The 60,948-nt window shown below is 44.5% G+C and overlaps 1 protein-coding gene across 1 annotated transcript; it reads left to right on the top strand.

The window, feature by feature from the left end:
- Window positions 1-3,168: 3,168 nt before the first annotated feature.
- Window positions 3,169-24,027, top strand: FAXC (failed axon connections homolog, metaxin like GST domain containing). The gene is made up of 6 exons (XM_032184360.1): window positions 3,169-3,488; window positions 3,995-4,130; window positions 9,109-9,305; window positions 15,835-16,052; window positions 19,146-19,262; window positions 20,888-24,027. The coding sequence occupies exons 1-6, from the start codon at window positions 3,214-3,216 to the stop codon at window positions 21,169-21,171; spliced, it is 1,227 nt and encodes a 408-aa protein (XP_032040251.1). The 5' UTR covers window positions 3,169-3,213; the 3' UTR covers window positions 21,172-24,027.
- Window positions 24,028-60,948: the final 36,921 nt, after the last annotated feature.

Genomic DNA, 60,948 nt, shown 5'->3' with positions numbered 1-60,948 from the left:
GTGGGTGCCCTTTGGGCAGAGCATCCCTGGGCAGCATTTGCAGGAGAATCTCCTCCAAGTGCCCCAAGAGCAGAATGATTGCTTAACACCACGTAGCCTTGGGAATAAGCAGAAAACAATCTGTACAAGTTAATGGAGCTGTTAAAAGCTCCACTTTGCCCAAGCTCTGGCTACTGGGAAGAAAGAGAGGGTAGGAGCCATGGGCATTAATGATGTGGGAGATGAGCAGCAAATGGGTGGCCCTGCTTGTCACAGCTCTGGGGGAGACGTGGCAAGAGAATCTCTGCTCTCCAAAACTGACCAGCAGCATTAGAGGACAGCAAACCTGAGAGTGAGGCATTCCACGATACCTGATTTTAAGAAGTTTGGTGAGGTCTCAGGCACCAGACGCACAGGGCAGCTGCTGGGGACGTGGCTCTGCAGAGAGCCTGGCTCAGATCATGGGTTGGATGCCTGCTGCAGCTCCACAGGCAGCCCACTGTACTCACCGTGGATGGGTTTTAAGAGGTACAGGGAACCCAGAGGCACCACAGGAAAAACAAACAAACAAACAAACAGGAATGTAATGAAGAACAAAAATTTTATACCAACGCACATCATGTGGTAATGCTGATGCCTTTACTAGTGCCTCCCTGCCCTCAAGTGAAACAGCAGACTTCAGGATACTGGTAGAGAAAAAAAATTGTCTTGCCATGTAACAAAGTAGGCTTAGATTTACATTAACTGGAAAAATCTGCTTGCTTTATTCTATTAATCTCTCTTCCTTTAGAACAGACTGCTGATAAATGGACACGTTTGCATATTAGATCTTGCTCTGCCCTGCGTGATGTATCACTGCTCAGGGCTGTGCTGCTGTTGGTGTGGGTTTGCAGCAATACAGACACGTGGATGCACCACTAGTTCTGATTTTTCTCACTCCAAAACCTGAGACAATCACAGAACTGACATGGTGGTTACATGTACACCATTGAAACATCAGCAAAGGCAGGAGCTGGAGTATCCACACAAAGCACTGACCTTCTGAGCATGAACTGCACTGCTTCCTTCAAAGCACCAGGACTCCTTACCTTGTCCAGGGCAGCACCAAGGGGTGAAGGGCTTAATGCCTCCTTCCCACTCTCCTCTCCCTCACAGCTCATTGCCACTTGTGCTGACACTGATCCAAAACATGGATTTTAGGAGAGCTCAATTGCCTCTGAAAGTGCAGCAGCTGCCATGTGGATGCCCAAGGCCTTTCCCTGCCCTCCCAGAAGCTCAGATCCCATCTGTAATTGGATCGCTCTTATCTGCACCACAGCAAGCAGTTCCCTTGCAGCAGCAAAAGCTGAGACTGGCTACCAGCCTGCAAGAGTCCAGATTTATTGGGCTATCTGCCACTTGAAACAAATCCTCAGCCTGAGATTTGCAGGTGCTGTAGTAGAGAAAAGAGCTTTCCTTCTTTGTCTCTTCTTTGTCCTAACAAAACTCATGCTGCCAATGATCGACTGTGGCATGAAACTGCTCCTGCTCTCACTTCCCACTCGTACTTTGATATTTGTGCATCATCTGTAGCATGGGGTGGCCCCAGAGCTGTGAAGAAGGTGCTCTGCCATCAGCTTGCTAAGGATGAAGGCCAAGGAGCACAGAGAGGTGTGGAAAGAGCACCTGGTGTGTGGAGCGAGATTTGCCAGGTCCCTGGGACCTCTCTGCTCCTGTTAATTGTTGAGTGGGGTGTCAGCATGGGCAGGCACTGTGTCAGACATGGGGCTCTGTGGCCTCTGGCTGCTGAACTCCAGTACGCAACCCAAAAATGGGAAATAAAAGGAAAAGCTGCAAGGAGCTACTGCAGGGAAGTGTCCTGAGCACAGCATCCCTCCTGGTGCATGACAGCAGATCTCGCTCCCACTGATGTTGCACAACAGAGGAAAACGGAAAACTGTCCACCGCTGTCACCCAGAGAAGGCATCACACCTGAACCCCACGGCTTACTGCATGGCCATGCTGTCAGCTCAGGGCTCTTCTCTTCCTTGTCTGCTTTTCTGACCTGCCTCATATCCCGAGGCAAAGTGTCTACAAAGCCCTGGTCACAGACCCACTCCGTGCCCTGCTGGGCAGTGCGGGTTCTTCTATTTGTGCAATGAATCTGACCACTTTTGTTGGCCCAGTGATGGGATAAAATATCTAACTTGTGGAAGGTTTTTGGAGCAGCTTTGTATGCAGCATGGCATTTCATGAAGGGCTAAGTACTTGGTTAGTGATAGTAACCCAAAGAAGGGCACCTGAGGGCTGGTGTGATGCACAGGGCTACGGATCTTCTGTGGAAGATGAAGCCAAGTCCTGCCTGTGGTGTCTTGTGGCCCTGGAGCCCCAGAGCAGCAGCAGTGAGGCCGGAGGTGAGGAGCAGCCCTCAACTTGCTGCACTCCCACATGCGTGCTAGTAAAACTGTGATGAGGTATTTGTTTTAAAATTGTTTTGCTGCTCTTGTTCTATACCTTTCTACATTTGGAGGGGAGATTTAGATTAGAGGTTTGGAGGAAATTTTTCACTCAGAGCATGGTGAGGCACTGGAACAGGTTGCCTGTGGATGCCCCATCCCTGGAGGTGCTCAAGGCCAGGCTGGATGGGGCTTTGGGCAGCCTGGTGTGGTGGGAGGTGTCCCTGCCCATGGCAGGGGGTGGAACTGGGTGGTGTTTGAGGTCCCTTCCAACCCAGGCCATTTTATGATTGTATGTTTTGGATGTGTTCCGCTCAGTCACCTCACCGGGCACCAGAAAAACAGACAAACACCACGCGATCCCAAGCGTCTGGGAACGTCTATGGCTATTTCACGCCTCGGCCGGGCGCTGGGCTTGGACGGCAGCCGCCTCCTCTCTCAAACGGGGCTGTGACACACCAGGGCGAGGCGGCAGCCCCTGGGGACACGGCGGCGGCATCCCCCACCCCCCGGCCCCATAATTTGGGCGAGGCTCGCCCAGCCCAGCGGCAGGCGGGCGCGGGTGCCCTCATCAGGCCGCTCCGCGCACCGCCAGCAGCAGCAGCAGCAGGAGGAGCAGGAGGAGCAGTAGCAGCAGCACCAGCAGTACCAGCAGCAGCAGCAGTAGCAGCAGCAGCATCATCAGCCGCCGCCCCCCCGCCCTGCGCAGCGGCGGCAGGGGGCCGGCGGCCGGCGGAGCCTCCCCGGCTCGGCCGGGCAGGGCCGGTGGGCGCCGTGGGATGCGGGTGCCGCCCGCAGCATGCTGTGGGGGGTCGGGCTGGCGGCGCCCCGCTCCTGCGTGGCGGACCTGAGCCGCAACCGCAGCCTGTCGCTGGGCTGGTGCGGGGGGCCCGAGGAGCCGCCGCCCGCCCTCTATGGGGGCGAGATCGTCGCCTTCCCGCTGGCGGGCGCGGGGGCGGGCGGCACCATGGCGGCGCTGGGCTCCGACTCGTGGTGGAAGAAGACGCTGTACCTGACCGGCGGCGCCCTGCTGGCCGCCGCCGCCTACCTGCTCCACGAGCTGCTGGCCATACGGTGAGGGGCAGCGGGGCGGCGCGGAGCCATCTTACGGCGCCGCGGCGCGGGGAGGGCGCGGGGACGCAGCCCTCTAAGCCAAGGGGGGATGCGGGGAGCCCCGAGGGCTTGGGTTTTGCCGAGGGGGCGAGGGGGAGGCTTGCGGTGGGGCACGGTGCGGGACAACGCCCGGCGTGAAGGCGGTGCTGAGAGCCGTGGCAGGGGCTGGCCAGGCGCAGAGCCCCTGTCAGAGGGACGAGGCGATGGGGCCCCTTCGTGTTGGCGCACCCGCCGCCGTCTCCAGTGTGGGATCGGCCAAACCTCGTCTCTGCCGCAGCACTGTAAGTGCCTTTTAGTGGCTCAAGATCCAGCGAATAACAAACAAACAAACAAACAAAAATTGCAGTAGGCCATTAAGGGAGGACGCGTGTGCTGCTTCAGCCAGGATTTCTCCTTTGTGTCTGTAATGTGCTGGTGTATGATGCAGCTGAGTTTTGGGGTTTTAAATCCTGTTTTGTTTTTGACAGGAAGGAGCAAGAGGTGGATTCAAAGGATGCTATTATACTGCATCAGTTTTCGAGGCCTAACAATGGTGTCCCGAGTCTCTCCCCTTTCTGCCTGAAAATGGAAACTTACTTAAGGATGGCTGATTTGCCCTACCAGGTACATCTGTACAGTTTTCCTTTCCCTATAATTGCTTGAAGTACCAAGCAGGCATCCTCCCCTCCCAATCTTCCTCATCTTCCTCATCTTCCTCTCGGGGAGAGGTACCCATACAGCTGGCTGGGCAGATCAAACCTTTTTTATCTGCGGTTAAATTTGCTATATAACCTTTAAAGGTACAACTTGAATGAAGTTGGTCTAGAACAGCTCTAGATTTAATTGGTAAAGCTAAGTCAACATTGGAAGTTAACTTGGTTGGAAGTGCTGGAGTGGGAAGGTAGCTCATGGTTTATGTAATGCTAAATATTACACTAAAACTAAAGCATGGCATTATATGATCTTTGATCTTTATTATATGGTCTTTGAATTGCATCTTGCTAAAGAGAACAAGATTAAATAGCTGCAGCTTCTTGTTTTCCTGGTGGTGCACAGGGTTTCTTCCCAGTGCTCTCCTTCTGCTTCACCTCGCATCACCGGTGCTTCCCCTCTTGTGAGGGAAGACGGGGCTGCTCTCCATGCTGTGAATACGGCTGCCTGGTTGTGGCTGGGTGCCCCCCATGCTGGCTTCCCTTGGGGGATGAAGCCCAAGATACTCCAGTGAAGGAAAGGCAGGAGAGCACAATCTTGCTGTCTTGCCTGTTAATGTCAGGGTTCAGTTGCGATGGCACGAGTTGGGCGCATGCTGTGTGGTGGTGTCACCAGGCAGCTTGTGCAGAAGACAAGCTCTTTGAAACACAACACGGGTCTTTTTGCTGTTTGTATAAAGCACTGAGGGCATTTCAGATGTCATCATTACTGTTGTATCTTAGGTTGTATCTAAGGATCTTTGGTGGAAGAAATCTCTCTCTCTTTTTTTTTTTTTTTTTTTTTCCCCAAGCAATGTAAGTTTGGGATTTTACTGTGTCTCCAAGGGCCTGAGCCATGGCTCACCTCGTGCTCACCCCAGATGGGTTCAAGTCACTTTTTTTTTGCTGCATATCCAGGTGCTCTTAAGAATATTTTGATCAGTCTTTTGCAGAGGAAAACAAACCATTTAACAACTTTATTTCATATTTGGGGTTGATATTCATCCACATTCCTATGCAATTAAGCTCCTTTACATTGGAAGTAAAAGAAAACCTAAGTAGTATGTTTTGCATAAGTCTTTAAAAGCATGAAATTTAATGTTCATTACCTTAAGATGTAATGAAACTTGAATAAGATACTTCAGAGCATTTGGAAGTAGATTGGGGGGATTTCTGTCCCATGGGATGTATTTTCCTCATTTTGGGTTATGGAACCTGAAAGATACTGAAGTTTGAATGTGTTGTTGGACCAGAAGGCCTTAATGCACATTGCTTCTCAAACCAGAGTAATATGAGTAGAAATTGCACATCTGAAGGGAAAACTATTCCTGGCGACGTCTGTTTTCTCTCTAATAGCAGTTTATGCAGTTCAGAGGTTTGAAATGATTAAAAAAATCGCTCTGATGGGGAGTAGTTAAGGAAAGCTGCAGTGTAAAAGATGGCTGTCGCAGGATGTAATTACTTCCAGAAGATAACGCTGCACATTTGCGTGATTCAGGATGGAGTCATTTGGAAAGCTAGTGCTGGGTACAAGTCAGCCACCTGGCACTGTGGGAAGAGAGGGATTTCCAGAGGGCTCTCCTTCCCTTTCTGTTTCCTGTACTGTCAGTCAGCGTGTTGGTTTATACACAATTTCAGCATTTGTGGGGTTACCAGCCCTACCTAGGATTTTAGGCCTAAGGTCAGTGGTGCTAAGTTTATGAGCTGAGGACACAGCTCTTTTGTCTGAAGGAGGTAGGTTCTGTTTTTTTAATTGTGCTAGGAATGTGGTGCTGCTTGCAGCTCATACAGGTAGGGGAAGGCGTATGTTGGTAGCCACAGCCACCAACCCTGTGGTGTTTCCAGTTCTCTGCGGGGGCGACTCTGCCACTGTCTGAGTTGTGTGGCCTCCCCCAGCCCTGTCCAAGGGAGGAGGTACCCCACGCAGCTGGCAGGGGCAGCAGTCACACTGAGTTACAGATGAACTCTGCAGCTCTCCGGGCACCAGGTGAGCTGGAGTGGTGCAGCTCTTGGCGTTGCAGGAGCAAGCAGTGGTAGCTACCACAGGTCCCTGTGCTGAGTGTCTGGGGAGGGGAGAACAGCCTGGGGGGTGCAGCCAGAGGCTTGCTATGAACCATCACCTTCCTGGGGAGGGGCTGCTTAGAAAGGAGGAAAATGAAGCAGGGTGACAAAAAAAAAAAAACACAAACAAGACAACAAAAGAAAGTTGTATCTGATAGAACAAATAGCAGAGGTTTCAGACTGTTATTTCTTTTTTGATTCCTTGTGTTTTGACTTTACTGGAGAACATTAAAGTACTGAGTGACGTGCTGTGTGTTGCACAAAATGTTTTAATGGTGTGTCAGAAGACAGGAGGAATGAAGTAAAGTATTCCCACCTTTTCCTAATCTGGATTTCTCCAAACAGATTTGTTCTTATAACGTGCTTGTTTTTTCTTGAAGCTGCCTTTCTAGGTGCAAATTCTCAATCAAAAATAATTCAGCCCGTTCTGCTCGGGCTGGTCTGTGATACGACCTAGCTGTATTTTCAAAACGTTTCATGCTTTTCTTCATAAGCACCTTTTAAAGGAACCCGTTCTTGGTGCTTGTGGAAGTCTTTTGGGTGTTCTTGTATTTCCTCGTGAATATTAAGATTTGAACATTTACATAATCTGATGAGTGTTAGCACATCAGAAACATGATGTTTTCAAGCTAGGTCTGTGAAGATGGTACTCTCTATGAGAGGAGACATGAGGCAGAGTAAAATATAAGCAACAATAACTGAAAATGTGGAGCCTAATTTCTTCTGGAGAGCACTAGAAAATTGCCCCAGAAGTGCCCTGTGCTGCTTGGTTTGTAATTTCCTCTGTAAATGATGTTCTCAGGAGCTCTTGTTATAGTTGCTTTGTAGCCTGCAGTTCAGGTTAAAGTACCATGAGGTATGAGGGTATTTTTTTTTTAATAATACCATGGCTTTCCTGCTTTGCAGATGGACCAGTTTTCAAGTGGAAAATTGATAAATATTTGATGGCAATTAGCAGCAGCCATAAGGATACTGAGGTTTGAAGCCTAAAAATATCCACTTGAGAACAGTGGATACGAGAACAGTATGATGTGAGATTTGCCCAGAGACAAAGGTTTCCCCAGGTCATTGAAAGATGTTTCCCCTTTTGTTTGATGAGCTGTGTGTAACAAAACATGAAAATCCTGCAAGAATTTTTTTAGGTTTGCCTATACCAACTTTCCTAAAGCAACTTAGGCCATCATTTGTGTTTTTGGGAGTATAATATCAGTGCAGTACTAGCTTTTTACACAGTGTATTTGTATGTGCGTGTGCATGCTTGAGGAGTTGTGTGGCTGAATAACAAAAAATTGGCTTTTTCTGGATTGCAAACGATGTGGCGTACAGAACTGCGATAGGTTATGGGCACATCTTCAAGCCCACTGCCTCCTGCAGAACATCAGTATCTGTGCACATCTCATCCTGAAGGGGCTGTGGACTTCACGCTCTGCGTTGGGTTTCAGGTGCTGGGTGGTTTCAGTGTCTTTCCCACTGACAGGGCAGTCACCTGCACGTACGGGCAGGGAGGATCCTGCTGCTTTGTTCATCCTGGCGTGGATGCAGCGTAGGAGACATTATATAACCCGGTATTCCTTGCATCGTATTTGCTTGGGCAGGAGTCCCGGAAAAGGCTGCGACCAGAAGGCTTTGTTTTCCCAGCAGCGTTAGGCATTTCTTCTGCTCTGATCCAAAAGGGATGAGCCTCCGGGAACGGGCGCGCATTGCTCGTGGTGTGCACATCCTTATTTTGGGTGGCAGCCTGGGTGCTGTGTACTCAGTGTGTTCAGGCCGAGCTGGGGTCACCTTCTGGTGTGTGCTCCTTGCTGCGTGGTGACCTTAACCCATCTTTAGTGGATTTGTATGGGGTAAATGTTTGAGACCCAGGCAGATCAGCTGAGAGCAGCTAACCCTGAACTTAGCAGCTGGACCCCAAAACGCTTAGGCTGACTGCCAGGTGCGGGGCACTGAGCTTGCTCGTTGTGAGCCTTTCTGATTCTGTTTCTGAGCTAGGATTTTTATTTTGCTAAATAATGGGACACGAGGAAGTGAATCCCAAGAGAAGAAAAAAAGTTCTGCCTTGTATCCCTGCTTTCAGAAGCAAGAGAGAATTGAGATCAAATATCTGATTGCATTTTGGAAGCCAGGCATACCTCTCGTGTTTGTTAGATGAGGCATAAATTCTCTCATCTCTCTATTTCACCTTCTCCAACTGGAAAATGGAGAAAATACATTAATACATCCGTACAAGAGCTGCTCTGAGGACACGTACTAGTATTCAGCAGTGTGCTCGTGCTGTGCTCAGCAGTGCCGCTGGCCCAATTGTAGATCCAATTGTAACAACCCTGGCTGTGAATGTGAGAGATTTCTAAGTTAGGAAATTGCAGAAGCACATGTAAAGGCATATTTCCCTCCCGCCCGGTGAGAGAATGATAAAATGATAAAAAACCTTTCATCGTGGACTCACTGAGACAGGCAGTGAATTAGTATTTATAACATAATTTTAATACGAAAAGTGCTGCTCTGGGTATGAGCCAAATTAAGGTGTGATTCCTGTGATTAAAAACTTGTTTAGAACTATGGACCCAATCTTCTGGGAGATCTGAGCATCTCCAACCCCTTAAATACCCCAGGTACTTAAGTAATATTAAACCACGTGGCTTGTAATATGGAAGCTTGTAAGACATTGCAGGACCTGGAAATAACTATTTTGGTATCACTTAAAGCCACTGCTCTGTTTGTATAGGTACAGTTAATCTGGTGTATTAATTAAAAATGTTACTTTTAAAAACACAGAAAGCTATTAAAAAGCTTTATTCTCATTGAAACAGAATCTGAAGGGCCTTTTTTGTCTGTTTATTTGCTTTTTTTCTTAGAACTATTTTGATGGAAAACTTTCCCCTCAAGGAAAAATGCCATGGATTGAATACAATCACAAAAAAGTATCTGGCACTGAGTTCATTATTGACTTTTTGGAAGAGCAACTCGGAGTGAATTTAAATAAAAACCTGGGTCCACGTGAACGAGCTGTTTCCAGAGCAGTGACAAAAATGGTGGAGGAGCACTTCTATTGGTAAGCTTGCATGGAAAAGCTGCTTGTGTTCTGCTGTCAGACCTGCACCTGCGCTCTTGCCTGTTAGGGAATGCTCATTTTGTCTCGCGGTTATTGCAGTTATCCAATTATTAATTTCACAGCTCTTCTCACTGTGGAAGGCTGCTGCTTCTTTCTGCTTATGCTATGAGTCAGGAGCAGCTCCCCTGAGAGCTGTAGTGATGTGTAGGCAAGGTAAGGAGTCGGCGTTGCAGAAGGAAGCAGCTGTTTGTCCTCCTCCCTCCGTGTGCCCTCCACATGGGAACAGCCTGGTCAATGAGGAGCAAAGCCAAGATGGCTGCAAACATGAGGTTTGAGAGGGGAAACAAAAAATAATGCCCAACATTTACCGTGAAGCTAAAATATTGTTTTCCTGCAGTTACTGTTTTTTTTTTATTGTCTGTGTGTGTGATTACAGTATGGATTATTGCCTTTCCTGTAATGTAGAATATTCCTGTTAGTAAGTATTGCTGGCAGCAGCACCAGTTGATAAGGACACAACATCACTTGTGGTATCCTCAGAAGCTGGAGTATAGATATGAATGAAAAACCTAAATATAACTTCGCTGATATTCTATGCATTTTACTGACACATTTGAAAATAGTATCTGTGATTTTTAAATTTTTATTATTTTATTTTTATTCCTTCTCCTGCGCCCCGACTTTTCATTTCAGTGCATTTTTAAGTGTCCTTTGCAGACTGGATCCACAGAAGTAGCAGGTGGGTGTGGTGTCCCGGATGCTGCATGGGATACCTCAGTAGGCATAAGGCTTTTTCTCAACCATTTGCTTTCTAGCGTGCACTTAAGTTCCTGTTGTACTGAGTCTTGCATTCACACAGCATTTTATTTTCTCCAAAAGTGTGTGATTTAACTTGATTGCATTTACCTTGTTTTTTTCTTTTTTTTTTTTTTTCTTTTCATTTTCTTATTGAAGAAGAGCAGCACCAGGTGAACATGTGTATGTATAGCTCTTCAAACCATTTGTAGTGTTTCCTGGGAAGGAATGTAGCATTCAGTAGGCAGGCTGAAATGATGCGGTTTCAAAATGAAATCCCAGCCTTCTCAGAAGTGTGACTTTCACTGCTTATACCCATCTGCAGTGACGTGTCTTCAAAAATCTGACCACAGCTCTTAGACACCTGTCATTTGCAAATGTGCTTTTTTTTTTTTGTTTACTTTTTTTCTTCCGTTATTGTAGCAGCTGGAGGGAAGGTGAGGCCTTTTAAGCCCCTAATGCTCCATCTCCTTGCCTAAGTACGTTGTTTGTTTTGTGGTCCGTGGACTTAACTGCTTTAAATGCAACACTACGGATGACAAACTTGTATGGCTTTTGTGTGTCCCAATTATAAATCGCTCTTCCTTCCTTTGTGAAGCTGATGTCTGTCCATCCACACTCCCACTGAGCAGACTCAGCGCTGCTGGGCACGAAATAGAGGAGTATGGGAGGCAAGGAGCAAGGAGATGGCATTGAAGTAGATGGATTAAGCTAGAAGAAATAGAAATAAAACCATGTGCATGCATGGTTGCACATCCCTGTTGCCTTTTGTATTCAGTCCTACAGGTGAGTTTTCCTCACATTTCCTAGGGCATGTTGTTTTTTTTCTGCAGCATAGTGAAAGGTCCAGCTGTAACTCCCGGATAACAGCCCTGACCCCTCCGTGGTTAAAATAAAATAAAATATTTTTAAAATAAAATAAAATATAAATGATAAAATCAGGCCATAGCTGTGTAGGGCTGAGTTTGTATCTGACAGGATCGCATTCATGGTTGTGAGGTTCCTTCACACCGGTGCTTGAACCTGGGTGCTTCCCACTTCCCACCAGGAGCTCAGGGTTCATTTGTGATGTCTCCAAGTCCCATGGTGAGGGAGTTGTGAAAGCAATTTCTGCAGAGTAAGGTTTATAAACTCAAGCCTCCAAAGCAGTAGTATAAACTGTGATTAATACAGTTCTGTTTCCAGCAGCATGCAAAGTAGTTCCGTCATAAATAAGTAATCCCGTAGTGCATCTATCGAGTGAAGAGGCAGAGAACATCTTGTGGTGTGCTGTCTCTTCTGGATGGAGCTAATCCTGGTGGGTGCTCAGCATCTCCTCCTGAAATGTTTAGCTTTTGCAGAGCTAATTGCCTATCTTCAGCAGCAGCTCTGGTTGCTTAGTGCCTCTTAAAGGTGGAAATTGCTGCTTTGGCTGGAGCTGAAAGCGGTGTAGGGTTGTTGTGAACATCAGCCTCCAGCCACCTGGCCTCTGCCCCAGGCTGCGATGCCTGGCAGGGGTCGGGCAGAGAGCCAGTGAGTGATTGAGTGTACCCATTTTATTACTGGGATTACAGCATGTCTCTGAGATTCATGAGGCTGGTGCTGGAGCTTCTGTCCCTGGAGGAGGCTATAATTGTCAGCCTTTTGCTATGTTTAAATCAGCAAAGGGAAGAAATCTCCTAACCTAAGTGGGGGTGAGGCTGAGTCAGCAGGAGGAGATGGGGGCAGAGCAGTTCCGTGCCTCAGGGACCAGGCTTTGACCCGAGGTCCTCGATCTGTGTGCAGACCTCTGTCATCTTCCGAAGGCTTGGCCTGGGACATCTCCGCACCCAACAGTGACCCGTGGGCCCCTTAGGAACCAGCTAAACCTATCCAATTGGTTTAGCTGTGTTGTGAAAAACAACCTTAGTGATTTATAAATGTATATACATGCATAAATCTATCAATTTCTTGCTTTGTCTTTTAAGAAGACCATGTAAATACCACGTATGTGGTGAGTGAAGGACAGGAAGAGCTTGGTACGATAACACAAGAGAGTCTGACTTTGATAGGTACTCAGACCTGCCATGCATTGAACATAATGTAATGCATGTTTAACATCAAGGCAGTTACACGAGTGACATCTCTCCTGCTATTGACAAGGCCTGAATACCACTGCTGGCTTAACAGCCATTTCCTCTGAGAAGTCACACAGCAGGTAAGGTGTCCACAGCTGACGGTGGATTGAATTTGTTATAATCCGTTTCTCTATCACGAAATTCCACGCTGTGCAGGATTCAGATGGGAAAAATAACCCCCAGTTCGAATCACTTTCAGCATCTCCCCCCTTGCCTTGGTGCTTTTTTTTTCAGTTCAGTTAGTTTGGGGATAATCAGGCAAGCTGCTGCTGATGAGTCACTTTCTCCATCTCTTCTCCTGATTTATGTATTGAGGCCAGAGCTGCTGTTACATTTATACTTCAGATTTGCTTCACCTCTGTAGCATTTTTTTTCATGCATTATTGTTTTATTTATACTCCAGGATTTTTACAATTTTTACGTTTTTACAGATGTGCTGGTACTAACGGAAATGCTAATGTTACCTGAAATGCTCAGTTCAGGCCAATATTTAAAATGGCATCCCATAAATACTGACTGTAGTTTAAAATGTATAATTATGCTGAATTAGACTACCTGATTTCTGGCATTTCCTAACTTTTTGTAATTTTTATAATGCTGGACTAATGCAGTCTAAGCAGAGGAATGATGGGCGGAATTGGATGCAGAGGAGCATGTTTTGGTGGGAAGCACTGATTTTATCAACCTTTGAATATAATCATTTTAACAAAGTGCCCATAAAGCTAGTTTTAAAAGTACCTTTAGCTGTCCCTCTAAATCCGAGCCTACTTTTTTTTCTGTGCTTTTGTGTGCTCTGAACCATAAAATTACAGGCGTAAACTCGGTGGTTGTCTGTTGAGCTGGCTTCATTGCCCACATAAATTTGAGATCTGGGACACGACAACTTTACTCACTCAGAGCGACAGGCACACGTCCAAGATCGTGCTTGATGACTTAGCTGAGATGGGATTACCAAAATCTGGTGCTGTTCTGCTTTTCCTGCATCGCCGTCCGGGTCGTTAACTCTTCATCTGGTGTCTGCCTCTTCCAAATCCAAAGACCTTCTTCCCCAGAGCAAGCAAGTGAGCGTTAGGGAAATGTGCTCTTGTTTTGTAGGACAGGCTAATTAGCTTTGTGGGAAACCTTATTTGTCCTGTCTCATGAAATTAAAGCTGTCCTGGGCATGGTTGATGACTTGGTGCGGTGCCAGCTCGCTGATGGAGTCAGAGTGCATAATAGTCCTGGAAGGGCTGGAGGGGCTGTTGGACTGGCGTGATTTTTTCCAAAATACTACAGCATAGCCTCCTTTCTGCATTTTTGCTTTATTTTGTCATGTTTTTCTTGCTGTCCTTCTCTATGGTGAGCCCCATTGTCGTAAAGCAACTAAAACTGTGCTGCAGAGTGGCCAGGTGAAGCCAATGAGATCCATGCTGGGGAATGAGGGCCTTCATAGTCAGATGCACAGCTGTGCTATTGGAGAGCAGGTTTCTCTCAGCTTATTCAAGTAAAAAGTATAATTAATAGCTGATGGATGTAGGTAATACTTGTAATTATTTCCTGATGTTCTCATCAAGACCAGGTTCTTTCTTCCCCTTCCAAGCTGTATCCATCCAAGAGCCCGTGTCCTTTCCCAGGCCTGTGAAACACAGCTACTGAAATGTTCTGCTTTATGAAGTGCCCTTAGGTTTTCAGCCCAGTTTTCTTCCCATGTTTCTTAAGTTGTTTCACCTTTTATGTCTGTTCCTGGGGCAAAGCAGTTTTGCAGCACATCTTTCAGCCAAAGTTGATGCTTCTGGTATTTCAGTACCCGTTTGCTCCAGTGCTTGCTGGTTTCATGTTCCCCATGTCATTCTGGTGCCCCTTTCTAAACCCAGTTTTGTTTTGAACCCAGCTTTGCTGAAACTTGCCCCCAAAACTTTGGTTGATTCATCCGTTTTGAGCACTAAGGATTGTGCACTGTCTCCATTTGAAGAGCTGCACCGAGGTATGTGAGCCATCAGTGGGATGCTGTCGTCATGCTGATATAGCACAACAGGTTGTGGAGAAACCTGGTGAGGGTAAAAACTGTCAGAAACAAAGCAGGTGCATTTTTGGTCCTTACTGGTCATGCATTTGCACCAATGCCTGCATGAGCCTCACTGTTACTGGCTTTAATGAAATCACTTTGAGCAGAAGACATTGTTTGCAGGGGACAGTTTTTTGGTATAACTGAAATACCTTTCCTCCTTTCTGAGAGCATTGCAAATTTGAGCTTTAAGTGGATTTTTTTTTTTCAGCTGTTATGCCAAATATACTCCTTTTACCTCATGTTATTAGTAATTCAAATAAGGAATTTGTGAAAATGTAAAGATTGGAGCATTTTTTCATTGTTCAAAAGTAGATTTTCCCTGATGGTAGTGCTGAAGTCACCTTCTGGTCATGATATACTGGAGGTTGATAAGGCATGCGAGTTTAAAAAAAAGAAGTGTGAGTGTTCCAGGAGATGCCTCTCTTTTTTTCTCATACTTTGAATTAGCTGATCTGTATAGGCACTAAGGAGATTACAGGCAAGTAGAAATATGTAGAATTCTACTGAAGTCATATTCTGAACTTAAAAAAAAAAAAAAAAAAAGAGCTCCAATCATAGTGGAAATGGAAACATTTAATTATTAAACACTATTTAATATTTTACATACGTGAACTTGCAACTTTTGATATTCTAGCTTTTCTATCTAGCTTCATTAGTTTATCATATCTCATGAGCCTTTTTTCATACCATCTCAAATACATAGGCCTACTTTTTAAAATTTTTCAGTTTGGAAATTTTTAAAAATATAGTGGAACATGACTATAAATTCCCAATATTTCTGAGACCCTGTTGGCTTCAAACATTTGTCGTGTATGCTTTGAGATGTCTTTAGCCCATCTTTCAGTACCCTTTGAACTTCTGTCACAAGTTGTGTGGTCTCTTGTTTCTTCAGAAAATCTTGTGTCAGATGGTGCTGTGCATTAGAAAAGTTAAAGTAGCAACAGCAACAAATGACTTTCTTTGCCTACAGTATTAATAAAGCACAAAAATTATTGTGGGAAACAAAACATACAGCTGGTAAGACAAATTTTGATGAAAAGACCTTTTGAAGTAATGCATTTGCCATTTAATAAAGCTGCAGTACAGCCTGAGACACAGCAGAAGCCTTTAGAAGTGTATCTCATACAAGATCAACGTCTTCGTTAGGGGAAGAAAAAACGCCGGAAAAACATAGCCTGAGAACGACCACCTTTTCAGTTGTTTCCTTTTTTTTTTTTTTGTTTTTGTTAAAGGTTGTGTCATTGTTATTCTCTGGAGAGAGCAGAGATCTTTCTGAGAAATCACTGCTGCAATATTTATGTTGGTGCAAAGTTACTGCTTGACTAAGTTGCCGCAGTATAGAAAGCAAGGAGAACAGGTTGGTGGGAGGAGAGGTTGGTTTCTCAGTTTTTCTTTGTTTTCCCTAGGCCTGTGCAGTCGGTCAGCTTTGGCTAATAAACCCTTTTGGCACCCCGAGGTGCACCAAGGTCTGCTTTCATGGGGCGCTAGCCCTCCATCAGGGCAGAGAGCATCTAGTGTTAAAACAATCTGACCTTTGTGGGAGCTGTTGCAGGGTGACGACTCTTACAACTTGCTTTGTGCATCCTTCCAGGACTCTGGCGTATTGCCAGTGGGTGGAAAACCTTCATGAGACGCAGAAGATGATTTCGGTGTACGGCCCCCTCAGTGACCTGCTGAAGTGGATTCTCTGCCACCTGACCAAAGGGATCGTGAAGCGGGAGATGTACGGCCACGGCATCGGCCGCTTCTCGGAGGAGGAGATGTACACGCTGATGGAGAAAGACATGCGGACTCTAGCGAGCCTCCTGGGTAACGTACAGCAAACAATTCGCCTTCTGCTTGAGCACAGCCCGCGGGGTGAGGTCGCTCGTGTGTGGCAGCCTGGTCACACATATGGATGAGCTCGCTTCTGTCAGTGGGTGGAGGCCATGCTGCCCTCAGCGCCACCTTCACTCCCAAGGGGTCGGCGCTTCTTTCCTCACTATTTGTCACCAAATTGCCTCTCTAGAAGGGTAGGCGGGTTGCTTCTCTGTGCATCGTCTGTATCTAAAGGAGCAGAATGTGGCCCGTGGTCTTGGATGAATGCTTTGTTGTGTGAATTCAGGACATCGTAGTGTTCATTTTGGCAGATGTAAGCTCTTACTTACATTTTGGGGAATCTCTTTTCCTAGTGGGACTTGTTACCATCTGACAGATTATTGTGAGGCTGCCATTCGAAAGTCCTTTGCAGGTGGTACTTTGGTGAGCTGGACTTTGCTGCATTTGGTTGGTGTGAGCAGCTTTATTCAAAGCTGTAGGTAGGAGGTGGTTTGTCAAAATGGATGGATTCAGGTGTGCTGGTTGTCATGGGTGGATGCTGTGCAGGTAGTCTTAAGGTCGCCCTCACTCAGCTAGAACCACGTGAGCCTCATTTCAGTTGTGTAGCTCAGGCTGAAGTCTGAACTGGAGCTGTCTGCAATGAGCTTCTGGGCTGCAATCTGCTGAGAGCTGCTCGCACTGTTACGGTCCCATTATGGTCCTCCGGAGAGGCTGAGCAGCAGGTGGCCCTGCTGGGGGGGGACTCCTTCAGCCGAGACCTTTTCCAGGTATAGCTGTTACCATGTTTGCCTCTCCGTAATTGCTTTTGGGTCTGTTCCCAGATGTATTTGTATCCTTTCGACTCAGGAGCCTATAGTGATGCTCAAGTTCATAGTTTTGAGTTCAGCTGGGTCTCTGAATCATCCAGTTGGGTCTCTACAAATGGGTTGCTACCCTGAGGCACCCATCTCGCTTCTGGTTGAAGCGGGTCTTTCCAAAAGGCATCCAGCTTTAATCAGAAGATTTCAGGAGGTGGAGATGCCACTGTGTTCATCAGTAATTGGTGGCAGGTGTTAATCACCACCAAAAGCTGTCCAGTTTCAGTTCAGAGCTTGCCCGGTCTCAGCCTTCAGGCAGCCTCTCCTTGTGAAGATAAATGCTGTAATCAAACCTCGCTTTTGGTTTTGATGGGAAAAATGACTGGAAATCCTCAAGCTTCTCTCTAAGGTGTTTTCTTCAAATCTTGCAAAAAAATGTGCCTTTTTTTTCCCCTCTGCCTTCTCTCCACCTCCCACACTCTCTGGACAGACCTCCCCGCAGCTCCTACACCTCCGCGTGTGCCTGCATGCTGCGTGCTGCTCGTGGCCCCGTTTGCCAGCCCTGCGACTGCCCTTCGTTTTTTTTGCCACCACGCTGCTTTCTTTTTGCGTGGTGCGTGTGCTCCCAGCAGGGCCTTGCCGCCCAGTTCCAGGTTATTGATGGGAACATCGTGTCTGCCTGGATTTTGTAAAGCCTCGATGAGCACCTGCTATTTTATTGTTACTTTACTATGTTATCGGCTGAATATTGTTCTTTTTTTTCCCCATTAGTCAGTCAGATTAGTCAGTGTACAGTCATTATATTTGACCTTTGGATTGTCTGGATAACCGTGGCCTTCAGGGGTCTGTCCCCGTGGGGACAGGAGGTGGGCGAGGGACTTCCAGCCTGGCTGGAGGCTCTCCTGAATCGCTGCGGGGCAGTACGAGCTGTCAGACACAGGTTGGTGCAGCTGTGCCCGAGCTGGGGAGAGTTAGCTCCGTTTTGCTACCACATCCGACACGCTGTAGGAAGTTACCATTATTCCTTATTCCCGAGCACTGCTTTGCTACGTTGTAGTACAGGGGGATAGCAGATTATGTTGTGCTGTACTTCACAATTTGCTGTATTTCACCGCTGGACAGTTTTTCTAAGCTCGCTCAATAACCCTAACATTTAATAACCCGCTGAATTACAGGCAGCTTGTGTTGTACAAGGGAAGAATGTCCTGGGGAGATGGGATAACTGGATTTGGAGAATTCAATTACGGGCAGCATTTCACACTTTATAGCACATTGGGCCAAGGCAGGGCCAAGGCAGCCATCTAACCTGACCCCTGAAATGCCTCACGTCTCACTTGTGTGCCCTGCTTGCTGCCTGTGCTGTGGGGCTAATGCCTGCGCTGAGGCAGCAAGCTGGTACTGGATGATCCTTTTGCGAACGGCCTCCTTGAAAGAGGATTTTCTTCCCTGTCTTAGTCAGTTGCTGTCTGTGTGTGCTGTGGTAGCTGCCCAGGACCATCATGACGGCCGGGTGCCCAGAGAGGTGTGCGGAGCAGGCACGTCCTTCCTGCAGACCAGGGCAGTCCCACGTGGCTGCCGTTCCCCCTGCCCGTGCACCAGGAGTGCCGTGGCTGCGTCCCTGCCGGTCAGAAGGCGGTGCCGGGAGGTGGGGGTGCTGTGTGTGAGGAGGGCTGGTGGTCTGTTGAGCCCGCTGGCTGTGTTGTGGCTGAGTGTGAAACACCCCGCTCTCAGTTTGTGAAGCTGCGGCAGTGGGATGCGTCCGGGTGGCATGGGGAGAGCCTGCTTTGCTGTTTGCTGTCTGTGGGGCTCCTGTCTCTGAAGTGAGGACGCTCCAGGACTCCTCCTGGTGCCTTCCACAAGCGTGTCGTGTTGGGATGGAGCTGGGGGCAGAGAGTGGGAAGAGCCTCGTGGCCGTCCTTGGAGCAGTGTCACCTGGCGAGAGGTTCTTGGCAAACTCGCTCCGAGCTCCAAGCTGTTTGCTCCTGCCCACGGCTGCTTTCTCCTCTATCTGCTGTGTCCTCATATGTCTCCTGCCTCTCCTGGAGATGCAGATCTGCTCTGAGCAGTCACAGTGAGTCTTAGCGATGCATCAGTGTCAGTCTGAACAAGCTGCACAAATGGATTTCACCTACTGAGGCCTAGGATCAGCTGTTGAACCCTAATCAATATCAAATCTCTGCCTTTGAACTAAATGATTTTCCATAAAAATTGTGTTGAAGACATAATGGGAAAAATCCAGATTTTCACTGCCATTTCCCCAGTGAAATGTTTGCTGTTGTATTTACAGGTGACAAGAAGTACATTATGGGACCAAACCTTTCCACTGTTGATGCCACCGTTTTTGGGCATCTGGCCCAGGCAATGTGGACACTACCAGGGACCAGACCAGAGAGGCTAATCAAAGGTAAGAGGTTTTAAGTGATCTCTGACAAAGGGAAAAAAACAAACACAGAACAAAGACTCTGGGTAGCATTTGCTGTGTTTAAACTTGGAGCACCTTGTAAGGTTATTTGAAGATTGCAGGGGCACTTAACTGCATCCTAGGCTGTTCTTGCCTTTGATGTAGCACTTATATCCTGTAATGTTGTTTTTTTTTTCTTTCTTAAAATTCTTGTTTGTTTTCACTTTAATGATCTGCATGGTGATTGTTTCTGTTCCTGTACTTGATCTTTTCCCTGTTTAACATAGCAAAGACCAAATGCCTCTATGGAATGAACGCTGGGTAAAGTATTAGAAGCCATGAGCCAAATTTTGCTGAACTGAGGAGTTTCCACTGACAATAGAACTGCAAGCACTGTTGTCCTAGTGCAATTAGAGCCTTTGTTGCTATTAAGGATGCTGGGCAAGGAAAAGATTCCAGTCTGGCTTTGGAGTTTCTTTGTTTTTGCATGAATTGGAAACCAACATAGCTGCTCCTCCTGCCTCAACTTCTTTTTTCCTTTGTGGAGTGGCATATGTGTGCCAAAGTCTGGTGGGAGCATCTTGGCGTCGCTATGCAGAATAAAGCCACACAGTGTGAAAAATGGAAAGAACGAAGGATGTGAAATAGCTGTGAAAGGAATTAATCTAATCTGTAGACCTACTCTGAGCAAGAGGTAGCTACTAAGGCAACAGTTTGGAGGCACAGACTTGCCCATTACTAGCACTTTGAGTGGAGGAAAAAATATACTTGAGATTTTTTATGAGGGACGTAGATATAGGCCATGTAGTTCTTTCCCTTGATGTCTGAGGGGACAGATAGAATTCTAAAGGGTCCATGGGTTTCAAGAAAAATGATGTTTGAACTATTTTGTATCTAAGAGAAAGGAATGGTAAATTATATAAATGCCCAAGCAGCATGGATGATTCTCTGTACCCATCTAGCTACTCATGCTGTGTTATATTACAAGTGCTGGTTCCATAGACACATACATAAGCCCTCTAATATGCTGTTATTTCTTTGGTCGTTGATGTTTCCTCATAAATTCTTCTCTTTAAGCATATGTATACATATAAACATAAAGCATAACATACTCCTGTGGGCTAGGAACATTAGAGGCGAGTCATACAAAAGCCAAACCCATGAATTTACCTTGCAGACAACGCTGCCATCTGGTGGTGCAAGCCCCAAACATCCAAATTCACGAAATTTTAATAAATGAATGGATTGCATATGTAGCATCAAATCCTGACTTTAGAAACCATACTTCTGCTAAATAAGCAAGAATTTTGACATGAAAATCTTACACTACTAGTGTCTTGTCTTGATTTATTTCTGTAGATATTAAATTTGGGTTAGGTATTCTGCATTTATGTTCATTTCAGTGTAACCTTTCTTACTGTGTATGGGTTAATAGTGTGTGTTTTAAATTATGTGAACAACCACTGAGAGGATTGACTGGATCTTGCCATTTCAAAACAAGGTTCTGGTACCTCTTTGGAAAGAACCTGCACAATTTATTTCCAAACTATGCTAATACGTTCCTGCATCAGCTGGCAAGTTGTTATTGACTGGATGTATTTACTGGAGTGTGTTGTGCTGTGTTGCAGGTGAACTGATTAACCTTGCTATGTATTGTGAAAGAATAAGGAGGAAATTCTGGCCAGAGTGGCACCATGATGACGATAACACTCTGTATGAATCCGAAGAAAGCAGTGAAGCAAGCAAGACTCACTCCCCTTTGCAGGACTTCAGTTTTTATTCAAGGACAGAAACATTTGATGAGGAAGGGAACAGTATTTCTCATACCCCTGACACAGATTACACTGGACACTCGCTCTTTGATTCGGATGTGGACATGGATGACTACAGAGATCACGAACAATGCAAATGATGTGTACAAGCATCTCCCGTTTTGCAGACAAGCTGTTTCTTGGGACCAGTCTGATTTCTTTTCTGCTCCAGGCTGGGAGGAGGTCTGTACCACCTCCAAGAGACCATTGTGCTTGACTTGGCTGTCACATGTTGGACTGGACTGTCTCAATCTTATTTCATTTTGTGTAACTGTTCAGATGGAACCAAGGTAAACAGTTATTTAAAACACTCATGGGCAAACTGGAGGTCCAGAGGGCAATGGGACCATTTAATCAACATTTTTGCTCTCACTGAAAAACAAATCCCACAGCTGGGTGGGAGAAGCATCCAGGTGGCAGAGCACTTGTAAGAGCTGGTTTGTGTTGATATCTTCACGGGAATGGGTTGAGGATGAAAGTGGAAGAGGCATTACTGGCACACTTTTCTCCTGTGGAAGAAAATGATTGATGCTGTGTTGATTTGGTGCAGTTTTGGAAGAATTTTACTTGATAGCTACCTGCATGCTGGGTGCACATGTTGTCACAGTGTCTGAGGTGAGAATGGATGCATTGGGTTTGCCCACTTGTGTGAAGTTTAACATCTACACCTGTGTCGCTTGGCCTTGACCGGTTCATTTTAAGTGGAGAGAAAGCATATGGAAATTACAGATGGTTCTGGTCTTTGTAAACATGTGTGTAAAATCAATTATTTGCCTGCAAACATTGGCGGTAGCCTGTTGAAAGTAGTTTAATCAGGGCTTTCTCAGTGAATTACAGTTCCATGAATCAGGACCCTTCAGCAAAAAAAAAAATTATCAAATGTCTATTCTGGGAATAGACAGGATGCAAATGCTTTAGGATGCTAATTGTTGGTAGGCTTAGTAGTCTGGAGCCTGAACTAGCTCCAGCTTTCAAAGGACATGTTCTTTTCATGGGCTGTGGAGTTTTTCCATCAGAGGAAAATGGTTGCTGTGGGGAACACCCAGCTAGCTGTGGCTCTGCAAGTGGAGGGACAAGTCTGCAGTCACTTCCCATGCGTGGGAGCTGCTGCAGTTTGGTCTGAGGTGTGCGTGAACTGGCATCTACTTCCTAAATTCCTCACACATTTCCCTGGGGCTCTGCTCCAGCCTCTGTTGTTGTGGGCAAGCAGCATTTGTGAAACAAACCCAAACTGAGGAGGACGATGGTATTAATGATTACTTGGGACCCTTCTCAGGAAACTAAGCACAGGAACAGGTCACAAGAAGACAAGTCTTGGGCTTGAAAGCACAAGGGGTGATGGTCTGATACATCTGTGAAACTTCCTAGATAAATCAGGGCAGATGCTGCCTGCAGACGGTTAGGTACTGACGTTCTGGGTAACAGGCATCTATGTCAAGAAGCTCCTCTTTAAAAAACACTCATGGTGGAAATTCTGATAGAGATTCTCTCATTTATTTTGCCGTGAAGTGAGCTTTGAAGCTGTGTGTCTGAAGGCTATGCCTTCTCCATCTTTTCAGCCTGAGGAGAACATGTTTCCAGGTATGGAGCCCCTGCAGACAGCAGATGAGTCCCAGCAACAAGTCCCCATTATTAAAACACCAGCCTGAGTTCAGCGGATGGTCTCATCGTTGTCATTTCCCTGGGCTGACAAATCTGCCAGTGGCAGTGATGCTTGTGACTTCCCAAAATGCAGCCAGCCAGAAGGCAGCGGTGTAATTTTACCTGTCCGTGTGTGTGCAGCTGGATTAGGGTATCACATGGCTGTGCACACCAGCAGGCACAGGAATCGGCATCGCCACCGTGGTGTGAGGCTGGTGTCACATCGTGGTCTTCTCCCATGTCTGGAGGTCTTCCTGGGGGCTGGCCCAGAGCCTTGTTGCCAGAATTGCTCCTGCCAAGGATCTGGTGCTGCTGCAGAGCAGGGCATCTCTCTCTATATATAATATAGATACATAATATCTGTGTGTTCATGTTTCAGTGTCAAAAGGAGCGGAATGGTGAGAAATACTCTGGGATTAATCCTGCACAGGGGCTTGACTTCACTGTGGCAAGTGCGGCGAGGCACCGTGATGCAGAAGAGTGAAACAAGGAGAACAGATCTGATGGGGCTGGGGAAGGGGGAGGAACTTCTTGCTGTCAGCTGAGATTTTTTTCAGTGTTTTAATCAGTTAGGTGAATGTATTCTGTAGCATGTCACTTGCCTTCCATTTCTTAGGAACTACTCAGGTTATTTTAAAGGAGAAGTTACTCACTAAGTAGCTTTTTCCTCATGACAGCTACTCCAGATACTATGTTTCTGTGTTTGGCTGTGTTTCAAACTTGGGGTGAAATTAGGAAACAGCATCTCTGTAGGGATTTATATGTGTAGTGTTTTGACAGGGTCTGATAGGAAATCCTTGGGTGTGTTTATCCTGCCCAGAAGCAAATACTGGCTTGTAGACCTGTTTAAAGGATTTAATCTAAGCCTTTTTCTTTTGGAAGCTGGTCTTGGCAAAATGTTTCCGGGGGGAAAAATGTCTAAAAAAGAGCTTGCTTTAACACCTATGAAAGAGTTTAGTTCATTTTGGTTTGAATGGGAAAAGCGTACAAGAGTTGTCTTCAACATAAACAGAACAGATTTCTTAAGCTTCCAAAATTCTGCTAAAAGAGCAACGTTTCCTTAGGCCCGCAGTGTTGTTTTTTCCCCTTGATCATTTCTATTTTTTATCTCCGTGCTGAGGGGCTGTGCAGAACTACAAATTGTCGGAGAGAATCATGGAATCACAGAATGTCCTGCGTTGGAAGGGACCCACGAGGATCACTGAGTCCAACCCCTGGCTCCACACAGGACCACCCAAAAACCAGGCCACGTGTCTGAGAGTGCTGTCCAAACACTTCTTGAACTCTGGCAGACTCAGTGCTGTGACCACTGCCCTGGGGAGCCTGTCCCAGTGCCCGACCACCCTCTGGGTGCAGAACCTTTTCCTAACACCCAGCCTGACCCTCCCCTGTCCCAGCTCCATGCCGTTCCCTTGGGTTCTTACTTTTATTTATTTATTTATTTATTTATTTATTTATTTATTTATTTATTTGTCTTGCCCTCACTGTCCCTTGATCAAAACTGCAAGCATCCCGGAGGTCCTGGCCGTGCTGCAGGGCAGGCAAGAAATCTTGTGTCACCGTAGTGGTGAAACCTGGGACAGCCCCGCGAGGTTCGATGGCCTTTTCAAGTTGGGGGTGAAGAAGGCCACAGCGTCATGCCTGAGGTGATGCTGGCCACACGGGGACTCCCTGCAGGGCAGGGAGTTGGAGAGCATCACAGCTGCTGGCTCCAGACCTGGAAGAAGAGCTGGGGAGCAGCTCTTGCTGCTGCTGTGGGGCAGCGTGGTTCTGCCCCCTTGTTTTAATTTAAACACCGCCAAAGGCCACGTATTGCACTTGTTTCCGTACTGCTGCTCCAAGGCAATGGTAAGTGGGCTTCTCATTTGGCAAGCAGGAGGTTAAAGAACCCCTGCATTTCCAATATTGTTAAATTTAAAACAGCCTGTTGTGTTTTTTTTTTTTTTTTTTCTTTTCTGCTGTGAATTGCAGTGTTTGGTTGTGTAACGCTTTGTCGTGTCAGGATGGATTTGTCTGTCAGTGTTGGCGTCGCTGGCTCTGTCAGCAGAGCTCACTGTTACCGAGTGGGGAAGCAGATGCTGGGATGTGTAGGTCCTACAGAAATCGTACAAATGTGGTGCTTGATTTAAAAACCAAACCGAACCTGATGTTTCAGATCTGGAGGACTGTTCCCATCCAATTATAACACTGCAAGTCACACGTTTTGATCTTTAAAACCTTGGCAGTGTCCCTCCAGATCTGTATTCTCTTTGAAAAAATATTGCCTGAAATATTTCTGCAGCAATAGTTCAGGCACAAATTTCCTTTTGTCAGTGATGTCTGCTCAAGTAATCATGACAGCTTCATACTGTTTTCATTGAAAGGGTTGTATCTGTCAGATACTAAGCCGTACAAAATATTGCCTGCTGGAAAAGTGTGTTATGTGCAGATTTATGCAGGGCAGCTCGCAAGTGAAATTTCTGTGGCAGGGGATGAATTTGAGTGGGTCTTGCCCTTAGATGTTTGAAGAAGAATTTGAATCTTTTTTCTGACAAGTAGCTGTTTAGCCTAACCCCTCCATCTCCAAATACTACAAAATCACGAATTAGGCTTATAATCAAAATAAATTATGCTCTGTGAGTGCAGAATCAGGGCGGACAGCCCAGTAGCTGGCACAGGGGGCTGGAGACACGTAGTGTTGGGGTGGGTCATGGCCATGCACGTTGGTGGCTGCGACCTGGAGGAACACCCAGGTAGCACAGTCTGATCTTGTGTGGTCCAGGAGGACCGGAGTTACCCTTGGATGACTGCAGTGGTTTTCAGCAGCTTATTGCTGCTCCCAGTCCACGTGTGTGCTGTGCTTCAGCTACTGGTTACTGCGAAGCAGGCAGCGGGGGGACTGCTTTGAAGCTGCTGCTCAGGTGAGGCTGCCGGTGTGTTGCCATCCTATCCCTGAACTGCAGTGTCACCTATGTCCTCATGGCAAGGGACAAGGGTCCCTTCGGGTCCGGTTCCTGCACAGAGTGCTGCACTGAAAGCAGCTTCCCGCTGACCAGCGAGGTGCGTGGGCTGGTGAGCCCAGTCGAGGGGAGATGTTCTCTGTCCCCCCGTACCGCCCGGGGCTCCTGCTGGAGGGAGGGGGGCACTGAGTTTCAGGCTAGTGACCCTACTCCTCACGGCTCTGCCTTAGCGGAGAGAAGTGTTGCAACACAAATCAGGCCTGTCTCAGCGATGCTCTCTTAGACATCCATCAGGGAGGGCTTTGCTTGCACGCCTTTGCTGCACGTGTCAAGGTGAAGAACTTCTTGGCGGAGATTTTCACAGTTCCCTGAGGTGTTTGGAGAAGAAATAGGATGTCTGTATGTACAGCATGGGAATCTTAATCGATAAAAATGTTCAGTGAGTCACTGCGGTGCTAAGCTGTAAGTACCACGTCCTGTTTGCCCAACTTGCAAATTTTTAAGGCCAGAGATCATTATGGGCATTGAGTCTGACTCATGCATACAAAGGATTGTAGGATTTCCTCTAATGATTTCCACATTCAGCTCAGCAAACTAAAGCAGCAATAGAGTGTAGGCTTCCTAAAGGCATTCAACTTCTACAGAACCAAATCCTGCCCCCTTGAAGTCACTGGCAGAAGCGCCGTTCGCTTCAGCAGGGCCAGAAATTTCCGATCAAGCTTCCAAGTGACCCAGAATTTTGCACTTCTCATTAATGGGACTGTTCCCTAGAGTAAGGCAGACAAGATGTGACCTTTGTATTTTGTTTAACTCTTTTACAAAAAAAGAAAAAGCTTTTTAAGCTTCACTGGGCACGAGGTTTGCGTGTGTTCTTCCCTCCCTTTTTAGTTCATTCTTGTGACTGATCTTTCCTCGACTGTACAGGTTTTTATTTTCCAGAATACTTGAAGAATACAGGTCCCAAAGTTTTAACTTACAGGGTGTGCAATCCAGCAGGAATAAAGCACGGGTGGATGGGTTATGGGGGGAGGGAGATACCCAGCTATACATGGTGTACAAGTTTTTCCTAACAAAATGAAGTATCACATTGCTAAATGAGGACTTTAATGCTGTAGCTGCATTATGTTATTTGTCTATGTACTTACATGAGAGATACATTATTTTAGCACTGTTATTACTACTAGTTTATAAAGCCATATTTAAAATTGTACACTTAATTGTAACATAACTTTAAATTGTGCACTGTGTTGAACCCTGTATATATATATATGAAAATCTGTATATTTTGTCTTTATGCCGTATGTCATTGGTGTGTAAATTACAAGTGACGGATCTAAAATACCTTTCTGGTTTGTGTCCTTCTTCTGAATGTCCCTGCTTTCTGAAGGCCCATGAACTAACCATCTCTTAAGTGTGAGAGAGGGGAGTCTCTGGAAATGTAATGGCCAGTGAGTTAAACCTCCGCCTCACCAGGCAAATACCTTAGCCACCACTGTGCTGTGAATTGGATCACACTGTCACTGTCTGTCTCTCCCTTCGGCACTGCAGGAAGGATTTCCAGGGCAAGCTCAGGAAGAAGGACTGTGCTTAACCATGGGCAGGAGGAGGGGTCCCTGCTCCTCTCTGAGAACAATGCTACTGGCGTGAAAATAAATAATCCTCAGAGAGACTCGATGGGGGAAGTGCATGTACTTTAAGGTCCTTGCCCAAAGCAAGGGCTAGTTTCATTGTATGAAAATATTTTGGAAAAAAATAGCATTTATAAGTCCTTAGCCAGACTTATCACATGGCCCTGAGCACAGTGTAGGGATGATATGGCAGGAGACAGTCTTGATAGAAGACATACAAGCAAACAGTGGGCAGGTGCACTCACACCTGCTTCATAATTGGTGACACTGATGTTGCAGGCATATACATTCACATTTAAAGAACAAAAGACACAAAGCCCTGATGGGTGTAAACCAGTGTAGAGTTGATGTTTCTCCTTTCCCTTGGGGAAGTGTGGGGTGTGGTAGTCCTTCTGCTCCAGAGAGGGATGCTAGACCGGGTTCTGCTGCTGGTGTTGTGGGTTAAGAAGCTATGGGGAACCCTGCCAGCACCGAGCTTGGCCCCCAGGGTGGCTTTTGCAGGCCCTGCTGTCACATCCTGCTGCCAGAGATTCATCCCAGTGAGGGTTGGGGCAGCACTGCCTGAGGGATGGGAGAAAGGAAGGGTGGGATGCATTGGCTAGTTACACAGCTTTGTGTTGTGAGACCAGAGAAGAGAACAGACAAGTGAACTTCACCCAGCTGAACAATTGACAAATCAGGCCCAGCCCTTCCCTTCTGAACATATATTTTAGCTCCTCTCATTGTGTTGCAGTTTTATGGCCTGTGAAGTGTGTGTTCATAGACTTCTCCATGAACGCTAGCAATGTCAATGTATTTAACAAACACTGAGGTAAAAAACATGCATAGATTAAAATACAGGACTTCAATCATTCCATATTTCAAGCTCAGAAGAGCTGGCAGCCAAAACTGAGCCCTTACAAGGAAACAGCTCTCTCAGTTCCAGTGAACTGTGTTGTTGAAATGCTTTCAAACTATCATGCCTGAACCTCCAAAACTTTAAATTATGGCGTTGGAGAAATGTTCTGGATGATAATTCACAGAGGGTTGCTCTTTTGAATAGTTAACTAAGAAAAAAAAAAAAAGATCATGATAAAGCAGCTTTGTGAGTTCCCATATATCAGCCATTTCACAGTCACTGGCCCGTTGTGATCTCCAGCTAAGGATGTTAGCTTAAACCTCAGTAAAAGAGATTTAAGCTAATGCCTTTTACCTTATGGTAGGTCTGGGCTTTGAGTACATGTGCAGCTGCTTACTGCAGTCTTGCTGACAGAAACTCCTTAAATCATAGTAACTGGTGGCAAGCCTGATCCTTTTCAGAGAGCACTTCTGGACATGGGAGGGCACCCGTGTTACTCACGTGAGGCAATGGAGGCTGGTGGTCCAGGAGTGACCTAGGATGAAAGTGCCCCAGGACAGCACCTGTAAGGGGAACCCTATGGTGAAATTCCCCAAACAGTGGTTTAGCCACCAGCCAGGCACTGGGTGGGAACATCCCTTGTTTTCCAGTGAAGTCGTGACCCAAGGGTTGCTTGAGACTAGGAGCAGCACCTGGAGCCCAGACAGGGTGGTTTTACTCAGCTGGGCAGCTATCACTAGCAGACCACAACAGTACGAAAACAAAAGCAAACACCTTCCACCCAACCATACTCTTCCAACTCCTGCCCCCAAGCAGCACAGGGGAACAGGGAATGGGGACTGTGGTCAGTCTATAGCACTTCATCTCTTTCGCTCCTTCACAGTCACTCTCTGCCCCTGCTCCATGTGGGGTCTGTCCCATAGGATTCCGTCCTTCCTGAACTGCTCCCACACGGCTCTGTACCACGGGGTCCATCCCCCAGGAGCAAACTGCTCCAGCACTGGTCCCCCATGGGTGGGCAGCAGCTTCTCCCACACCCCCTGCTCCTGCGTGGGCTCCTCTCCACGGGCTGCAGCTCTGGCCCGGGGCCTGCTCCTGCAGGGGCTCTCCATGGGCTGCAGCCTCCTCCAGGCCACATCCACCTGCTCCACCGGGGGCTCCTCCACCCATGGGGGGGCTGCAGCATGGAGATCTGCTCCATGTGGGACCCATGGGCTGCAGGGGGACAGCCTGCTCCACCAGAGGCCTCTCCACGGGCTGCAGGGGAACTACTGCTGTGTGCCTGGAGCACCTCCTGTCCTCCTGCCGCACTGACCTTGGGGTCTACAGGGCTGGTGCTCACTCTTATCTCCCAGCTGCTTTTGTGCAGCAGTTTTTTTTTTTTTTTTTTTTTTTTCCTCCTCTTTCTTAGATATGTTCTCACAAAGGTGCAAACAACATCATGTATTGGCTCAGCTCCGGCCACCAGTGGGTCCCTTTGGAGCTGAGCCTTATCTAACAAGGGGCAGCTTCTGGACTCTTTTCACAGATGCCACCCTTGCAGCGCCCCACTACCAAAACTTTGACACATAAACCCAATACACCAGCCAGTCCATTTTTGATGTCCTAAAATAATGGCTAAACACCTTTGTTTAGGCAACTGAATCCCACCCTAGATAACCACTTTAAAACAAAACAGCAAAGAGTGATGGTTGTGTCACTGGTAAGATTCAATATCTATATCATGGTAGGACCCAGATAATATGATCTGTACGAGTCCTTGCACATAATGTACTTCACAAGCTCAGGGAGAGGCTTAGATTCTGTAGCATGAGGTTTACAATTCAAGAAAAAAGGTGATGGAAAAAGCATGAGGAGAAAGACAGCCAAGAGGCTCTTGTTTCAAAATTTTGCCCTAAATTTGTCCACATATATTTAATGTTACAGTAAGCCATTGCTAGGCCACTCTAGATGGCTTCCTTGGAGTAGATCTGCATGGATTCCAGCAAGTGGTTAATGCAGCTGAGGGGCTCCTCAGCTGAGCAGAAGAAGTCTGCTCTCAAGTGAGCTGAACCCCTCCTGCTCCAGACTGTACGGCCAAAATCTCCATGGATGATAACAGCAGCCAAACATTCAGCCCATGAATATACCCTACAATCAAACACTGAGATTAACACCTCTAAATCTCAGCCTGAATCCCACCCTAAAAATGTCTGTCATAACCTGGAACCTCAGCCAACACATCTATTTTGATACTTTTTTTGGGTAATGATGCACCATTGCAGACAGAAGAAACTCAAACTTCAGGCTGTAAAGTTGAGCACTTGACAGTTAAATTGCCCATATAGTTTTAATGTCACCTCTTTTTACATAAGAATTGAGTTGCAGATTTCAGTTCTTAGTCTTACTATATTTTTTCCTTAAGAAAGGTGCATGGGGTAGAGACTTGTGAATTAATAATGAGCTGTTGGTTGTTTCATTTGAAGTGTGACCCCCGAGCCTTATTTACTGCACAGTATTCAAGCCCTACAATGGAAACAGAATGACTAATTTCCTCATGAGCTTTTTCTGTGGCAGTCATTACCATGGTTTCTGGGTGCTTCAAAAATATTAACAAGTTTATTTTCACAACATTCCTGTCAAGATGCAGTAATAGGCAAGACTAGAAAGATAGCATTGTTAAGAACCTTGAAACTAAGTACAAGAAACTGGAATATGATACAGAAAGAGCCAGAAGATGGGCTCAAAGAAAGGAAAGATAAACAAGCAATAGGCAGCAAAGACATTCTTAGCAGATCCACTTTATGTGGGTTAGAGGGTCTTAGAGAAGTGTTGATTACTATAGGCTGGGAGATGAGGGTCTGAAATACTGCTTTGTTTGTCAAAATAGAAAGGAAGTGATTTAAAGGAGAAACATGATACAGAAGTAGTAAGAAGGAATCTTGGAAAGAGGAATCATGGGCTGTCACCAGACAGAGGCCCTTTTTTGGTCCTTCACAGACCACTCCTTAGAGACAATAGGGAAAGGAGCTTAATTTACTCTGTCCAGGCACAAAGACTTGAAGGCCATGCTTTGCTATCATTTTGAAGACAGCATTTGTTTGTGAGCCATCTGAACCACAGTTATCTAATAAGAAGCTTTGATTTGTCAAAGGGCAAGATATAGACTACTATGCTGAATACATCTATGCATACGGAAATTGCCATAATTTCACATAAAGGGACTCACTGTGACAAATAAATCTATGATTATTTAGTGGGTAATCTTTACTGCATGCTAACACAGCTCTTGTCATCGTGGCTTCTCAGCACCCCTCTTAATGTGTCAATACATGATCTCAGGAATAAACAGCGAAGTAGGGAAAGGATTGCTCCCAGGAGGATCAGAAGTGCTGGCAGGAGAAACTTGAGGGATCAGTGGCTGAGATTAGGAAAAGCTCCCCCAACACCAGCCCCTCTTTGCTCCCAACCATATTTTTCATCCTGTAACTGAAGAGCATCAGGGATTCATTGCCACACTACGATTTGCAACAGGAAAATAGAAAGTTTCTGATGAGGAAAGTGTCATTATGAAAGGACTTGGCTCCCAAATATGTGCATCTTCTACTCCTAAAATCACTGAATTTGTACCTCCTTTCTACTGAACTGTTGTGCAAGTTGTGAACAGCCACTGCTTTTCCTCTTACAGTTCTAGAAAACTCTGTTGCACTATGTCAGCTCTAAAATACTGTTGCACATTTTAAAGGTGATGTGCATCTGATCTGTTCTGTAGGTGCATCTGTTTTCTCAGGTTTAGTACCATATAAATAGTAAATATTCTCCAAGCTGTTTTCTCAAAGTCACTCTCATTCTCTGTTAGCACATTCCCTGTTATTCCCATAAAAATAATCCAGAAACCCATATTTACTTTAATGTATGTGTAATAACAAACGTGAGTTGGGAAGTACAAGGATTTCATTGTAGCCCATAATCAACTACCAAAAACCTGTATATTACCAAAGGATTGTAGAAGTTTGAGGATGTTATGAGGACTTTCTAGCTGCTGTAACTATTGTTTATTAATAAGTTTTCTTTCTGCTATGAGGCCAAAAACAAATCTTAACCAAAGGGGAAAAAAGCTACTAAATCTGATCTATCATTTATATAGCTGTGTATAATTCTGCAACCTACTCAGGGAATCAGAATGGATAGCTTTCTTTTTGAAGTCTGCTTAATGAAATGGTTCACAATGCCAAATGTCTTAGATAAGTCATTAAAAAAGCCTTCAGTCTTTTATTGAAAGCTATGAAAATATTAGTATATTTACAATGAGCCTAAAGAGAAACAAGAATACTTAATATAACTGCTAGCTAATCTCTCCACATTTTTGGAGCTGGCTAACAAGATGGATAAAAGTCAAGTTCTTAGTAATGATTTACTTTGCTTATTATTGTATATTTTTAAATCCATACATAGATTTCAGAGAGGTTTGGAAACATGCATCACCTGAGCAGGCAGCATTAGGAAAACGTCAGAAAGGACCTTACACGTAATGTATGCTGATAAATACCCATGGCTAACGGGGGAAAAAAAAAAAAAGAGCAAGTATTTGAAGAAATGGGGTAAAACAGATGCTAATAACAGGAGGATACAGAAGACAAGCCATCATTTTACAAACGCAGACCTAATGGTTTTTAGGTGAAATTTTAAAATCCTACCTAGCAATGAGCTCATCTTTCTGTGTAGTGAGGGTGATTTAATGCTGCTTACCAGAACTCACCTGCAGAGATGCAGGACTTGGAGTCTTTCCAGGAGATGAGGTCTCTCCCAGGGTACCTTTAGGAGGCCCCACAAGAAATGGCTAGCAGTGTTTCACATGTTTCTTCCCTTCTTCCATGGACAGGGCAGGGACATCCACGTTGTCCTCAACACACTCACTGCAAGCAGCTCTGCAATTAGTCAACTGCTACTAGCAAATCCCAGTCCTCCAGGCCTTTGACAGTTACCTCATAGGCACTGGGAAACACTTTCCTCACTAGGAGCAATGGATGAGGTTTATTAGCAGTTTTCCCACCTGCCTCTACAGAGGCAGAGCAAAGATGACTTTCAGCTGGAGATGAGGCCTCCTCCCTCACTATCATCATTTGGGAATAACCTCCAGCTGAGTTACCTGCAACTGCAGGAGCCTCTGACACTAATGAAGTCTCAGCCCCCAATACTGATATTTTTTTTCTATTTTATTTTGGGATGTGGGGATAGTTGAGGTCCAAAGATGTCTATCTCCTTCACATTTAACATGACACCCAATGAAAGAGATCTAGTGGCTATAGCAGTCAGGCTCCCATTCACAAAGTTTGTAATAAGCAGATCGCTCAATCACAATGATGATTGGGTCAGTCTCTTAAAAGAGATGATAAAAAGGCTAGGTAGATTTGGTGATAAACTTTTACCAGTCTAAAAACAGGTTCCTAGGTTTGCTGATGTCTTTGAAGGCATCAGAATGGTTTCTAAAAGATGATCTTGAAGCTGAACATTTTCTGTGCTAGTAAGGTGAGAAACTTTAGGATTTGCTGCTGCTCTTTGGGGTTTCTCTATAGCATACAAATTCTGTCACGACTTTTACCTGCACAGCCATAAGTGAGAACTTGCCACATGGGTCATTCACCTTCTGAAACAATTTCTCAGCTCTGCAGACAATTTTGTATTCTACTGTATTCTGGTGACTGAGGAGGTGTGTTGAGGGAGAGGAAATTGTAGTGAGGAAGGTAATGATAAATAAAATACTCAGCATTCAGGTTAAACTTGTTTATAAGGCCATAATTTGTATGGCTGTGATTACAAACATCTATGATTGAATTTCATGGGTACCAAAACATGTCTGGAATGACTCAGAGACGATACAAGTCATATAAATTACATGTAAATGTAGGCTAGAGTCCTTCCCTGCAGCCTGCTTGATGGTGCCCTTTGGGGCAGCCTTTCAGCACACACTATGCCACTTCACAAGCAAAAAGATGTTGAAGCAGAGAGAGTCATCTTGCAGCATTTCCGCTTGCAAATCTTGCTTTCCTTTTTCTGTTCAAATTAAAGTCAGAAAAAATACTGAATATGAATATATATATATATATATATAGTATTTTTTCTGTCTTTATTTTTTTCTGTCATATATATATATATATATATTTAGGGAAATGTGTTGTTTTATTGGGGCAGCTCTGGCTTGAATACCAGCCTCACACCATGTCCCTTATCTGATTCCCCGCTGGAAGGTGCCAGGGCCAGTTATTAATTGCACATCCCCACAGTTCTGCACTGGGGTTAAAAAGACAACTTAGGCGTCAATCACCCTGATTTTGATCTGGTATAACAATGCCCCGAATAAGGAAAGACCCAGCAAAGCCCTGGTTTAGCTGGTTTTTCATTCTCACTCTGAGTGTAATCTCTGTCGAACAGAAGTGCCATTTTTAACTGTAATCTAAGCCGTGTTGGCATCGAGGGTAGATCATGTCATCAGGCCACTGCAAACATAAGCAAACGAGTCCTTGTTAGGTAAGTAAATATTTTCTCTGTTTGACACATGAATGAAGCCAAACAGATATGAGTGATTGACGGACACCAGAGATGTCAGACCCCTTGGATGCCCCCCACTTGGCCTAGTTCAGTCAGCATTTTGCTCCATATGTATCCACAATATAATAATAATTATTTTTTTTTTGTTTATCCAAACCTTTAAATGAGAGAATTATGGTTTTAATTTAAAGTGCTGTTCCTTCCCCTCCTTTAACCTCTTCATCTTAAATGGGGTACAGACAACCAATGTAATGTGTGAGCCAAGTAAATCATGCCACCAGCTTTCAGCCGTGCAATTATATCATCTACTGCAGTTACACCACATTTCTTAAACACCTAGTGCTCCCTACACTGTACTTCATCCCTTAGCAGTCATATATGAGGAAGCAGAAACTAATTATTTTACAAAACTTCTTTGTGAAGGACTGGTGTAGAGTTTGTATCTTATTTGCCTTCCTTCTGCTTTTGCAGTTCACCCTCCTCCTGGTTGATCTGAGGCGTCTCCAGCAGAGACTCCTGCTCGCTCTGATGTACATCGTCCTGGTCCTACAGGCTGCCATCTCACTAAGAGAGCTCCAACAATGAACATTTCAACCAAAAATGTTCCTGCTTTCTCTGCCTGGGAAGACTGAAAGAGGCCCCAAAGAGATCCAGAAGAAGCTGCAAAAAGAACCCTGATACCTTTCTTTAAGGGGTTGGCCATGTGGTACTCATATTGCTTTTAATTATGTATTGTGACTAGATGACAGATAAGAAATCATAGAAACATAGAGTGGTTTGGGTTGGAAGGGACCTTACAAACCATCTAAATACAACCCCCCTGCCACAGGCAGGGACACCTCCCATCTGACCAGGTTGCTCAAAGCCCCATCCAACCTGGCCTTCAACACCTCCAGGGATGGAGCAGCCACAGCTTCTCTAGGCAACCTGTGCTAGGGCTTCACCACCTTTTGAGTGAAGAGTTTTTTCTTTATATCTAGTCTAAACCTCCACTCTTTTAGTTTAAAGCCATTCCCCCTTGTCCTATCCCTACACTCCCTGGCAGAGTCCCTCCCCAGCTTTCCTGCAGGCCCCCTTAAAGCACTGGAAGGCCACTATAAGGTCCCCCCGGAGCCTTCTCTTCTCCAGGCTGAACAACCCCAAATCCCTCAGCCTCTCAGCCTGTTTTTATAGGAGAGGTGCTCCAGCCTTCTGATCGTCCTCATGGCCCTCCTCTGGACTTCCTCTAATACGTTCATGTCCTTTTTGTGCTGGGGGTCCCAGAGCTGAATGCAGGACTCCAGGTGGGGTCTCACAAGAGCAGAGCAGAGGGGGACCTCCCTTGCCCATGCAGCATTTGATGCAGCCCAGGATACATTTGGTTTTCTGAGCTGCAGGCACACATTGCCAACTCATGTTGAGCTTCTCATCAACCAACACCCCTGAGTCCTTCTCCTCAGGGCTGCTCTCAATCCATTCTCCACCTAGCTTGGGATTGCCCCAGCCCAGGTCCAGGGCCTTGCACTTGGCCTTGTTGAACCTAACGAGCTTTGCAAAGCCCCACCTCTCAGCCCTGTCCAGGTCCCTCTGGATGGCATCCCTTCCCTCCAGCATGTTGACCACAGCACACAGCTTGGTGTTGTTGTCAGACTTGCTGAGGATGCACTCAATCCCACTGTCCATGTCAATGACAAAGTCAAACAGTGCTGGTCCCAGTACTGACCAAGGCCAGTAGTAGCTTACCAGGCTGTGTGCCTGCCCTACTGGGTCTGGCAGGGTGGCTGTGGTGGGTTTGGGCAGCACAGGACATCCCTTCACCAGGTTCCCCTGCCACTGCATGGGGCAGCTGCCTGCAGCCTTGGGCAGCACGGCCATCCATGGAAGAGAGGCCAGCCCTTAGTTTTCACCTCTGCACTGACCCCCTCCTTTATTCAACCTTTGGCACTTGCCTTTTTGGTGGCACATCTTTCCATTATTGGTTTGAAAGCAGGATGCACCTGTATTGTGTTGGCTGTGTGGCAGAAATTTAGCGATTTGTAGATTGATGATTGGCAAAAGTGGGAAAGAACTCAAGTGAACTCCAGAAATTCTTAAAAACGTATTGGCTTTCTGATTTAAGATTGTTCAATGTCACCTCAGTCTTATATGCAGTGACAGAAAATACACCACATGCCCAAAATACTGTTGAATCAAACCAGCAGTTCCAATCCTACCCCTTTAGCAATGGCATGGGAAAATGAATAAGACTTTGCAATCCTAGCTGTGCCTAATCCAGTAAATTTTCAGACTGTCATGTTATATTAAGGAAAAATACAAGGTTAACCTCAGAGACTAATGCTATTATATCAAAGGTTTATATTGGTTATTATTTTTTTCATAAGAACGCAATAAAATTGTAGAGAAGTACTAATACAAGGAATTCTCCCATGGTTTTTAAATTACACAGTTGGTATACAGTCTGTTTATTTTAATTAATAAACATTATTTAAGTTAGAAATGATCTTTCAGCCAACAGCCGAGCATGAAGTGCTGGGGAAAGACAACCTACTAATTGGTAAATTCAGATGAGGCCTTTTATCTGAAACCGTGTTTTGCAGGTGCTTCACACAAAGCCACAGGAGGGCAGTAGATGACCTGAATATATTTTTTTTCCTTCTAGTTTTTATCTGTTCTTTAATCGTTTCGTTTCCCTTCCAGTGAGCTCCTATCTTGTCAAGAAATAAAAATTTGACGCTGATGCGAGAAAGGGGATTTGATTTTCATTTCCCTCTGCGGGTTTGGCACATTTTCTTCATATTCTTGTTAGTTCAGCTTATCATCAGTGTGTGGAGAGTATGTGATACCATCCCTTGTACTGCAAACAGGGCAAGAGGGGAGCCAGGGGGAAAACCTGTTTGTACAACTTCCATGTTTACACAACTTTCAAGGTCAGGACTTCTTCCCAAGAAAAATCTAATAGAGAGCCCACAAATGGTTTATTGGTTATCTGCAGGGTTCACAAGTTGTCCTAGGTGCACTCTGAATTCTTCCTCCTTTATTTAAAGACCTGACTCACATTCGGCACAGGTTTCAGTCAACAAACAGCTTAATAAAAACCATGGCTGTAGACCCTCCTGTGACTTGAAGATTTGCTAATGGGCTACTGCATCTTTTTGTTGCTTAAACTAGCAATGAGCAAAAGCTGCAATTATTATCAGAATTAAATATTACTGGTACAAACAAATGAAAATAGGTCTCCTCATGGTCACTCTTTGTGTACAGAGGGTCTCTGTGATGGACAGGAGACAACAACTAAAAATGTCAGGAGAGGCTCTCCTGACTGACCCTGTATCCCTACCAGACATAAAGAAGTTAGCAAATACTCAAGATCAGAGGAAGCCCAGTCTGGTAGTGAGCAGAAACAGCCACATCCTGGACAGACAAACACTCCTTAGAGACCAGATATGGGTTTTACAGTTCACAGCAGAAGCAATGTTTGAAATATTTAGAGCAAGTTAGTGAGAACAAAGGCTGTTTCTGTGGCACGCTGAGTACAGGGAGAAGAGTAGAGCATCCGCAGTGTGCCAAGGCAGTATGAAATATACGCCTGTGTCTCAATATGCCAGAGACTTCTGGGCTTTATTCCCAGAACTCCTACTGACTTGTATGACCTTGTGCTAGTCACCCACGCGCGCCATGCCTCAGTTTCCCTATCACAAAGTGTGGACTAAGCTAGCCTACATCCACATGGCTGTGAAGGAGCTGAATTTGTAATGTCTTGATGCTGGGGAGAGGGTCTGTGTTTGCATTTCTGTAGAAAGAACATCCTGTAGGAGCTGACAAAGTAGGAGCTCTGCAACTTGTACTGAAGTAGTTTTGACTCTGTGTAACAGAGATCAGTACTGTACAGCTATAGTGGCCAGATGCATGCCAGTAGGTTATTGACCCATAATTTCAGCTGCCAGGTTGGCCGGTCACCAGCTCCTGATGCAATGTTCAGCGTGCCCGTGCTGACAGGAGAGGACGCTCAGATGGCACTGGAAAAGCAAAAGGAGCCTGACCCTTAACCGTGAAGGGCAGATGAGAAACCAGAGTGCCTGATGAAAATCTCTATTTGGCCAGCCTGATGCTTGCTGGGTCAGACTCCACATGCCCACTGTGAAAGGATTGGACTCACAGTGTACGTACATATGTGATTTATTTCTCAGCGGTTTTACACAGGTTTACAAGTCCGGATTATTTTGTAAGGGACTCCCAGCTCTGTCACTGATCTTGGGTTGTACAACATTTCTTTTAGCTGCAGGATTGGATTACACTATATGCAAAACTGCATGTACACTTACAGAAGCTGGCTTTCTCCATACTTGCTTTGCTTTCACAATTCACCTTCATCAAACCGATCCCCTAGGCTCACACCCGACAATGGTGTGTGTGCACAGACACACACACAGCCCACCAATAACTGCTTTTTGGGAAGGCAGGGAGAACATACATTTTGTTACATTCTTGTTGCCTTTTTGGTTTGTTTTCCTCAATATTTGGGGCAATATGTTTTTTGACAGAAACATCTCCCAGCAAAGTAGATCCTAAATGAATTTTGTAGCATAACAGCAGGGAATTCAAACATCATACCCGCAGAGATAGATGTTTACATAACCTTCTCTGAACAGCAAAAGCAGCATAGGGTCAGTAACCATTTCAATTGTTTCAAGTGCAGAATATTGCATATTGTCTGGCAGTTCCTTGTGACTTACCTAACTATCAAAAAGTAAAAGTAGACGTTTTCACTTTTTTTTTTTTTTTTTTTTTTTTTTTTTTTTTTTTTAATTCTTTCAATAGCTGAGGTTTTCTCCAGGACACCAACAACCAATTCTAGAAACTCAGCTCCTTGTTGTGAGATCTTGGCAGCCCATTTGGTCTTCATGTTCCTTATTTATAAAGTAGGAACAATATGCTTTCATTATTTCTTCTTTAGAGGAAAAGTACACTGAAACTGTGATTTTCCCATGTTCTGAGATAGAGAGGGACATACTATTGCCTACACTAGGTTTGAATTCAGACTCATATGGTTTTCTTAAACAGAGTTTCCTACTTGATTTCTCTCAGAGACAAAGAGGGCCTAGAAGCACCACCGGGTCCAGCAGGGCAGTTTTGATGTTCCTCTGCACAACCTCCAAAACAGGGACAGGTATTGCAGCATTCAGCTTCATGGGTGAATGCTCCCACCACTGCGATGTGCCGTGCCTGCTCTGCTCTGCCCAGGACCCAGAAGTGTGTGTAGGAAACACGTATTTCCTACCAAACAGATCAGCTTTATTATGAAGAGTTCAAGAGAGTTCTTGTCTCAGGATATGGACATCGCTTTCTGTCCTGAGGAACTCATCAGGCTTGGGGAAGAGTGGCTTGAAAGCTGTGCAGAGGAAAAGGATCTGGGGGTGCTGATTGATGCTCTTCTGAACATGAGCTGGCAGTGTGCCCAGGCGGCCAAGAAGGCCAACAGCAAACTGACTTGTATCAGGAATAGTGTAGCCAGCCGAACCAGGGAGGTGATCGTCCCCCTGTACTCAGCTCTGGTGAGGCCACACCTTGAGTACTGTGTTCAGCTTTGGGTCTCTCACTACAAGAAGGACATCGAGGCCCGGGAGCATGTCCAGAGAAGGGCTATGAAGCTGGTGAAGGGCCTGGAACACAAGTCCTGTGAGGAGCAGCTGAGGGAGCTGGTGTTGTTTAGTCTGGAGAAGAGGAGGCTCAGGGGAGACCTTATTGCTCTCTCCAGCTGCCTGAAAGGAAGTTGTGAGGAGCTGGGGGTCGGTCTCTTCTTGCAGATAACCAGTGATAGGACAAGAGGGAACGGCCTCAAGTTGTGCCAAGGGAGATTCACGTTGGAAATGAGGAGACACTTCTCCTTAGAAAGAGCAGTCAGGCACTGGAACAGGTTGCCCAGGAAGGTGGTGGAGTCACTGACCCTGGGGCAGTTTAAGGAAAGTTTGGATGTGGTGCTTAGGTTTAGTGGGTGACATTGGTAGTAGGGTGATGGTTGGACCAGATGATCTTGAAGGTCTTTTCCAACCTTAATTATACTATGGTTCTATGATCATACCCCCAAATTTGTATACTGGTCTTATGACACAGGACCTTTTCTGGAGAGTGGAAGAGGCTAAGTGGCCTGCTCATTAAGGGAGGATGGACACCACAGTGCTATGATGAGATTTAGGGCATTGTTCTGAACAGTGGAAGGCTTCATTTCAGCTCCATGCTCTCACTAAAATGCAGTCTCCCTCACAGCAACACATCCCCATGAGTGCCTTCAGCACCAGGGCACAAAGCTCTCCCCATTATGAACACCCTTCATGGGAGGTATTTTGTGACAGTGATTCCCCCCCCAGTGATCTACTCTTTAGCAAAAATGACCAGAGTTGTTGCCTAATTCACTGGAAATGATGAAACATATTGATGTGGGTCAAGCTTAAGGAATATTTTGTTGTGAGAGCTTACTCTGTTGCCTGTAGGGCTGAAAGCCAAATGTTTCTCTCAGGCTAAGAACTGGAATTGAGTGGTGGAAGGGTAGAGAGGGATACGGGCTTACCAAAATCAGCTATATCTGCACTAAACAAGTTTTGAGAGAAGTCTGGTTTTGTTGCTGTTATTTTTAAGCCACTAAATAAACAAGAAATATTAATGACACCAGTAATCCCTCCTGGACATATGCCTGGTCATTAACTTCTCTTATTTTCCTAAGCAAAGGCAACAGCATCACATTGTGTTGATGTGTTTTCAAGAAAATATCACTAGCAAATAATCCTCTTAAGGAAGTGCAACTGGCTAGAGGCAATGCTTAGGGCTAAAAAACACAAAGTGGGCTCAAACCAAAACAACTGCTACCCTCCATACTACTCTGCTGCTGGGCCACCGTCCGAATACTAATGCAAAGTGGTCTGGCTGGCCAAGTTCTGGCTCACAAAACAGAAGATTTTGACCCCTTTTGATAAGAAAAAAAACACAACTATGTTTGATCAGTGAAGTGTCAAATCTTATAAAGGGTAGAGGATAAATCAGGTAGCAGCTAATTACAGTGTCAAAACAGTAGATCAGGTTCAACTCTGCTGCATGCCAGTGGAATTCTGATTTGTTTAGCCAAATTTATACATTAATTTTACCTGCTACATCCAGTGTGGGTGGTGCTAGCTTGTTTCCAGTTGGCCTTCAGAGATTTTTCCAAATGTTACAGAAGCTGCTTGCTCTACATAAGCACCATTTTAATTGAGCAAATTTAGAAGGCTGATGAAAGCTCTGTGCTTTGCAGTCTCATTGATTTTGCATCTAAAGAGGACTGTGAGGACTATTGTTGTGCAGAAATAGGTCCTGCTGACTGTTATGACTTTTTGAACAGTTGTGGATTCATTTCAAGAGCCTGATGATAAGCCTAGAGGTGAAAGTTGAAGAGAAACAGTAGAAGGGATAAGTTTTTCTTGAACTGATATTCCTAACCAAGCCCATTTCAACTGAAGATTGGTTTTAACCTTCCTGTTTTTAATTATTATTTTTTTTAAATACGTTTTTAATCTTTTTTTTTTTTTTTTTCTTTGCTTATCGAACTACATCCTTCCTAAAATGCTCTTCACTCTCCTGAATCCTTCTCTTTTTGCCTTTCTCCTCAGGAAGATGGGTATGTAACATATAATTCTAGGAGAGGGGACAATTACCTCTGTAAGAGTAGTTTAAAAGTGCTTAAAAATTTTGTCTTATGATCTTCATAAACCTTTTTGCCATTGTTTTCACTCTGATTGAATACAGTGAATGTATTTTTCCACTTTTTTTCTTTCTTCCTCAGTGCAGGGGAACTAAAATATCCAGGAAGCATGTAAAATTATTTGGTTACAATTAGCCCTTCTTCAGACCATGGGACTCTCAGGGCTCAGATGGCTGTCCTTACACACAGCTGGGATGGTGTGCAGGAGATGTGGCTGGACTGGGTGCTAGGAGGGAGAATTGCCTGCAGGCACTCCACATTCTGTCTTTGGCATGAATGGCCTACATGAAGACTGACCTGAAACAGTGGCTACTACAAAAATGCTGGCTATCCAACAAAATAGGTGCCATGGGTGCTTGTTCGTCTTGCCTGACTAATGCTTAAGTTAGGAATGTGGTTGCTATAGCTTCTGTATACTCAGAGAGGCGAAAGGTCCCTCCATAGGGCAATGCCCCATTGAAGACTTGGTACATGCATGCAGACGCTCCCAAAAGTATCAAGTTCATGGGGTGCGCTCAGAAAAAGTATTACACGGGCTGTTTGTACACAAGTGTGTTAAATCCATCTGTCAAACCAGCTCATGGAGTACCTCAGGTATCTACAGTTAGCCTCATGCTCTGGGGTGTACTGGTTCTAGTATGAGTGTGGGACGTTCATTACAGGGTGTGTAGCTGCGTTGATGTAAGTGGTTCAGATAAAGTTGGGTACTACAGTAGCAAATTATAAGGAGAAAACAGCAATTAACCAGCAATTATCTTGAGTACTGAAAGAAAGAGAAAAAGCAGTGGTAATGTAATTAAGGACAGTATTATAAGACAAATGCACAAGACAGCTTTAGAGTCACATTAATTTTGTTATTTTCTAACTCCTGAACACTTATATTGCTGCCTCACTTATTAATCTAACAAATATATAAATGGTCTTTGAGGCCTGGCAGATGTCTCTTCCTCTTTCTCTATGCAGCTGGGGCAATGGTTTTTGGCCTCTACTAATGGTCATGATAACATTTTAGAAAGTGTCTGGGGTGGGCAGTATGGTGACACAAGGAGCAGGTGTTATGCAGGACCTCCTGGATGAGATACCTCTTGCAGTGCAGTAGGAGGGCAGCTGTTTGTGCACAGCCTTAGTCTGGCTGATGAAGCCCAATGGCAGGAGAATCCCAGTGGCAATGAACTGACTGGGTTGTATCATTGAATTTTTAAGGTGGAAGTAGATTTCCTTATTTATTTTTTTAGTTTTCTTTCTTTCTTTGTTTATCATAAAATTTTCACATCCCACCTAGCTTGTTTGCCTGCACTAGGTCTACATAGATTCTCTACCACAGCAGGATTCGAACTGAATTTTTCAGCCACGTATGGCCAACAGTAAAGCTGGTGGGACTGACTATGAGCATTATGAGCTTATTTTCCTTGTTCATTCACAGAGAGAGAAACAAATCCTCATATATTAATAGACAATTATATGAGCTAATGATCAAATTCTCATACTCAAAATGTAATAGCTATACTCTTTATTTTCAGCTAGAACAAATTTGACACAGATCTGGGCCAAGCCAGTAATGATTGCCAGTTCCCGTTATACTCTTAAAAATTGAATAATATATGTAGCACTTCCAGTGTTTTAGTGGCGATAAAGTAGTCAAAGAGCTGAACAAGCAGTATTGCATTTCACACTCATTTCTGTCACACTGGTGTTCACAACTGCTGTCCTCATCAGCTCTCTCTAGAAGGAAACTAAGGTCTGAGAAGACAGTGGTGAGCTTTTAGCTCAAGCACAGCTATGCACCTAATGTAGTTCTGCTTTTTGTAATGAATCATTGAATCACTAAGGTTGGAAAAGACCTCCAAGGTCATCTGGTCCAATCATCCCCCTACCACCAATGTCACCCACTAAATCATGTCACTTAGCACCACATCCAACCTTTCCTTGAACACCTCCAGGGACGGTGACTCCACCACCTCCCTGGGCAACTCGGTCCAATGCTTGGCTGCTCTTTCTGAGAAGAAATGTCTCCTAATTTCCAACCTGAACCTCCCCTGGTGCAGCTTGAGGCCATAACCGTAACAAGATTATGTCCATCTGCATCCAGTCATGTCAGTGTGCCTCTCATGCCTGCTCATGTTTTCCCTTCACCTCTTTACTGTGGGTTTTACGGGGTAACAGAGAAAACTTGGATTTTTTATATTTATTTTTTTCTGTCTACATGCAACTTTGATTCTTTACAGTGAATACACGTACGTGAGCTGTTAGCTGTGAGCTGTTAGGCAGCTCATCTCTGGAAAAGCTACTGCTAAGGTTTGGGCCACTGCAATGCCAGATGCTGCAGACTCCTGCTGTGGTTAGTGTCTGTTTGAGTCCATTGCACTGTGACCACTTGGGGTGACTTTGTAATAGGGTTGCTGTAGGGGTCTTCTGGAAAGGGGACACAGCATTAAACAGAAGGACAACTGGATTAAGTATATCATTAAGTATATCCAACCTAATTCAGCTGCCTTAAAGTTAGATGTTTCTGTCAAGTCTGGTTCCCTTATGGCTCTTGGATTTCTTCACTGGAATGAGGTTGTGAGGGCTCCATTTGGAGTCCTATATATAGAGCAGATATCTCCAGAGAGCATTTCACATCATCCTCAGACAGATACCTACAACAGGTGGCAATGAATCACTGCTGGAGACTTCTGTTTCCTTCCATTGATAATTAAATATACATAAATCAACAAGGTCAGGCTTTGTTTTCTTCAGCTTTAGAAGTTAGGACAGATAGATCCTTTTGTCAGTGTGCTAGGTTCCCACATTTAATTCCTTCTTTCAAAATCTTGGTCTTTCCTTGTCACATAATTACATCCTGTCTTCTGACATTGTCTTGGCAGCACTTTTTCTGTCATGGAGATGGGTCAGGGATATTATTTTATTGTTAAGATCTTTGGGGCCAAACATAATTGCACACTTTTCTCTTGTATGTCTGTAGTTAAATTCAATTTACACTCTGGAATAGCCAGAGTTAAGACATGCCATTATGAATATCTTAATGCAATGACTGTGTTGTCCACAGTTATAAAACTAAAAAGAGAAATTCCACCTGCTGCATTGGGCTTACCATGTTGTCTTATTTACATCAGCAGGTCATGCTTCTCTCTCTCTTTACCTTTATGAGAATGCTAGAATTTATTCTCTATTGCATTACTTTAAACTTACAGCAAAAGAAAGTAGTCTTAAAATGTATTTTTGGTCTTTGTGGTTACAGAAACAAAACGACTGACATAATGGACTACTAGTTTTAAGTATATGTTGTACTGGGAGAAGAATGGCAAAAATAACTTCTCAAAGCAAGGTTCAAGGTGCTAGTACCATGAAGTACGGGAATAACCAAGCATCACTGACCCAGGGTGTAAACTTTTCCTTGTTTACATGTAAATTTTCAGAATGTAGAGGAAGAGATATCAGCTACTCTATTTTTATGCCAAGAAAAAATAGAGGAGCATTGACTTGGAACCTCAAGCATAGAGCAGAGTTTGTATGGGAAGTACAGGGGGCTCACATAAAACTGAGACCAATGGGAAAATGTTTGATAACCTGGAAGATCAGACTATGCCAAAAACTAGAGGTTGACAGCCAGGTTTTGAAAAGAGGATTTAAAAAATAAATTAATTAATAGATTGTGACATGAGAAGTGAAGGTTTTTGTTGTTAGTGAATACAAGGTAGCTTAAATTATTCCTTTTAATACAGTTCATTGGAGGGAATAATTTAAGCTATTCATAAATATTGTTGTTCAGCACTAAGGAAAGAATTGTGATAGTCTAACAGCTTAGTGAAAGTGGCTGATCAATATGGGGCTATAGGTCTGAATGGGGCTGAATACTGAGCATGTTAAAGCCGTATCTGACACGTCATGAAGACATAAATGATGAAATTTGACATCATCCAGGATTCTGGTCTAAGTCCTGCTTCCTTTGTCTCAAAAAGAAGTATGAAAACACAAGCTGGCATCCAGGTAGCAAAGGTGGTTGTAAAAATAAAAGGTCCTTACACCTGAGTTATGGCTGAAATAACAGAGGTTGCTTGGTTTGGAAAGATGATAAGGAAGTGGAAACATATTGGTAGAACAGAAAAAAACGAAGGTGGAGGAAGTAAATAGATCACATGTTCTTTCTGTCAATGGCAGATGAAATGTATATCTAAATTAAGAGGCTCTGTAACTACATAAAATCCAAAGAAATGCGTTTTTAACACATAAAAAAAAAAAAAGCAACTTGTGAAACTCATGGTGGCTAGCTATCATAGAGCTCCAGGTAGTTAGCAGGATTAAGAGTGGATTAGACATTTACTACTAGGGCAATTATAGATAGCTAAGAAGTGTACAGACATATTAGATAGGGTGAAAAATGCAAAAGGATTATAAAACTTTTTGCTTAAGAGAATATAGAAACCATTTGAGATTCAGCAGGCTCTTCCAAGGACAGGTTTCTTCTCAGCTGTCTGTATGAAGACTTCTTGACCTTTCTTCAAGGTATCTGCTGCTGAACAATCATACTTTGATTAGAACATTTTCAAACTTAGTTTATTTGGCTATTGGAATTTTATCATGGAGATTTGGTGAAATTTGTTCAAAGCCAGTGAATGTGGCAATTAGGCAATGTGGCACTAAGGACTAAAATAGAGACAATAGTGTCATAAAAAGTATATTGCTTGTAAGCCTGGTCAGGAGCTCCCTTTTTTAGGGGAGGGAGAAGTGTTTGACCAACTACACATCTAAGAAAATCTAAGGGATGGAAAGAAAAGGGCAGGAAATATGATGCTGCCAAAAAAGGGAAGATAACTCACTTTTTGGGTAAAGTGTGGTCTGGAAGAGGTCTAAAAGTGGGACTCAGGAAACTTCCCTTTTGCTTGATTCCTGCTCTGCTCAGGGAACAGGACATTCTATACATGCCTGTAAATAAAGAGGATTCAAAGAGGTTTCTGACTGCATCACATATTTTAACTACTAATTGCCAGAACGTAGGCTAATTGATCTGGACAAAGATGTAACCTCTGCTCTGTTCTGTTCTGCTCTTTTCTGTCACAGTAACACTAACTTCAGTGTGCCTATACTAAGCTTTTCCTATGCTACTTTAGGCAGTGTATATTTTCCACATACATATATGTATTTATTTAACTTTGTATTCTTCTCTTCCAGGGGCAGAGAACTGTGGAGGCATCTGTTGTAGGGTCTTTAGATTTTTTAAGAGACTTTTCTGATAGTGTTGATGAGGATGGTGAAACAGGCTCTGCATGTGGAGCAGAGGAGAATTAGCAAAGTCTCATCACTCCTGTGAGAGTTCATTCTGCTGCCACAGCCTGGCCCATGAGAATATTTCTGCAAAGATGAACTTTATCTAATAATAAAAAGTCCACTGACCTGCTCTCATGTCACAATTCCTATAGCATGAATAATTGCACCCTCTTGTATAATTGGCAACACTAAGAGTGCTAAGTGAAATAATTAAGAAAGAATCAGATTTCACAAGCACACCATGCTCTTACTTTGAGGATTTTATTTGTAATTCTTTCCCTCTTCTGGATAGTCACCACTCGGCTTTGCTTCTGCTGGGAGATGTGGGCAAGCATCTGCCTCGGCAGCCCTTGCCAGTCTGATTCTGGCAGGGTGTCAGCAAAGCCCTCAGGATAATGAATGACATCTTCAGCATATCTGGCCTTCAGCCTCACAGCAAACATGAGGTGAGATTTGAGCTGGAGGCATGAAGTTTTGCACCAGGTGCCTCTGGTGTCTGCAACTGGGGTTTTCCAGGGCTGGAGGGAGCAGTGCACTCCTAAGCACTGTGGAGACAAATCATTTTGTAACTGCAAGGTTCATGTCCCACAGATTAATGAAGATTGATCCTCCCCTCCCAGATCTCTAAAAAACCAAGAGTAACACATTTACGGGAGAGCAGCCATTCAAAGCCATCTGAGTGTAAGCATGTAGCTCTGAGTGGGTCATGCGGAGTTGGTGGGAGCGTGCCATCTTTGCTGGGCCAGTTTATAACCAACAGAGAAAATCCCTGACCATCTGGCAGAATGCAGCTGGCACCTGTGTTGGTTTAAGATCTTTTAGCTGGTTGCAGGGCAAGGGAGATTGCCACAGAGCAGTGTGCGTGGTTCACAGGCAACCCCAGGGAAAAACTCCAATGATGTGCTTGTTCCAGCTTTGACTACGACTGAGCCTCGCAGATAACATGGAATTATTATTTGACAACTACCCTTTTCCTTAAAAGATAAAAGGAAAGGAAAGGAAAGGAAAGGAAAGGAAAGGAAAGGAAAGGAAAGGAAAGGAAAGGAAAGGAAAGGAAAGGAAAGGAAAGGAAAGGAAAGGAAAGGAAAGGAAAGGAAAGGAAAGGAAAGGAAAGGAAAGGAAAGGAAAGGAAAGGAAGATGAGAAGAAATTTCACAAAAAGACAGGAAATATGAACTGCTGAGAAGCAACTTAGAACAAGGTAAGTGCATGCAGCTTCTTGGGTCACACGTTGGGGTGGAAATCTGGCATGTTGAATCATATGATGAATGTGATGTTCATGGGATCATGCAAGAAGTATGTCCCTAAATACGCTGTGTGGCAGGGCAGGGGAGCAGGACCCTGCAGGAGACACGCTCCTCACATCATCTCATGGGTGCCAGCTCTCCCCAGTGCCCATGCGTGACTTGGGATGGGGACTGCTTGTGGTGCAGCATCGGTGCCTCCAACTGCAAGGTGCTGCAGTGAAGTTGATGTCAGGGGACACCATCTGAATAGGTCTTGCAGGAAATACCTGGCACTTCTCCACTCCTGTGGGTGACAGAAAAAATGATGCGAGAAAATCTTGAGGTTAGCAAGGTTAGTACCATCCTATCATAATCTTGGGAAACACACTGGGGACAGAAGGAAGATAGGGAAAGTGGCCAGGGAATAGCTGACCTTCTCAAGACCCTGCAGTGTCATAGTTTTGTTATCTTTGCTGCTTTACAGTTGACCTCTGACTATCTGATGTCATTTGAGAAAGGCTGTGGAATGAATGACCTTTCAGGTCCAGTTTCTATTGTTGTCACTTTTTTCTTGTGTGGGTCTCTGAAACATGTGCATTTCTCACAGACAGTACCCATTTCTCCTATACCACTTCCCTAACTCACCAGATAACCCCACAGCCCCGTTCCTCACTGCAGCCACCATGTTACACCAGAGTTCAACTTCACATGTTGGCATGCACCAGTTGCTCTGCTTATGCCTCACCATGTGCCAGCAGTGGGCTGGGATTCACTTTCACAGGCTTTGGAAAAGAAGTGTGGAGATAGGGTCAACAGTGAGAATGGACAAAGGTACATGGGAATGCTGGGTGGTAGAACAGATCTGAAACAGGGACTAACGTCACGGTGCTTTGCAGATTATTAAACTGCAGCTATAAGTAATCCATGCGCCTCCTCAGTGCATCTACTGGGAACATACTGCAAAGTAGGTCCCAGCCCCTCTTCATTATGTCTGCTATTCCTGCAACCCTGTCTAAATACAGATGTCTTTTTCCCTTGTGATCGTTAATTTCCATATATCAACATAAACAACAATAAAGATTAAGAAAAAAAAGTTTCTAGTCAGCTAAAATATAAGGGGAGAGGGAATTAATATAAAGAGGAGGCATGAAGGCATCGCATCAGGCTGCCTACAGGGAACAGAGGAAATAAACACCACTACAGATGAAGATTTATAGGGAGATTTCTAACTGTGCTCAGCCGAAGCTGTTTCAGAAAGAGAACTGATCCAGTCTCTTAAGCTAGGCTTTAAGCTGGATTCCCCCTGCCTTAACACTCTTTTATTTTGGCAATTATAACATTTGTGTTTATCCGCACTTCTCAAACTTCTGGTAATCTGCAGAGTTTGCAGTAGCACGTAGTATGGCGGATTCAGACGCTAGAAACAGCTTATGTAGTGAGATTATGTAGAGAGACACTTAGCATTTTTGCCACATTCTTTTCAAAATGTCACATAAACAAATAATTTCTGTATTGTTGTTTCTACCAGTAGCAGTTGAAGTAGTATGATCGTGCTCTACATCTCTTTTGATATTGCCTTTCTTGTACAGAAGAGAAAGACCAATACGGCGGGAGCCACATACTGCTAAATGATGACTTACTTCTATTTAAACCAGTCCTCTCACAGTAAAAATATAATTATTATTTCTAGCAATAGCAGACAGTACTGATTAATACACACTGAACTCATAATCAATTAATTTTGATTCTGTTAAATTGATGTTAAACTCATATGTAACTCATTATTAAAAATGAGAGATGCATTGGACATTCATAACACCATAAATTTGCCAGTATTTGGAGTTGTAAGGCTGGGGCTACCCCGCCTTACAATCCAGTGGAAATGCATGCCATTTCTGCATAACCTGCTGTGGCTGCACAGAGACACTTGCTGTGTCTAGGCTGGAGGAGCTGGGCTCAATGGTGCACAAAGGACTCAGAAAGCAGGAGAGCAGAATGAAGAATCAATATTTGGTGGCTTGGACGGCTCAAAAACTTTCCCAGAAATCTGATTTCTTCAAATGGGAAATTGGTATTTCGATGGAAAAAAAATGTTATTTTCCTTGAAGTTGTTCCTTGTAAAATAAAACATCTAAGCTTCTTTTTCTTTTGGCAGATAATTGAAAAAAAAAAAAGGTTTCTAGATACTCAGCAAAATTTTGAAATTCTTGATGGAAAGCTCCCCTTTTCTAGCCAACTCCCCATGTGCCTGTCCCTCTGATGCCTGGAACAGCTCTGCAGAAGGTCGAGCAGGACAGCTGAGGAAAGGTCATTCCTTGCAGATGCCCTCTTTCATCTGGATGTATGATACTAAGTCTGACAAGTTGTGCTGTCTAAACTTCCGTATCACTTTTTTTTTTTTTTTTCTTTTTTGCCGTGTCACACACTTAGGCCTCAGTCTCAGGCTGCCTGCTTAAGTTATTAGCATTGTAAACTCCTATTATGTTCAGCATGCACTTCACGTGTCATTGGCCTCCAGCTGTTGGTGCCAGCACAGGAGAACACGGCTTGACCCTAGGTGGGGAGGGGAAAAGTTACGGAAGACCCTTGGAGTGAGACAGCCTGGGAAGCTGTCCAAGGGTATGCATGTGTAAAAAGCGGCTCTGAAAGGCAGGAGCTGCACACAGAGCCATGCCCTATCACTCAGATTAGCAATTTCCTTATCATTTCACACTTCTGTACGATATCAGCTGAGGTCACAGCTGTTCTGTGTAAGCTAGCCATTAGTGCACTAGCTGCTGTGTGATACTGGCACTTTCTGAACAGGACCGGACAGTGTGGTGGGTGAAGAGCTAGCAGCCAGACCTACCAGGGTGCCTCACATTGATAATTCAAGAGAGGGACATTCTTTATAAAAACTGTACCAAGGACAGGAAATTCCTCCAAGGGAGAAGGAGTTTGGCTGCCTGAATGGTGACAGAGTGATCAAAGCATTTTATGTGGAAGAGATATCCCTTTGACTTGGTTGGAAGTCATTACAGGCTGTGGAAAAGGAAATTCTGATGGAGGGAATCTATCAGACAGACCAGGAAAACACAGATCCTAAACATACCTTGAAAGAAAGAGAAAGGAGGCAGAAGGTAAAGGGAGAAGGAAGGTAGGACTAGCAGAAAAGCCAGGAGATGCTGAACAGCTTTGTTCAAGGGAGGGTGACAAATCTGTGTCTGTAAACAGAGGGATAAAAAGTCAGGGGAGAGAAAGCAGATCAGCTAGAGGTAGGACAACAATAAGGCAATACCAGGCCCCTTCCCACCATGTTTCCCCTGAGCACTGAGCCAGAGAGGTGATTCTTTTCCATTGGCGTTGTTACACATATCCCCAGAGCTGCCCTCTTTGCAGTAGAGGGTGCCCATTTGTATACGGCTCAGTTGCTTGGTAAAGTCTGGTATATAGGGAACGGAAGGTGGGAGGATTTCTGCCACTAGTAAGGCACTGTGGCTTTACAGCTGGGACCTATGGCAGACAAGGAAGGAGGTCTCATGTTCTTCCTAACACTAAATTAGAGCTGTAGGTGACCTGCTAAGGATCCTTTATCACCAGCTTCTTTTCCACTTCTTTCAGTTTGTCAGAATGTGTGTTTAAGATTATTTTTATAGCCTTGTTAATAACAACATCATCATGATGCAGAGATCAGGAGGCAGACTGAAACTTTAAGATCATTCATTTCCAAAGAAAACATCTTCAAAGTGGGAGAACAGAAAGATGGTGATTGCATGCTATGTGCCACATGAATTTGGGTGAAAGTCTTGCACCTGAAAGAATCTGATAACTCTTCTTATATGGTACACATACACAAACTTATGCCCAAGTATTTATGTATATATGCATACCTGTACATGTTGGAGTGAGGCCAAAGAAGGGCCACTAGGATTATCAGAGGGCTGGAGCACCTCTCCTAAGAGAGGCTGAGGAAGTTGGGGTTGTTCAGCCTAGAGAAGAGAAGGCTCCAGGGATACCTTAGAGCAGCCTTCCAGTACCTAAAGGGGGCCTACAGGAAAGCTGGGGAGGGACTCTTTGTCAGGGAGTGTAGGGATAGGACAAGGGGGAATGGCTTTTAACTAAAAGAGGGGAGATTTAGACTAGATCTACAGAAGAAATTCTTCACTCAGAGGTGGTGAGGCACTGGCACAGGCTGCCCAGAGAATCTGTGGCTGCCCCATCCCTGGAGGTGCTCAAGGCCAGGCTGGATGGGGCTTTGGGCAACCTGGTCTGGTGGGAGGTGTCCCTGCCCATGGCAGAGGGGTGGAACTGGGTGGTCTTTAAGGTCCCTTCCAGCCCAAAGTGTTCTGTGGTTTTATGCATTTATGCAGCATTCATGCTTACATACACACTTAAGCATATGGAATTTCTTTTTAGGGTTATTATTTCTAGGAAAAAATCTAACCCTGCTGGCCATATCCTTTAAGTAAAACCTGTTAAAACTGGGGACGGATGAAGACCTGAAGTGCCCGCACAGTGTTATGATTTGGGACCTGCAGCACTATGCTGCAGCCCAGCATCTGCACTGGGTTTTCTGCCTGGAGGAGAGTCCAGTCCCAGTCTCCAGAGGAGGCTGAAGGAGGGTTGCACTGCTCCCCAGCCCTGGGGATGACAGGGACAGGGTGGAGGCTGGATGTGGCCCCCCTTTTGTTGCTAGTGGTGGCTAAGAGCACAGTTCTGCACACAACTGAGCGCTGCTGTGTCTCAGATTGCACAATACAGCAGAATGCGATGCGATTGAAAAGGCTAAAGATAAAATCAAGCGCGAGGGAAGGATGAGAACACGTCCTTTCTTCTAGCGATGACTATTTTGTTGTGTCTGTTATCTAACCCTGTAATTAGGATGGCATTCAGAAAATGTGAACAAAGTTGGTATTCTTTTCATAACCCCCAAATCTTTGCATTGCTGCATGAAACTTTTGGCTTCAGCTTTTCCCTGTTCATTAACCATGCCAAAATTTTTAATCTAACACCACTGTTAAAGAGTGGCAGGCTTCCAGGGAAATATATCAGCCAGGCTTATTAATTTCATGCCAAGTGCTGGAGGCGTGAATGTAGAGAACGCTGTTTGACTTTGGATAATAGGAATCAGGCAGCTTAAAGGCAGGGGATAAAGATCAGGAGCCCTGTGTCTCCAGAGGAGGAGCAGGTGCAGGCTTCAAGCAAGGCCTTCAGGCCCAAAGGGGCAGCCAATGCTTAAAACAATCTGCAGTGCCTTTTTTTTTTTTTTTTTTTTTTTTTTTTTAATTTGGCATGTGCCTCTCACAGCTTAACAGACCGCTGCTCCACAAAGAGTGGTAAACAGAGAAAGGGAAATTAAAAAGGGAAGTCCCATGATAGACAAAAACAAATTAGGGCAAACAAATTACACAGAGTCAACAAATAAACAAGGGAACATCTGTGAATATATTTCTTGGATTTTCTGATTCTAAAAGCAACCTGAGAAACAGTGGAGGGATGTATAAAATTTAATCTGGAAACTGAGCCCCCCCAGCCCCTCCTTCCCTGGGAGGGTGATGTTGCAGACTGGGGCAACCACAGCATTGCCCCGTCAGCCCGACACCGCTGGGGACCCCGGTAGCAGGGCAGTCCCCACCCTGTGCATGGTCACTTCCCCCTCCTGTTCCCATCCTGCTGTGACACTGTGGCCACACCAGTGCACAAGTGACTTCCCTGTGCCAGCCATGTCCCCTGGATGCTGGGGCTGGGTCTGTGCTGCCCACGGGAGTCGGCGTTTTGTTCTCCAAATTCTTGATACACCATTTGGTACATCTATATACACACGTGTATGCCTTTATTTATACACCTAAATACAAATAGAACTTTAAGTATAGATATAGTGCATTTCAGAGACATATATGTATTTTTCTATGTATATATATAAAGACATTAACAGATACAGAGATACAGACACAGGTCTTAAACATGCAGGCTTTCTCTTCTGCGAGGTGTGTTGGGCTGCCTCAGGATTGGAGATAATATAATCATAAACCTGAAGCTGGGCAGAAATTCTGAGACAAGCTCTTCAGGAGTGAATTAGGTGGGTCAAGCTCCCCCTTCCAAATGGCTGTACTGACTTTGTGAGCATACGCTGTCAGAAAGAGACATTACTTGCCATTGGCTATGGGGATGTATGCAAAAAGAAAATGGAGGAAACCTGAATTTATCAAACTGATCGCCTATTTTGGCTTCTAGAAATTAAGACAGAAAGTTTAGGGAAAGGATCTGAAATCAGAGAAACCCATGCAAGGGGCCCTGAGCCACTCATCTGAGAGTCCACCTGAAAGCACAACACGAGCATTTCATCTCTGTCCAGCACTGAAGCATGGCTCTGAATAATTTCCTTCTCCTATATCTATTACATTAAAAGTTTCTTTCAAAGTAAATTATTATGTCAACAAGCACCCAGAAGACATAAATCAACAGTGTCAAAGTTTCCTATGCAGCCCTTAATTTACCCCCCTGCATAACAAGCTTTAGTCACAGTGTTGCATAATATTTTTCCCACGGGGCTGTAGCCTTGTTCTGTGCATGGAAGGGGCAATACTTACTTAAAAGGCAACCATTCAGTACTATGTTTTTGTCTTGTTCTGTGTGTGGTCTCTGCACACTATTCAAACTCTGCTCTGTAGCCAGAAGTTGTTAATTTTCTTGAGTTTTTGCTGTATTGTCCTTCACCGTGTTTTCATGGTGCTTCAGAAACCTCATTTTATTTTCATGACTCCAGGGGGATGGTGGCGATGGTGACATGCTGTTGCTGTCTTACAGATGAGGAGCAGAGGCAAGGAGGAGCTGCAGTTAGACTTCTTTTGGACGGTCGGTTTAAAATGCCTGGAACATGGGCTCTGTTTTCACAAGACACTTCCATTAATATACAAAGCATGTACAAATGCAATGCAGTTACTGGTGGCATGTCTTTTCTTGTGAACCTCTCCCCACCACTCTGCTCATTTCTCATCCCTGGCTCCTTGCTCTTGGTCCCAGTTTTCACAGAAAGCATGGGAAAAACAAGCCTCATCTTGCTGTAGACCCCAGTTACAACACTGAAGGAGGCCCCCATGTGGTGCTATGGCACATCCAGGAAATTTGTTCAAAGGCATTAGTCAGTTCAGGTGAGTAACCCATAGCAGCAGCTTTGGGAAATGCAAGCTTGGTGGGCTTCTCCCAGTCATTGGTTTCACTTCTGAGTTAACTAATGTCAATTAAAGAAGTCCAGCTAAGCAACCACAAATACAGGGAAAACACATAGGAAAACTTTCATATTTCTGGTAATTTTAGGCATGGATCTACAATTATATTAATTAATCAGCAGTCATCTGGGCATTTGGAGACATCTGAAATTGTCCTGGCTACAATAAAAAATACACAAATTCAAGACATGTTAGCAAAAAGGCACAGGGCATGGGTAGAGCAGAGTTCTTGCCTTATAGACTGATGCTGGAACTTTCACCGTGTATATGGATGCTTAGCTGCTCAACTTTCAAGAGTAATTTTTAAATGAAAAATCTGGGAGAGAAGTTAGAATTCAGCTTGCTCTGAGTAAAAAGCATTTATCTGAAAGGAAAATCACATTTTTGAAATGCACTTTCTGCCTCACGGCTTTCATGTGGCTCAGTATGCAGATCAAACCGAGTAGGTGCTGGATAAACATGATCAGTAAAGGTTCATATCAGACCAGCGCACACCAGACTGGTGGCTTCCAGTGTTATCCAGACTGGTTACACCATGCAGAGAGAGGAAAGTAGATGAGGCAGGGAACACTGTCACTTTCTTTCAGTGTGTGATCAGGCTGGCTCGGCAAGGTGTTGTAACAGAAATACCGAAAAAGTTGAAGAAACTTTTCTTGTCCAAGATTGGTTAAGGAAAGGAGCCATGAGAAGAGAAGTTACCAGGGTAACTTCTGTGCATACCAGGGTATCCCAGGCACTTATGTTACTGCATAGTCTTGAAGACAAGAATGAGACATTTCATGAAGGAAAAAAAAAAAAAAAAAAGGACTAATCAGGAATCTTAGTGTAGATTTTCAGTTGAAAGTTTTAGATTGCAGGGTTTTGTACTAATAATGTTAGTTATCGAAAAGCTTGTTAAGGTCCTCTTATTTGTTTGTTTGTTTGTTTGTCTATTTATTTATTTTTGCCATCCTTCCATCTAATTGCAGACAAACATAGCGCAGAAGTTTAATGAATTTTGCTGGATGACCTGCCCAACTCTAAGTGGAGTACAGGAATCCAGGGTGAATTTGTCTCCAAGGAGTTTTTGTACCTTGCATGAATGGTGTCCATCTCCTTGGTATCATCATGAAATCCTGTTCTGTCTCAGGGAAACGTGATGAGCCATCATGCAATTGCAAAGCCCTTTCTGTCCCACCCAGACAAAACATGTTCCCAGTGCCTGGTGTGTATTGGCACATTGATTAATGCAAGCTGAGTGAGTTTCATCCTCATGTATAGGCTTTAGGAACTGTGGGCTGGGCAACCCTTTGCTATGGAGAGCATATATTCAGTTACTGCCATGAAGGCTCTTCAACAAACAATCCATTTGCTCCCAGTTATTGTAGACAACTATAATACCCATCTGTATCATGTTATCCAATTATGACAATTTCTTCTTCAAAATAGATCTTATCTCATTCATCCATATATTTGTGGTTTTCTTTACCTAGACTTTAACTATGCAGATGATAAATTCTCTCTCAGGTTGGCTAAAGGAAACATATTTCCTTTGCAAGGGCTGCTGCAGCTCTAACTTAGACGAGCCACCACTGTGTCACTTGATGAGAGAGAAGTTGGTGTTTAATACCCTTTTCTGCTAATTTCATTTGCAGCACTGTACATGTTCCTTTAAACTTCAGCTTTGTGTCCTGCTTATTTTTTTCTGAGGACCATAGTGCTCACCTCAGGCATGGTTATGAACTGATTCAAGACATGAGTGATTAAGAAGAAGGTCTCTTTTACAACAACACGAGCCTATAAGTACTTGTCACAGAGATTCAGAATTTTGTCTAAATATTTCACCAAATTTCAGTATATGTCTATCAACTGTATGTTTTTGGCTTCCAAAGAAATGGGTTAATTACATAAAATCCACATTTAAAGCATATTCCTGTAATAGGTTTATGTGGCAAGAGTTTGGTAGCAGGGAAGCTGCAAACATGGTACCTGTGAGCGGAGCCCAGCAGCTTCCCCGTGTCAAGAGCTGTAGCTGTGGCTGTAGCTGGCTCCATAGGGAACTGCTGCTGGCCAGATCTGAGCCAGGGAGTGACGCTGGGTTGGCCTCTGGGACAGAAGATTTAAGAGAAGAAAAAAACTGCTATGCAACAGCAGCTGGGAGAGAGAAGTGAGAAGCAGCCCTGCAGATCCCAAGGTCAGTGCAGCAGGAGGTCAGCAGGTGCTCCAGGCACACAGCAGTAGTTCCCCTGTGGCCTGCGGAGAAGCCCCTGGTGGAGCAGGCTGTCCCCCTGCAGCCCATGGAGAAGCCCCCAGTGGAGCAGGTGGATATGGCCGGGAGGAGGCTGTGGCCCATGGAGAGCCCCTGCAGGAGCAGGCCCTGGGCCGGAGCTGCAGCCCATGGAGAGGAGCCCATGCAGCAGCAGGGGATCTGGGGGGAGCTGCTGCCCACCCATGGGGGACCCATGCTGGAGCAGTTTGCTCCTGGAGGATGGACCCCGTAGTACGGATCCATGTGGGAGCAGTTCTTGAAGAGCTGCTGCCTGTGGGCAGCCCCCCAGGCTCAGTTCGGGAAGGACGGCATCCCGTGGGAGGGACCCCACGTGGAGCAGGGGTAGGGAGTGACTGTGAAGAAGCAGCGGAGACGAAGCATCAGGGACTGACCACAGCCCCCAGTCCCTGCTCCTCTGCGCCACTTGGAGGAAGGAGTTGGAAGAGTATGGATGGGTGGAAGGTGTTTGCTTTTGTTTTTGTACTGTTGTAGTCTGCTAGTGATAGGCAATAAATTACATTAATCTCCCTTATGCTGAGTCTGTTTTGCCCGTGATAATTGTTGAGTGATCTCTCCGTCCTTATCTCAGCCCTTGAGCCCTTTCCATTGTATTTTCTCCCCCTTTCCCTTTGAGGAGGGTGAATTTGAAAGTGGTTGTGGTGGAGTCCATCTGAAACCACCACAATTACCTAGCTTGCACATCTGAAAATTTTGCTTATATCCAGCTACCCTGAATCTTTGAGTGTTGATGTCTAAATGCTTTGGTGTAATCAGCATAACACTAGTTTCAACATCTTTCACTTCCTTCCACCCCAAAAGTATTCCACTGCATTTTGTTCAAATTTCTTCTCTTTCCTTCAACTTTTGGGCTTTTTCAGGAACTTCAAAAGCTAGATAACATATGCCACAAAAAAAATCTTGTATTCCCTAGGGATGATGTTAACTTGAGTCACCTATAGTTTTACAAGTCTATCAAGCTTTGTGGTGCAAGCCACAGTGGAGGGAAGTGGAGTTCCTACCTGCTCGCAGGGAGCATAAAGCCTTTGGCTGTCCTAAGGGAGGTAGCAAAAAGTCACCAGGCTGTCTCTGAGGATGCCTGTGAAAGCTTAGCATACACATGTCCTTAGAAACACAAAAGGAACTTCACACATCAGATGCCTCTGAAATCTTCCTTTTCAACCCACAGCTGTGAAATGAATTCCACCTGTAGCAGCCCAAGTCTTCTTAAGGCCATGCCAGAGCAGTCTACATGGCACTACCCAGCTTCTCTCGTGTTCTCTGGGGAAGGGATGCAATGGAACCAAACTTTGAGGATTTGAATGTTCTGTAAATAATTTTTTTATTTTTTTTTTTGGAAGGAGATCTTCGTCAACAACAGTGTTGCCTATTTACAGGACTACATCTCTAAGCTGAAATACAGGAAAGGTTGCGATGGCCTCTATCTCTCTGTATTGCTGAGATGACTTGTCTGTTCTGTTCATAATATAATGCAATTGATGCAGAACACTTGGTATTTTAGAGGAAGATGAGCATTTGCTGGCATTCAAAGATCCAGTTACTTTCAAATGTTGGTCAGCTCAACCCCATGTTTGGAAATCTTGAAGACAGAAGACCATAGAGAAACAGTTGCTGTGTCCCAGACCATTAATCTATCCACAGGTTGGAATTTCTCCACCTAGCACATCAACTCTTCAATTAAACACGAGGGAAAACCCTTCTGCAAGACTGATAAAGAGCAGAAACCTACACATTAAAAAAAAAAAGCCTTTTATGAACAGCTTTCAGAAAGACTAGAAGGCATCTTGAAAATTCATTAAAGAGGAATGATTTGTATGAGGAAAGTGGCCATGATGGCAGTTCACCTGATTCTTAAGTGTTAAAAAATAACCATGACAAAAGATTACTCTTGAATTAAATGGGTGGGAAAAAAGATTGCCCAAGATGAAATGACACATAACTGGGGCTAATAAGGCCTGAATAATTCTGGTTTGATTCATTAAGCCACTGAACTGAATGTCAATATGCTTTTTTTCTACACTTGGTGTTAAAATCCAGTATAAAGTATAGTCTTTTCAAGTAAGGTGTTTTACTTGGAAATTAATTTACAAATCTAGATTGACAGTGGATGTTTTTGTGAATCTGACCCTGAACTAAATATCAGACTTCAGTAAAACTTAAGCCATATGGACACAGCCATTTTCTTTGATTCATAGTTTGATTAGTTTAAGAAGAAAGATTAAAGCAGGGATGAATGGCTGTGTTAATGAAAGCTGATAGGTCTTGGAATGGGCTCAGTTACAATGTTGATCTCAGTGTCCTAAAAATGTAATGTCATTATCCAGGATCAGAGATTATAAGTGAGAAAAAGTTTTTTGTGTAAATAAACTTGTTCCCAAACTCTTTTGATTATTAGATTATACCAAAGATTTCAGAAACATTATGTATAACATAGTATGAGACAGACAGATTAAAAAACAAAACAAAACAAAACAAAACAAAAAAACAAGCAATTTTTCTCTGAATTAACTGCAATATTATTTTTTTTCTTCAGCCCATTCTCTGCCCCATAAAGTTCTGTTTAATTTCAAAGACTTTATCAGAACTAATTTTGGACCACGTGTAAGAGTGTGTAGGCTATTTTTCTCTG

The sequence above is a fragment of the Aythya fuligula genome, chromosome 3, assembly GCF_009819795.1.
Source record: "Aythya fuligula isolate bAytFul2 chromosome 3, bAytFul2.pri, whole genome shotgun sequence".
Lineage (NCBI taxonomy): Eukaryota > Metazoa > Chordata > Aves > Anseriformes > Anatidae > Aythya > Aythya fuligula.
Note: the sequence above shows the minus strand (reverse complement) of the source record. Positions and strands in the feature narration are given on the sequence as shown.

Coding starts and splice junctions, on each gene's coding strand:
- FAXC (XM_032184360.1), top strand. CDS start 3,214: ATGCTGTGGGGGGTCGGGCTGGCGGCGCCCCGCTCCTGCGTGGCGGAC. Junction 4,131..9,108: donor TGGCTGATTTGCCCTACCAG/GTACATCTGTAC, acceptor TTTTTTTCTTAG/AACTATTTTGATGGAAAACT. Junction 16,053..19,145: donor GACTCTAGCGAGCCTCCTGG/GTAACGTACAGC, acceptor TTGTATTTACAG/GTGACAAGAAGTACATTATG.